The sequence below is a fragment of the Gossypium arboreum genome, chromosome 4, assembly GCF_025698485.1.
Source record: "Gossypium arboreum isolate Shixiya-1 chromosome 4, ASM2569848v2, whole genome shotgun sequence".
NCBI lineage: Eukaryota > Viridiplantae > Streptophyta > Magnoliopsida > Malvales > Malvaceae > Gossypium > Gossypium arboreum.
Window position 1 is genome coordinate 32,095,166 of NC_069073.1, and position 72,089 is coordinate 32,167,254.

At 38.5% G+C, this 72,089-nt stretch overlaps 1 non-coding gene across 1 annotated transcript; it reads right to left on the minus strand.

Annotated features, from left to right (window-relative positions):
* Nucleotides 1-23,287: 23,287 nt before the first annotated feature.
* LOC128292355 (small nucleolar RNA R71) lies at nucleotides 23,288-23,396 on the minus strand. The gene has a single exon (XR_008282339.1). It is a non-coding gene; the product is annotated as a small nucleolar RNA R71 (small nucleolar RNA).
* Nucleotides 23,397-72,089: the final 48,693 nt, after the last annotated feature.

The window sequence follows — 72,089 nt, forward strand, 5'->3', positions numbered from 1 at the left end:
ATATTGCCTGCCTTAAGTCAACGTCCTTCGGAACACAAATTCTTCCTCGGAAACACAGAACTCCTTCGCCATTTAACCTAAACTCAGAAGTTTCCCCTTCCTTAACTTGTTGAAAACGAGTGACCAAAGACTCATCGTTCAACTGCTTTTCCTTAATCTGATCCACCCAGGTTGGCCTCACTTGCAACTCAGCCAACAGACTTCCATCATCATACAGACTCAGAGTAGCAAACATTGCTCTCAGATTAGATACAGTTCTACGACTTAGAGCGTTGGCTACCACATTAGCCTTGCCTGGGTGATACTCGATCAAACAGTCATAATCCTTAAGCAACTCAATCCATCTCCTTTGCCTAAGGTTCAGCTCCTTCTGAGTCAACAAATACTTAAGACTCTTGTGGTTTGTGTATATAATACACCTCTCCCCGTACAAGTAATGTCTCCAAATCTTAAGTGCAAATATCACTGCTGCCAACTCCAAATCATGAGTAGGATAGTTCCCCTCGTGAGGCTTAAGCTGTCGTGATGCATATGCAACCACCATACCCTCTTGCATTAGCACGCAGCCCAAACCTACATGTGATGCGTCACTCTACATAGTAAAATCCTTCCTAGACTCCGGCTGAATTAACACAGGTGCTTCAGTCAAAACTTTCTTCAACTTCTTAAAAGCCTCCTGTTGCTTCTCAGTCCATACAAACGGTGTTTCTTTCCTTGTGAATTTTGTCAGAAGTGCTGCCATCACAGAAAAACCTTCCACAAACCTTCTATAGTATCCTACCAACCCTAGGAAACTTCGAATTTTCGACACCGACCTAGGTGGCTTCCACTCCAAAATCGCTTCAATCTTTCGAGGGTCCACCTTAATCCCTCGGCAGAAACCACATGTCGTAAGAAGGTTACTTCTTTCAACCAAAATTCACACTTGCTGAACTTCGCATAAAGTTCCTTCTCCCTTAAGACTTGCAGCACTATACGGAGATGCTCATCATTCTTCACTTCCGTTTCAGAATGTACCAGGATATCGTCAATAAAGACGACTATGAACTGATCCAAAAATGGTTGGAACACACGATTCATCAGATCCATAAACGCTGCAGAAGCGCTTGTCAGTCTAAATGGCATAACTAGAAACTCGTAATGACCATACTAAGTCTTGAATGTCATCTTATGGATATCCGCCTCCTTGACCCTTAATTGATGATATCCAGATCGAAGGTCGATCTTCGAAAATGCAGACGCTCCTCTAAACTGGTCAAACAGATCGTCAATCCTTGGCAGTGGATACTTATTCTTAATTGTCAGTTTGTTCAACTGGTGATAATCGATGCACATCCGCATCGTACCATCCTTCTTTTCAACGAATAGCACTGGTGCTCCCCATAGAGACACACTTGGCCTAATAAAACCCCTATCCAACAACTCTTGAATTTGTGCCTTTAACTCCACTAACTCCTTCGGTTCCATCCTATACGGTGCGATGGACACAAGCACCGTTCCAGGCAACAAGTCGATTCCAAACTCAACTTCCCGGTTCGGAGGCAACCCTGGAAGCTCCTCCGGAAAAACATCTTGGAACTCTTTTATGGTCCTGACCTTATCCACTGTTAGACCCTCTTCCTCCGACTGACTTACAAATGCCAAATAGGCCTCACAACCTTTTCGAATCCACTTTTCAGCTCTTAATGCCGACACCACATTGGACAATTAATCCCTTCGCTCACCTATTACCATAACCTCCTCATCCTCCGTGCTCCTTAACACCATTTGTTTAGCAGTACAGTCTAAAGTCGCCTTATGCTTAACAAGCCAGTCTATTCCAATAATGAGATCAAACTCTCCGAACGGAAACTCCATCAGATCTCCAAGGAAAATCCTACCTTGAATTTCTAAGGGTACATCCCTATACAGTTTGTCTACCCTAACCGAGTGACCCAAAGGACTTAGCACAGATACCCCACTCACAATCTTCTCAGAGTGCATACCCAACGACCCAAATATAGCATATGCAACATAGGAATGAGTAGATCCAATATCCACCAAAGCAGTATATAGTATGCTACAGACCAAAAACATACCCGTTATGACGTCAAGTGCGTCGTCCTCCTCTCGACGACGAGCAGCATACACCAACGCTAGCTGTTGAGCTTCAACATTTTTGGCACCCCTGCCAGGTGCCCCTCGACCTCGACCATTTCCATTTCCATTCCTACCTTGCCCACGTCCTCTCGGTGGTTGTGGTCCACCTCTCATGGGTTGAGCAACCCTCTGTAAAGCAACCTGAGCCTGATAAGCTCTCTGAGGACAGTCCTTAACTCTATGTGTAACATCCCGAACCCGAGACCGTCGCCGGAGTCGAACACGAGGTGTTAACAGACTTCAAACCACTTATTGAGAATTTTCCAGACAAGCTGCCAATCTGTGTACTAGTCGCTTCAAAAATCATAACTTGAGTTTTACAACTCGAAAATTAGTTTCGTAATTTTTCCCTGAAACTAGACTCATATTTCCATCTACAGATTTTTTTCTAGAATTTTTGGTCAAGCTAATTAGTACAGTTTATTAGTTAAAGTCTCCCATGTTACAGGGGTCGACTACACTGACCTTCGTGTGTTACAACTGGAATAACTCCCTGTGTAGGGTTTCAATACTGATGCCGTTTGTTTCTATAGAAAATAGACTCAAATAGAAATTTATACATATGTGGTATGACTCCTAATTATCTCTGGTTAATTTATAATGAATTTTCAAAGTCGGAACAGGGAATCCAGAAACCGTTCTGGCCCTCTCTCACGAAATCTTGGATATCTCTTAAAATACAGCTCATATGGTCATTTCGTTTCATCCATATGAAAATAGACCCATCAAGCTTCGAGTACGTAATTTGTTTAGCTATTAATTCCACTTCTACTATTTTTAGTGATTTTTCGATCTCATATCACTGCTGCCGTCTGCAACAGTTACTGCAGTAGACTATGCCAATTTCGTGAATCCTTCCTTAGCCTTACTAATCATCCATCATACGTGACACAAATTATGGCCACCTTATCAAAACTAAGGTTTCTAAGACTCGTGGCTATAGATTCTAGCATCCCACTCAAACGACCACATAGGCCATTTTCACATGGCTTAAAGTTTACAACCCAAAATTTAACAAAACAAAATAGTCCATACATGCCAAATGTTCTCCTAAGTTGACTAAGAAGACAATACCAAAAATTGCTTGCCGGTGTGATGACTTCGTTGTGATTCTGAACACCCAAAAGGAGACGAGTCCAAGAAACCTAAAATGGGTGACAAGAAAACACCGAGTGAGTTTATAACTCAGTAAGTCATAAGCATTCCACAACCATCGATTAATACAATTATCATAAAATGAAATAATGAAACAAGGCCAAGTGTTCCAGCCATACCGAACTATACCATAGTTCCTTAGATCTTTCGGATCAATCTCATACCAAGTCATACATTTACATTTCATATACTGTTCAATAGGATATTTGAAGCAATTTCCATACATCATTTCATTTCCGCAACAATCATGCAATCAAATGAACTTTCATCTATTCCACGATACCTTATTTACGGAATGCAATTGAAATCATCACATAGATTTAAATCTTACCAACTCCACCCGAGCATGAACATAGCATCTATTAGCCATGAACTCAAGGTACTTACTCTTTCCGCTGTCCATACTCATCTCGATGAAGTCACGCCTCCATATAAATGTTCAATCGGAGATATGTGTAGAGTTCGCACACATAGTGCTTAATACTTAATCACGCACACTTAGTGCCATGTGATTCAAGCCCGCACACATAGTGCCATATAGTCCAAACTCGCACACTTAGTGCCATACATTACAAGCTCGCACACTCGGTGCCAATCTCGCCCCCGACACATCTATTTCTCGCACACTTAGTGCCAAGCAAACTTCCTACACATTTCACTATCTCTTTTACGTTCAACAATATCATCTTTTCATACACATACATTTGTATATATTTCATCTCATTAAACACAATTGCATAGATATTACAATCATTTAAGCAATATCAAATATATGCTTAATGACTTACCTTGTGTTGGGTAAAATAGTCTAAGTCGGCTACTCGATGACCTTCGTCTTTCCCTTGCTTTATTCTCCTTCTTTAACTCCTTGAGCTTAATCAATAAATCAACTAGTTTAACCCTCTTGCTAAACATTCATAATTCAATTACACATGCATATGTATGTTTGTATATTCGGCAACCATCCTCACTTATTACCCATTTGGTCAACAATCTAAGCCAAGATAAGGCTTCAATATGGTTGCCTCTAACCGAATACATGCACACCAATCTACTTCCTTTGGCGAATATGCATGTCTATGTTGAGGCCAATTTTACACTTAATACTACACAAAAAAAACAGCATACATTTTCCTAATTAACGCATTACATATTGTAGCTCTATACACATCTCTCATTTATTTCATAACCGAAACAACATCACAAGCAAATATACACCTTAAAATAGTATATATGTCATACCAATTCATCATGTGCAAACATATATTCATGTAGGTGCAATGGCCGAATTCTCAAGTGGCTTATATCCAAATATATACACATATCCAATGCTTAAATCTTACTTACCATGCAACATGCATGAATCATACTTATGGATATAACATGGCCGAATACCACAACACCATACCGTTTCAATTTGGTCATGGTTAAACAAAGAACTTAGTATCTCATTCAAAAATGCTAAAAGAAAATCTAAGAATCCTCAATCCACCATCACATGTATCATTATCAAGCTTGATATTTAGCATGCAATGGCATTAACACCATATTCACTTTGGCCGAATTTCATTCCCATGACATAACAAAGATTTGAACCATGGGCTAACAAGAACATCAAGCTAGCAACTAAAATATACATGAATCTCATGGCAAAAATCAAACTTACCTTAATCTAGGTACAAGTATGGCCAAACCTCCTCCTAAACCTCTTCCAAACCAACATGAAACAAGAATTCCTTCCTTCTTCCTTAGAATTTTCAGCCCAAAGGAAATGAAAAATGATGAACAAAAATTCTTCTTTCTTTCTCCACACTCACGGCAATGGGCATGCATGAGACCATTTTTTCTCTTTTTTTTGTTCCCATTCATTATTAAATTCCCATGCTCACTATTTTATTTTTTCTTACATACACCATTGTCCCAACATGTTTTATGACATGTTTTACCCATAATCTCTTGTCATAGCCGCCACTAGCTATTGGGGGAAATTTGACATGCAAGTCCTCCCTTTGACTACATGCACTATTAGGTCCTTATAGATTAGCCTATCACTTTTCAAAAGTGTCACACAAGTCCTACTAACTGAATTCACATGCTATCGGCTAAATCAAAGCCTGAAATTTTCACACATTCATAATTACATATTCTAGACAATAAATATTACGTTCAAACATTTGGTGACTCGGTTTAGCGGTCCGAAACCACTTCCGACTAGGGTCAATTTTAGGTGTCACAACTCTCCCCACTTAAGAAATTTTCGTCCCGAAAATCTTACCGTAAATAGGTTTGGGTAACGCTCTTTCATAGAGTTCTCGGGTTCCCAAGTAGCTTCTTCCATCCGTGTTTGAGCCATAACACTTTTACTAACGGAACCCTTTTGTTTCGCAACTCCTTCACTTCACGAGCTAGGATACGAATCGGTTCTTCTTCATAACTCATATCGGCTTGAATTTCAACCTCGATGGACTAATTACGTGTGACGGGTCGATCTATAACGTCGAAGCATCGAAACATGGAAGGCGTTGTGAATCTTTTCAAGTTCGGGGGCAAAATCAAGCGATCGCGATCGACCGACTCGTTCAGATATCTCATATGGCCCGATGAACCTCGGGCTCAATTTTCCTTACTACCAAATCGAGTATCTTTTCCAAGGTGAAACTTTAAGAAACACTTTATCTCCCACTTGATACTCAATGCCTTTTCGTTTTAGATCCGCGTCACGACTTTCGACGATCGGAGGCTATCTTGATTTTCACGGATTACTTTTACTTTCTGTTCAAGCATCTTTAATCAAATCCACTTCAAAATTTTGTTCTCACCGAGCTCGGTCCAAAACAATGGTGTACGGCATTTACGCCCGTACAAGGCCTCGTAAGGCGCCATCTTAATACTTGATTGAAAACTATTATTGTAAGCGAATTCAATCAAAGGTAAGTACTGTTCCATGAACCACGAACTCGAGGATGCAACATCCGAACATATCCTCAAGTATCTGAATTATCCGCCGGATTGACCATCGGTTTGGGGGTGAAAGGCGGTCTTTGAAATGCAACTTGGTACCCAAAGCTTCTTGAAATTTCTTCCAAAATCGCGAGGTAAATCTCGGATCTCTATCCGACACAATAGAAATCGGTACCCGTGTAATCTCACAATCGAGAAGCGTACAATTCAGCTAGTTTATCCAATGAAAAATCCGACGCGACGGGATAAAGTGAGCCGACTTAGTCGGTCTATCAACAATAACCCAAATCGCATCCTTCTTACTAGTCGACAATGGCGGCCGGACACAAAGTCCATTGTGACTCGATCCCATTTCCACTCGGGTATCGTGATCGGTGAAGCAATCTGAAGGCACTTGATGTTCCGCTTTCACTTGTTGACATATTAAACATCTCAAACAAAGTCGGAGATGTCCCGTTTCATACCATGCCACCAAAACCGACGTTTCAAATCGTTGTACATCTTCGTACTCCGGGTGGATTGCCATTCGGCTACAATGGGCTTCGTTCGAATCATTGAAATAAGTTTCAATTCTTTGGAACACACAGACGACTTCGAACCTCAAACAATCGTCATCACCAATATGAAACTCCGATTCCTTGTTGAACACACTCACTGTTTTACAACCAACTCATCATCAACTTTACGAGCTTCACGAATTTGATGAGTCAATAATGGTTTGGCCTTTAATTCGCTACTAACACATTGTCGGGTAGAATAGACAAGTGTACATTCATTGCTCGTAAAGCAAGCAGTGATTTCGGCTTAAGGCGTTCGCAACCACATTAGCCTTTCGGGTGATAATCAATGACAAGCTCATAATCTTTTAACAACTCGAGCCAATGTCTTTGTCGCAGATTTAAGTCTCTTTGAGTCATCAAATATTTGAGACTTTTGTGATCCGAATACACATGGCACTTCTCACCAAATAAGTAATGTCGCCATATCTTTAAAGCGAATACGATGGCGACCAATTCGAGATCATGGGTCGGATAATTTTTCTCATGTGGCTTTAATTGTCTCGACGCGTAGGCCACAACTCGACCTTCTTGCATTAATCGCAACCTAACCCAAGTAGGAGGCGTCACTATAAATGACAAACTCTTTGCCGATTAATTCGCACTAAAGCTGGAGCTTAGTTAAATGAGTTTTCAATTGATCAAAACTTTTCGACACTTTTCCGTCCATTCAAACTTGACATCCTTCAAGCGGTTTCGTCATGGGTGTGGCTATCATCGAGAATCCTTTTACAAACCGTCGGTAGTAACAAGCAAGTCCCAAAAAGCTCGAACCTCCGTAATATTTCTGAGGCTTCCGATTAAATATAGCTGAAATTTTACTCGGTCGACTCGAATACCCGATGCAGATACCACATGACCCAAGAAGCTAACCTCTCTTAACCAGAACTCACACTTGCTGAACTTAGCATATAACTGCTTATCCCGTAAAATTTGCAACACTAATCTTAGGTGCTCCGCATGTTCGGTCTCATCTTTTGAATAGACCAAGATGTCGTCAATGAACACAACTACGAATCGATCCAAATATGATCTGAAGATCCGATTCATCAAATCCATAAATACTGCAGGGCATTAGTGAGCCCAAACGGCATCACTAAGAACTCGTAGTGACCATATCTCGTTCTGAAGGCAGTTTTGGGTATGTCCGAATCTCGGATTCGCAACTGATAATAGCCCGATCTCAAATCTATTTTTGAGAACACTGAGGCTCCCTTCAGTTGATCGAACAAATCATCGATACTCGGTAACGGATACTTGTTCTTTATTGTCACTTTATTAAGCTGACGATAGTCGATGCACAACCTCATGGTTCCGTCCTTCTTTTTCACAAACAACACTGGTGCACCCCAAGGTGAAAAACTCGGGCGAGCAAAGCCTCTATCCACCAACTCTTGCAACTGAGCTTTCAACTCCTTTAATTCCGTTAGTGCCATACGATACGGAGCTATCGAAATCGGTGTGGTCCTAGGTACAAGCTCAATGCCAAACTCTATCTCCCGAACAGGTGGCAAACCCGGTAATTCTTCGGAAAAAACATCCGGGTATTCACAAACCACCGGCACAGATTCGGGTTTTATTTCTAACTCCTTATCATCAAGTACATACGCAAGGTATGCTTCGCACCCTTTCTTACATATCTTTGGGCCAACATTGATGATATTACGGTGGCAACCCTTCAAGTCCGTAGGTTCAACTCGGATCATCTCGTTATTTCGCACCTCAAATCAATAGTCTTGCTTTTATAATTCACAACCGCATCATGCACATCAACCAATCCAACCCAAGAATAACATCAAATTCATCGAGCGGCAAAAGCATCAAGTCCATGAAAGCAGGAACCTCGAATTACTAGGGACATTTCTTACACACTTTGTCGACCAGACGTAACGACCCAAGGATTTGACACCGAATTACGAACTCGATGAGACTCAATAGGTAAAGTCTTCTTGGATGCTAAGGTTTCGTATATATAAGAGTGAGTAGAACCGTGGTCAATTAAAGCAATCACATTAGTATCAAAGAGAGTGAAAGTACCGGTGATAACGTCGGGGAGGATGCCTTCTCTCGTATGCGGATAGCATATGCTCTAGCAGAGCACGAGTCTCGGATCGAACAACCGTATTAGAGACCCCTCTCGATTACCACCCTACCTCCCGAAATCCTCGGGGTCTACCTCTAGCCGTCGTCACACTAGATCTTGCACCTTGCATCTTATTCTTCTCATCTAGCTCGTGCAATCTCTAATGAAATGGTCCTTGAACCGCATCCATAATGAGCCCTATTAGCAGACTTACCCCAACATTCACCTATGTGTCGTCTTCCACATTGGGGGCATTCGGGCTTTTCTTGGCGATTATTGCCTACACTAGCTACCGAAGTAGCTCGTGAGTCCATCGATGGTCGTGCTCTAATGGAAATCCCAGATCACCCTCGACTTATTTGTGTCCTCTCGAACTTCTTTCTGACTAAAAATGGAGCCTTGCCCGTCGATCTTTTACGATAATCTCTAGCTTCAAATTCAGCCTTCCTCTTCTCCTTCCGAGCTCTTCCGCCTTGCGAGCTCGTTCAACTAGTGTTACAAATTCTTTTATCTCCAAAATACCCACCAGTAGCTTTAACTCTTCATTCAATCCCTCTTCAAATCTTTTGTACATAGCAACCTCATCAGCCACACACTCCGAGCATACCGACTAAGTCTTACGAACTCATGTTCAGTATTAGATACTGAATCATACGACCTTGCTTGAGCTCCAAGAATTCCTTACGCTTTTGATCGATGAACCGTTGACTAATGTATTTCTTTGAAATTCGTTTGGAAGAAATCCCAAGTAACTTGTTCCTTTGGGACTATGGAAATTAAGGTCCTCCACCAATAGTAGGTGAGTCTCGCAACAAGGATATAGCATACTTAAGACACTCATCGGTGTGCATGACAGTTCATCAAACACTCTAATGGTGTTATCAAGCGAACTCACCCTTTCGGCATCATCGGTAACTATGGCCTTAAACTCCTCCCCACGCTTCCTAATCAAGTCCACGGTGGTTTACTCACCTCACGGGATCACAGCCGATGGCATTATGGGCTCTTGGGGTGGATTATTTAAATTTGGGAATGGTTGGACAGCCGGATTGGTTCGGGCATATTACGCGACCCACTCATTCATCATGGTGAAGAAGGCTTGTTTCGCCCCTTCATCTTGATTATTCGCGAATGACTGAGGCTCAACAGGCGGTGTCCCTTGCGCAGGAGCAGCCGCTACACTTTCAACATCATCCGCCAAGGGTCTCTCTACCCCGGGTTCCATTTGCTAATCAAAACAAAAATTTCAACCGTCAGAAGTCATCACATTTTTAAGCACTAACACATTGGCATGTATAGCTAGACTCACACGCGCTACGGTAGTCCTAGAACCGACTAAACCATAGCTCTGATACCAATAAAATTGTAACATCCCAAACCCGAGACCGTCGCCGGAGTCGAACACGAGGTGTTAACAGACTTCAAACCACTTATTGAGAATTTTCCAGACAAGCTGCCAATCTGTGTACTAGTCGCTTCAAAAATCATAACTTGAGTTTTACAACTCGAAAATTAGTTTCGTAATTTTTCCCTGAAACTAGACTCATATTTCCATCTACAGATTTTTTTCTAGAATTTTTGGTCAAGCCAATTAGTACAGTTTATTAGTTAAAGTCTCCCATGTTACAGGGGTCGACTACACTGACCTTCGTGTGTTACAACTGGAATAACTCCCTGTGTAGGGATTCAATACTGATTCCGTTTGTTTCTATAGAAACTAGACTCAAAGAGGAATTTATACATATGTGGTATGACTCCTAATTATCTCTGGTTAATTTATAATGAATTTTCAAAGTCGGAACAGGGAATCCAGAAACCGTTCTGGCCCTATCTCACGAAATCTTGGATATCTCTTAAAATACAGCTCATATGGTCATTTCGTTTCATCCATATGAAAATAGACCCATCAAGCTTCGAGTACATAATTTGTTTAGCTATTAATTCCACTTCTACTATTTTTAGTGATTTTTCGATCTCATATCACTGCTGCCGTCTGCAACAGTTACTGCAGTGACTATGCCAATTTCGTGAATCCTTCCTTAGCCTTACTAATCATCCATCATCGTGACACAAATTATGGCCACCTTATCAAAACTAAGGTTTCTAAGACTCGTGGCTATAGATTCTAGCATCCCACTCAAGCGACCACATAGGCCATTTTCACATGGCTTAAAGTTTACAACCCAAAATTTAACAAAACAAAATAGTCCATACATGCCAAATGTTCTCCTAAGTTGACTAAGAAGACAATACCAAAAATTGCTTGCGGTGTGATGACTTCGTTGTGATTCTGAACACCCAAAAGGAGACGAGTCCAAGAAACCTAAAATGGGTGACAAGAAAACACCGAGTGAGTTTATAACTCGAGAAGTCATAAGCATTCCACAACCATCGATTAATACAATTATCATAAAATGAAATAATGAAACAAGGCCAAGTGTTCCAGCCATACCGAACTATACCATAGTTCCTTAGATCTTCGGATCAATCTCATACCAAGTCATACATTTACATTTCATATACTGTTCAATAGGATATTTGAAGCAATTTCCATACATCATTTCATTTCCGCAACAATCATGCAATCAAATGAACTTTCATCTATTCCACGATACCTTATTTACGGAATGCAATTGAAATCATCACATAGATTTAAATCTTACCAACTCCACCCGAGCATGAACATAGCATCTATTAGCCATGAACTCAAGGTACTTACTCTTTCCGCTGTCCATACTCATCTCGATGAAGTCACGCCTCCATATAAATGTTCAATCGGAGATATGTGTAGAGTTCGCACACATAGTGCTTAATACTTAATCACGCACACTTAGTGCCATGTGATTCAAGCCCGCACACATAGTGCCATATAGTCCAAACTCGCACACTTAGTGCCATACATTACAAGCTCGCACACTCGGTGCCAATCTAGTCCCGTACACATCTATTTCTCGCACACTTAGTGCGAAGCAAACTTCCTACACATTTCACTATCTCTTTTACGTTCAACAATATCATCTTTTCATACACATACATTTGTATATATTTCATCTCATTAAACACAATTGCATAGATATTACAATCATTTAAGCAATATCAAATATATGCTTAATGACTTACCTTGTGTTGGGTAAAATAGTCTAAGTCGGCTACTCGAAGACCTTCGTCTTTCCCTTGCTTTATTCTCCTTCTTTAACTCCTTGAGCTTAATCAATAAATCAACTAGTTTAACCCTCTTGCTAAACATTCATAATTCAATTACACATGCATATGTATGTTTGTATATTCGCAACCATCCTCACTTATTAACCATTTGGTCAACAATCTAAGCCAAGATAAGGCTTCAATATGGTTGCCTCTAACCGAATACATGCACACCAATCTACTTCCTTTGGCGAATATGCATGTCTATGTTGAGGCCAATTTTACATAATACTACACAAAAAAACAGCATACATTTTCCTAATTAACGCATTACATATTGTAGCTCTATACACATCTCTCATTTATTTCATAACCGAAACAACATCACAAGCAAATATACACCTTAAAATAGTATATATGTCATACCAATTCATCATGTACAAACATATATTCATGTAGGTGCAATGGCCAATTCTCAAGTGGCTTATATCCAAATATATACACATATCCAAAGCTTAAATCTTACTTACCATGCAACATGCATGAATCATACTTATGGATATAACATGGCGAATACCACAACACCATACCGTTTCAATTTGGTCATGGTTAAACAAAGAACTTAGTATCTCATTCAAAATGCTAAAAGAAAATCTAAGAATCCTCAATCCACCATCACATGTATCATTATCAAGCTTGATATTTAGCATGCAATGGCATTAACACCATATTCACTTTGGCGAATTTCATTCCCATGACATAACAAAGATTTGAACCATGGGCTAACAAGAACATCAAGCTAGCAACTAAAATATACATGAATCTCATGGCAAAACATCAAACTTACCTTAATCTAGGTACAAGTATGGCCAAACCTCCTCCTAAACCTCTTCCAAACCAACATGAAACAAGAATTCCTTCCTTCTTCCTTAGAATTTTCAGCCCAAAGGAAATGAAAATGATGAACAAAATTCTTCTTTCTTTCTCCACACTCACGGCAATGGGCATGCATGAGACCATTTTTTCTCTTTTTTTTGTTCCCTTTCATTATTAAATTCCCATGCTCACTATTTTATTTTTTCTTACATACACCATTGTCCCAACATGTTTTATGACATGTTTTTACCCATAATCTCTTGTCATGGCGGCCACTAGCTATTAGGGGAAATTTGACATGCAAGTCCTCCTTTGACTACATGCACTATTAGGTCCTTATAGATTAGCCTATCACTTTTCAAAAGTGTCACACAAGTCCTACTAACTGAATTCACATGGTATCGGCTAAATCGAAGCCTGAAATTTTCACACATTCATAATTACATATTCTAGACAATAAATATTATGTTCAAACATTTCGGTGACTCGGTTTAGCGGTCCCGAAACCACTTCCCGACTAGGGTCAATTTTAGGCTGTCACACTATGCTCCATAGATCCGCATCGGAAACAAGCACCGGAACGTTTCCTACACTCGCCCAAATGTACCTTACCACAGTCTCCACAAATTGGTGGTCTAACCACATTCATCGGCACTGCTCGAACTGGTTCCTCCACTCTTGCTCTCTTAACATTCCGATTAGCACCACCTGAGGGCCCTGAATCCCTTCGAAAATGGTTTCGATCCTTCTCCCAATTCTGCTTTTCAGCCCGCTTAACCTCCTCAGCTATCTTTGCCTTCTCTACCGAGACCGCAAAGTCCCGCTCCCTCTGCGGAGTAATCAACACCCTCAGGTCATCCTTAAGACCATCCTCGAAGCGCACACTTCGCTCATATTCCATAGTGACTATGCCCACGGCATACCAGCTCAGCTTTAGAAACTTGGCCTTGTACTCAGCAATTGTTTTACCTCCTTGCACCAGATTCAAGAATTCCTTTCTGCGAGTATCCACATAACTTGCCCCACGTACTTCCATTTAAAGGCCGTCTTAAACAGTTCCCAAGGTACCCTATCAATTGGGGTCCCTTCTCTCACAGTGAGCCACCACTGATAGGCCTCGTCTCGCAACAACGATATGGCTCCTTTCAGCTTCTGCTCCACCGAGCAGTCCAAGTCGTCCATAATCCGTTGTGGCTTCCAACCAATATTTCGCCACATTCGGGGCTACACTAGACACACCCTTAAAGATTTTCGCTCCGTTAGCCCGAAGTCGTTCAGAAATAGATCCCCAAATTTTGTTGCCCGTACTTGCCCTGACAACCATTTCCAGAACCCGAAGCATTGCCTGTGACAGGGCATCATCCCGACACCCATGATCATGAGACTCCACCTCATTGCGGTGATCTTTGGTGCATCTGCTGTCGGCATATGTCCCAAAGACGAAGATCTCGCTCGAGCACTTCCTCGGCCCCGTCCACGGCCTCTTCCACGACTGGCTCTTGTACTCATATCGTATTATCTGATTTACGAAATTTTATGCATTAATTCAATATTCCAGTGTTTATTACCAATGTTTTATGAATCAAACAGTAATTCAAAGTTTGTTTTTGTAGAACTGAAGTCTAACTACAGTTTCAGTCTATTATCAAACTTTCCTATGGTTTCAGTATCATCCTATCTAGAGTATCCTAGTAGGGTTTCAGTACAGATAGATAATTTAGGAAAATATTCAGAAAAGTTCAGAGTAATACTTACAGGCTTGGGCCGGAGATTCGGAATGCCACCTGCTGAAAAAGAGTTGTTTTTTTTTTCAAAATCTTTGTTTTTGTAAACCCATTCCACAGCTGAGTTGTTGCAACTTGGCTCTGATACCACTAAATGTAACACCCCAAACCTAGCCTAGAAGTTATGGTCGGATTCGACATGCCACATCGAAGCGTTCAAAACATTTCAGGTTGTTATTCTAGAAAAACTTACTTAGTGTTTTAAAAGATAATTTCAATGCAGGTTAAAGTGAATGGAAGCTGCGCACTAGGTAGGAAACTGGAAAAGAGGAGGTGAGTCCCTCGGACTACTTAAGTACCAAGCTCCATTCGAATCCAATCCTAGACATGCACACTGCCGTTACCACACCTTAACGTCGTGTATATTTCCAGGAAACCAATTTGATTAAGTCCTTTTTAGGAAAAATGATTAATTTTGGAAAAATATTCTCATTGTGGAAGCTTTGCTTGTTGTCATGTTATTTTGAAATCAATTACCATTTTTGAAAATGCGCACTAATGCTATCCAAATTCAACAGTTAAATATAAGTGATAGCTATCTTAATAAAATATATAAAACCCATCAAAGAAAATAATTAAGCGGCCTTATTACATTTTAAAAACCCAAAACCTTAAACGTAAATAAAAAAAATATCCAATTCACCAGAATAAAATCAACTTGCAGAACGTGTGGCCACTCCAAATCCCTCACAGCTCCAAGCTCACTATGGTTGGGGATTACCTGCGTGGATGAAAAATAAATGGGTGAGTTTGGGGAAACACAGTGTGTAAATTAACCCAACCATAGCCTATATCAGTTTAAACCACAGAGAACAGAATAAGTTGGCCTTAGCCCAGAACAGAAGTCAGAATAAAGCCCATAAGCCCATAACAGAACTAAACAGATATTACATGTCTATGCAAAACCCAACCCATATCCAACCACATACACCCCCATACCAACCTTTCACCATGTGGGGAGACTCTCGACCCACCCAACCGCTACACGCCACAGAAATATGCAGCATGGTCGCGAGCAGAATAATGTGACGAGTCACGAGCAGATAATTGTGGCGAGCCACCCAGCGAATATATGTGGCAGAGCCACCAGATCAGATAAATGTGGCATAGCCACCAGGATGCTTCCTCCATAATATAACTCGTGTCCCCATGCAGTAGATATACAATCATGGCATACATCATACAGAATTAAATTATCATGCTTTTCAGTCAAAAGTAACCCTAGGGGTATAATGGTAATTTTGCACCTAGGGGTGTATCAGTAATTTCCATATATAGGGGTATTCAAGCAATTTAACTATTCTTAGGGTTTTCATGCATAGCATAGCCATTTTCATATGACCAGAAACACTTACCGTATTTTCTTACCGAATTGGGCTCGTTGGCCCATTAACCCGTTTTCAGCCCGTTAAGCCCAAAATATCATTAATGCACGAAATTGCACGTACTATAGTTTTATCACTGTAGATTACCAAAAATATTAACCCACTTATCTTACGAGCATTCACACACTCGCAAGTTCCCAAAATACCGACTTTTCAGCATTTCGGCTTTTCGGCTTTTGCCGATCTAGTCTATGAGAGTGTGTCAGTTACACACCTGTTTGTGATGATTCATTGACGAGATCCACATACGAACTACCTACAATTATATTACTACCACGTTAATCTAACTACTGAAATGAACTACATATCAACCCCTTACACTATTCAGCCAATAACACCTTAGGCACTAGCAATCCTACCTTTGCCAAAATCAATGACTAGATTTAGATCCCGTTGTTCCCCTTGTCCAAGCCCTTGATCAGCAGCCTCTAGATCACACTATCATCAAGATAAAACAGTTATCACAACCCCTTAGGGCTACAAGTCCAAAACGACAGCCACCCTAACCTTTAGAGATTTCGGCTTTTTCTAAAATACGAAATAAAGACTAGGTTGAAAAGACTTACCACCGATTCCTTTAGTAAACAATACCTCTTAATCCCCACTCAATTCTGATGCAGTTCTAAGCCCTCAAATGATAGCAAAAGTTAAGCCTTTAGTGATCTCAATATTCGGCTAAGTCCCTAGGAGTGTAGAGTTTTCAGTATTTTCCCTTTACAACAGTGTAACGAAAGATGAAATAGGAGGGTTTTGCCGTGGTCTTGCCGACAGAAGCTTGAGGTTTAGAGAACTAAAGAACCGATCAAGATTGATGAAAAAAGATGAGAGAATTGGCTAGGAGAAATCGGCATAGAAGGAAATATGGCTTTCGGGATTTCGGCTTTTCTTATGGCAAATGGCTATGAAGGTTTAGGATCGTCTGAAGAAAAGATGGAGATGAACAAGAGGATAGAAAGATTCGACTATAAAGAAAAGAAGAAAAAGAAAATGTTGATGGAGAGAGGAGAAAAAGAAAAGAAGAGGAGAATAGTCCGGAAACGACACAACTTACCCCTAGTGCTGAATTTATATTGGCACTTAACCTAGCCGAAACTTGCTCCCCTAAAGCTCCCCTTGGCCGGCCAACTCTTGCTCCTCAAGATTCCACCATTTGGCCAACACCGTTCTCCCTAATCAGCTCTTAAATCCTCTCCCTTATCAGCTCTTAAATCCTCTCCCTTATCAGCTCCCAAATCTTCTCCTGACAGCCTTTCACTTCAGTCCCACTACTTAGCTTTTCTGTACATAAAAATTAATATCACTAATTTGCTTACCTTGCGACTCGAACCTTAGCACACCTTGGTCATCCACATGCCACCTCTAAAGCCCCCAAGTGGCGTCACATGCCAACTTACCACAGGCTTCCTTGTGTTTTATTTTACCCAATTAATACTTAAAAGGCTAGCTAACCAGAACCTCTTTTCCCTATGGATTAAAATCACTTAAAATTACCGGGTTTTAGCTTATGCTTGGGCCTTCTAGAAGCCCACTAACATAATTAAACCTATGCCAAACAGTCAAAAAACATAAATTTTAAAATTCATTGAAAACCACAGAAATCCCAAAAATCCCGAAGATTGGGGCGTTACAGGCTCCATTATTCACAACATTATTAGAGAACCTCTAATAATATTGAGCTTTTAGTCGTTAACACTTCAATCTTCTGTACCAAAGTCATGAGCTGTTCTTCATCATACAACACATTAACTCAATCTTGATCTATATCGGACAACTCATATACACAAAAGGTACGTTCCATATCATCACAACACATATACACATAACACACTTGAATCTTTTTAAATTCGCATGGTGAAGCTAGTCAGTACATCACTGGTTTTATACTGTGTAACCCCATACGACTCAATAGTTTACGAATTCAACTCTCAATTTCTGTTAAATCCTGACAACATCAAACACAAGCAATTCAATTATTCTATTATACGAGAAGTCTGTACCTACTGAAACAATTACAGATCTCGTCAATTGCTCAATAAAAAACCCAAATAACACTTCTCTTTTCTAGGGATATGGAATATCTCGATAGGAATTCTATATTACTCTTTCTCAACTCCATTCTAGTACCAACACTGGCTGATGTAGTACTAAAGACATTTGATACTCGACTTTATTCATGTTATTACTCCAAATATTCATGCACAAAAATAAAAAATGTCGAGTCCAAAACTCGATCACTAATACTTTATTTCTATAAGTTTTCTTGCAACATTTCTACATAGGTTCTGGGTTTTCTGTTACACAAATTTTTACTCTAATATAATATCATTCATTAGGTCTGAACTGAAATTTACAACCAGATGTTGAACCTCATTGTACTCGTTTAGCTTACAATTCACTAACACTTTTCTCAGCCGCACAGACTTGCAATAAAATTTCAGTTTCAATCTTGAATTCGGCTAGGACCGATCCTGTCTGTAAACAAATTGATCCATGTAACCATCATTCTTAAAGTAAACGAGGTTTTTTTAATCGAACGTCTGTAACTATTTTTAACCCTTCTCAAAGATTAATAATGACTAACTCAAAATCTATCAATAGCTCAAGTCACTTATGCTGCCTTAGACTCAGGTCTCTATCCATGACATCGGATGATTTAAGCTATCACATAGTCTTATAGCCTCAAAACACATTATAATCCATTTAATGACACATCATTGAAAAATCGAGAAAGTTGATCTAAAATTTAATACCTCAAATAACAACACTTCCAACCATTTAAAACTCTACTGGCATGTAATAGTCCATCTTAATTTCCCATGAAAATGATAACTTTATCAATGAGAACAATTTTAACTCATGTCATGGTCTTCTAAAATATGCATTTTTCATTCAGACTATCCCTCTCATTTTTTTTTCCACGAAGAAACGAAATTTCGTTCCCAGATTTGAAAATAGACTCATACATAAATATCTCATTTAACCTTTCCGCACAAATTGAACAACTGAATCTCATCAATCATTAATAATTTAAGAAATCCCTTCATACTAATAACAAAATAAGTCGAACATACAGCCCTTTTGATAATTCTTTCATAACACAAAACAAAATCCTCTATGAACTACTTTTGTTCAACCAAACCATATGGTCTCTTGCTAATCCCAATAGAAATCAAGATTACCAATAAATGAAACCCATTACACACTCTGGACTTGAGCTACCACAATCTATAGATTGGCAAATTTCAACCCCTTTTACGAAAACTAGAAAACGTCGCATCAATATCACCGTCTTTTCGTGATCAAGCTAAAGATATAATCATAACAAACACTTTTCACTCAGGCTCAAGAATATCCCATACAATGAACCATGTTCGATACATATGAACAACGGGAATGACAAACGATTCGAGACATTTACTTTCAAGATATTAAGACATACAGAATTTTCAAAATATTAGCTCAGATGAAATAAATAATAAAGATTTCAATGATCCCCCAGAGAAAAGAAATCCATAGGAGGAAACCATACAGACCTACTAGAATCAAATGCAACAATGACCACATCCTGTTTATATATATATGTACCGAAACAGAGTACTGCTCAAAAGAAACAGAATCATAGCTTTACGCATACTCCATCACCAACTATTGCTGTCATTACAAATTCCATATTATTCCTTTTTCACTGAACTCTTTGGTTTCACACTCGTGAGTTTATTCAGCGAAAATCTCATGAAATTCTAGTATAAAACACCATTCTGGTAAAGGGGTAAGGTCGTAGGGCCTCTAACTCGACTCTCACATACATATACATGTAACATAATTTTCATCATCATAGCAACATCACCATAATAATGTCATTCATTTCGGGTAAACTAACCTTCATATTGATTTTACGCCCACTTTCCAGATATCTCATTCTAACAAGTATACTTATGCATACATTCTATGAATTCTGAATAACTTTACTTATCCCATTCATTTAATCAAACAAGTGATGTACATAACATCATACGAGGGCCAACAAACATGAATAAGTATCTTCAAATCTATACTTTCATCTCACACGTTATCATATGCATATCATTACAAATATGTAAATCAATCCAAGCAATTTAACACTTATACTCAGACTATGTGAACTTGCCAACCATATTCATTCAAATAAGTATACATGAACATTCATTCCATTGATATTTTGATAAGTTATCTAAAGACATGCTTTCGCCCGAGTAAATCAGCCATGTTCATCATAGAATCATCAACTAAACATAAATAAACTCATTACAGTATAGTCCTTTATCTCATTTCAAGGAACCATTGCAATCCATCAAAATTTTAATGTCCAATCAGAACAATGTCATTTTATTCGTAGCATGATATTATGAATCTTGTTCGTACCTTTCCGAGTTTCAACTCATCACCATGACACTTTGATCAAATACTTTGGTATTACTATAAACATAGTTGGGTGTAGCTCAGTTGGAGAGTACTTTTGTCTGAGCAAGATAGTTCTCATTCGCGTCAGGAGACATCACACTATCATATATCTGTGGCATGTATAACTAGACTCTCATACGTGCTAGGTTAGTCCGAGAATCGACTAAACCATAGCTCTGATACCACTAAATGTAACACTCCTTACCTGTGTTCGATGCCGGGACAAGGTACGAGGCATTACCGGACTTAAACATACACATACAAGCAAAAACTGGGCCATAAAATTTCTTTTAATTCAAAACTTTTTAAACACATGCATGTCGTTCGAAACACAAAAATTTATATGCTTTTTCATACCCATTTTTACTTAAATTCGTGCAAATCCGGTTAAATTCTTGTCAAAAAATAATTAAATATTATAAAATAATTAAATTGTGTTAAAAATGAACATGGTGAATTTTAGTTAATTTTATACTTAATTTTGATTAATTTTGGCTATTTTAAATGATTCAGCAAAGGGAGAAAAGCGGCTCACGACTTCTTTGAAAGCACAAAATCGAGAAGCAATTTGAAGTTCTGAGACACATTAATTTCCAGCCTAAGATGGCCCAGAAATGTGTATTAATTCATAATTTAATTAATTATATTTTAATCCCCATTTAATTTGGGTTAAATAAATTATTTGTAATTAATTATGGAGAAAGTGTCCAGTTAAACCGCACTGGTCGAACCAAATTGAGTGAGCCGAACCAGCAACTAATTGGGTAGCCCAGAACCGTCCATGCTGACCCAAATCAGCATTTTATATGATTAAATATGCTTGCAAAAAGGCCCTTGAAAGACTTCCAAATTGTATTCAAACCCCACCTTTAATTGTGGCTTTGTAGATTTGCCCTAGGCTATTTTTAGCAAAGTTGAAAGTCTCAACTTTTTCCAAGTAGATGGCCGGTCATAGGGGGCTCTTTGGCTGCTGGAATTTTCTATTTTTAGTAGCCACAATCAGCTATAAAAGCCACCCCTTTCTGATCATTCAAACCATGCCTGAATCCAACAACATTCTCTCATTCTCTCTTCTCCTCTCTCACTTTTCTCTCCATTTTTTCCCATCCCATTTCCCTTTTTGTTCAAGTGCCGATTTCTACTCTTGGGAAAAAGGCTCTCATCAGCCATTTTGGAGCAGCAATTAGGTGTTCAAAACCTACCTTGATAGCCGAGGGCAATGAAGAATGAAGAATGGAGCAACTAATCAAGCCACGGAGAAACACCAAATTTGCTTCTTGTTCCCTATCTCTTTAATTTCTGTTGTTGTTTTGATGAACATATTTATGAATATTTATGCTATTGAAATTGCTATTGAAATCAAATTGGCTTAAATTATGTTTGTGTTGGGTTGATTATATTCTGTCTGCTTGAATTGTTAAAATGATGTTTATGCTGTTATAGGCATCGGTAAATTGCTTGGTTAAGTAAAATCATGCCTAAGTTATTTTTGCAATATAATTGTTAAATAACTAATGAATTAATTATTAAACCGTATTGAAATTATAATTAATAGACACAATGCTTAATCAGTGCATGTTTATTCTTCTAAGGTAGCTAAAGTTTAAATTCGCATTGTATTTGGTGATACATATGCCTTGCATAACTTGCAAGATTTTTGTGATTAAACTGTTTCAAGGTAGAAATACCCTGTTACCTCACTTAATCTTCTATATGCTTGTGAAGATTAATTAACAGCTTGGATTGACATTGAAAAATTTTCAAGAGATTGATTAATTTAATAAGTATGTATGTGCAGTAGTTAGCAAATTACCAAGTTGCTGTGAATTTATTCGTAGCAATATAAACATAAGTTTAATAATTCTAAGTTAAAGAAATGTAATTAATCCAACACAAGTATGTTATCTTGATTAAATCTTATTTGAAATCATGCATTATAACTCCTTTTTTTTATTTTAATTATTTACTTCGTTTTTTAAATAGTTTTGGACCATCTTTTAAAACCAAATTATTTTTACCTCGCCAAAGTATTTTACAATTAATTTCATAAATAATTCTTTTTACAGTCCCTGTGGGTATGATAATTCGACATTTACTTGTCACTTTATTACTTGTTATGATTGTGTACACTTGCACATTTTCCGTCGTTCCAATTTTTTGGAGCCATTGTCGAGGACTGTTTTAAAAAAGCCATTATTTGTGAATTTGTTAGTTTTACATTTTGGTTTATTTTCCAGTTAAAATTTTACTTACTTAATTTTTCTGTGATTATTACAAGTGTTTATAAGTATTGACCAGATTATTGACTTACTCCCTGTAGACTCTAAGATAGAACAAACCTTTCAACAGCAAAGAAGACAAGCAGACCAGAGAAGGATTGAAGGAATGAATTTTAAGAATATGAATCAAGGAAATGGAGCAAACCTTGCTCAAAATCCTATCCTTTTTGCTGATGATAGGGATAGAGCCCTAAGACAATATGTTGTGCCAGTGTTTAATGATCTTAATTCGGGTATTAGGAGACCCAAAATTGAGGCACAACAATTCGAGCTGAAGCCAGTCATGTTCCAGATGTTTTAGACAGTGGGCCAATTCAATGGAATACCTACCGAAGATCCTCATCTTCATTTAAAACTTTTTATTTAGGTGAGCAACTCTTTCAAATTAGCCTTGTTGAACTCATTGCCACCAAACTCAATTTCCACATGGCAAGAGCTAGCCGAAAGATTCCTTATGAAGTATTTACCGCCAAGCAAGAACACTAAGTTGAGGAACGAGATCATTGCCTTCCAACAAATGGATGATGAGTCCTTGTATGAGGCATGGGAACGATACAAAAAAAGTTATTATGGAAATGCCCTCATCACGAAATCCCACATTGAATCCAATTTGAGACAATTTATAATGGTCTTAACACTCACAAAGGATGATAGTGGATGCCTCCACTAATGGTGCTCTTCTTTCTAAGTCTTATAATGAGGCTTACGAAATCATCGAGAGGATCACTAGTAACAATTATCAATAGCCAACCAATCGAGCCACGTCAGGAAGACGAGTCGCTGGAATACATGAAGTGGATGCTCTCACTTCACTCGCATCTCAGGTATCTTCAATATCCTTAATGCTTAAGAATCTTACCACTAATGGGTCTAACAATTTTGCAGCCCAACCACCTCACCAATTTGAAAGTATTGCCCGTGTTTATTGTGGGGAAGGACATTTGTTCGAAGAATGTCCATCGAACCCCGAATCCGTATATTACATGGGTAACCCGAACCAAAATCACGGAGGGCAAGGAATGCAATCCAACATCTACAACCCATTGTGGCGAAACCACCCGAATTTTTCCTGGAGTAACCATGGGGCTGGAACCAGTTACAACTACGCCCAACCTAGACTGACCCAGCCGCCTAGTTTTTCCCAACAAGTTCAGCAACCAGTTTAAGCTGAATCATCCAATAGCTTAGAGAATCTACTGAAAGCTTACATGGTGAAGAATGATGCCTTAATTCAAAGCCAAGCAGCTACATTGAAGAACTTGGAGAACCAGATGGGACAGCTTGCAGCTGAACTCAGAAATCGACCACAAGGTGCTTTACCTAATGATATGGAGAATCTAAGAAACTCGGGAAAGGAACATTACAAAGCGTTAAAATTGAGAAGCAGAAAGACAGTAGAGCCCAACACCGTCGAAGCTGAAAAGGAGCCAAATGATACTTAAGACTCAGAGGAAGTTCAATCGAGTGTTGAAATTCCAGTTTCACCAGAACTAGAACCTACAAAATCTGATAAGGTAACTTCAGAACCACCTAATTCTAATCAACTAACAACTGCGTTAAATGTAAAATTGCCAACAAAGATAAATCAACTAGTACCAGTTCTAGTAATGAAACCTTCACCACCCTACTCCAAAAGACTTCAGAAGCAGAAACAGGAAATTCAATTCAAGAAGTTCCTTGATGTACTCAAGCAACTTCGTATCAACATCCCGTTGGTAGAAGCACTTGAACAAATGCCGAAATACGTTAAGTTTATGAAAGATATCCTGTCCAATAAGCGAAGACTTGGAGAATTTGAGATGGTAGCTCTGACGAAGGAATGCAACGCATATCTTCAAGACAAACTACCCCAAAGCTGAAGGATCCTGGATGTTTTACCATACCTTGTAACATTTGAGCAACATATTGTGGTAAGGCACTATATGACTTAGGTGTAAGTATAAACTTGATGCATATGTCAATATTGAAAAAGTTAGGGATAGGTGAAGTTAGACCTACTACTGTTACACTTCAACTAGCAAATTGATCCTTAGCACATCTAGAAGGAAAAATTGAGGATGTATTGGTATGTGTAGATAAATTCATCTTTCATGCTGACTTTGTGATTCTAGATTCTAAAATAGAAAAAGAAGTACCCATTATCCTAGGAAGGTCGTTCTTAGCAACTAGAAGGACCTTATTGATGTGCAGAAGGGCGAGCTTACGATGCGTGTTCAGGATGATCAGGTAACATTTAATGTTCTTAAGTCTATGTAATTTCTTGATGAGGTTGATGATTATTCTGCAGTATCTGACTTAGAAGATTTAATAGTGGAAAAGGATCCTCAACAGACTGGAAAGAATTTTGACATCAGACCCTCCAAATGATGAAGAAGAGGATGAATACTTAGCTTTGCTAGAGGCTAATAAAAGAAGATTTAATCTGCAATCTCATTTTGAATCTTTGGAGTTTGAGAAGAGGGAGTATGCCCAACCAAAAGCGTCAATCCAGGAACCACCTAAATTAGAATTCAAGGTATTACCATCACATTTAAAATACATTTATTTAGGTAACGCTTCTACTCTGCCTGTGATTGTTTCAGCAGTCAATATTGAGCAAGAAGAGAAACTTATCTTAGTCTTGAAATAATTCAAGAAGGCTATCGGATGGACCATAGCCGATATTCACGGTATTAGTCCATCTGTATGCGTTCACAAGATTATCCTAAAAGATGGCGAAAAAGGGACGATTGATAGACAACAAAGACTGAACCCCATCATAAAGGACACGGTGAAAAAAGAGATTATCAAGTGGTTAGATACGGGTATCATTTATCCCATCTCAGACAGTTCATGGTTAAGTCTAGTCTAGTGCGTGCCAAAGAAGAGAGGTATCAAAGTCGTAGAAAATGAGAATAATGAGTTGATACCAAGTAGAACAGTTACGGGATGGAGGATTTGCATCGATTATCAGAAGCTGAACAAGGCGACTAGGAAAGATCACTTTGCTTTGTCGTTCTTGGACTAGATGCTAGATAGACTCGTGGGGCGAGACTATTACTATTTTCACAATGGATACTCAGGGTATAATCAGATTACAGTAGCACCAGATGATCAACACAAGACGATGTTCACCTACCTGTACAGTATATTTGCATTTAGACGGATGGCATTTGGTTTATGTAATGCACCTACTACATTTCAAATATGTATGATGTCTATTTTTAATAACATGGTTGAGAAGTACTTGGAAGTTTTTATGGATAACATTTCAGTATTCGGAGATAATTACGATGATTGCTTAGCCAATCTGGCTAAGGTACTAAGGTGATGGGAAGAAATGAACCTCGTACTTAACTGGGAGAAGTGCCATTTCATAGTATGAGAAGGAATTGTTCTAGGGCATCGGATAACAAGATATGGAATCGAGGTAGATAAAGCGAAGGTAGAAATTATTAAGAAGCTTCTAGCGCCAGCAGCTGTAAAGGGTGTTAGGAGCTTTTTGTGCCACATCGGTTTCTATTGAAGATTTATCAAGGACTTTTCCAAAATTACTAAACCCTTATGCAAATTATTGGAGAAGGACACTACATTCAAGCTCGATGATGAATGCTTCAGAGCTTTCAAGGATTTGAAGAGTCGATTAGTTATGACACCCATAATCGTCACACCAGACTGGGATTTTCCATTTGAATTGATATGTGATGCGAGCGACTTCGCGATAGGGGCCCGATAGGAGCTGTCATGGGCCAGCAAAAAAACAAAGTTTTTCATCCCATCTACTATGCATGTCGGACTCTTACAGGAGCTCAACTGAACTATACGGTAATAGAAAAAGAGTTACTTGCTATTATATTTGCTTTTGACAAGTTTCAATCTTATCTTGTAGGTACCAAAGTGACTGTCTATACGGACCAATTGGCAATTAAGTACTTACTTGCCAAGAAATATGCTAAGCCATGACTAATCCAGTGGGTGCTTCTACTTCAAAAGTTTGATCTAAAAATTCAAGATCGAAAGGGAGTAGAAAACCAAGTAGCAGATCACTTGTCCAGATTGGAGCCACAAGAAGGAAATTCTCCTATTATACCAATTCAGGAAACGTTTATAGATGAACACATACTGAAGGTAAGTCATGTCCATAATATCCCTAGGTTTGCTGATATTGCTAACTATTTAGCTTGTGTTTTGATGCCAATTGATAAGATGTATCAACAAAGGAGAAAGTTTCTTCACGATGTAAAGTACTATTTCTGGGAAGAGCCATATTTGTTTAAAAAGTGTACAAATCAGATGATTAGGAGATGTGTGGCAGAAAGATGAAGAACAAAAGATTTTATACCATTGTCACTTAGCTCCGAGTGGGGGACACTTCGGAGGTACTCGTACGGTGGCCAAAGTATTGTAAGCCAAATTCTTTTGGCCAACACTATTCAAGGATGCATATGCGTACGTAAAAAGCTGTGACCGACGTCAAAGGGTCAGAAATGTCACCAATAGAAATGAGATGCCTCGATCAAACATCATTGAGGTAGAATTGTTTGATGTATGGGGTATTGAATTTCTTGGTCCTTTCTCTCCGTCTTTTGGTCACAAGTATATATTGGTAGCAGTAGACTACGTGTCCAAGTGGGTCGAGGCTGAAGCTAATCCGACAAATGATGTGAAGGTTGTAATAAAGTTCTTGCAGAAACACGTGTTCACAAGGTTTGGAACCCCAAGAGCTATCATTAGTGATGAGGGTCCCACTTTGTGAACATGTGGTTAAAATGGTTATTAGACAAGCACAGAGTAAAACACAAGGTTGCAACAGTTTACCATCCGCAGACGAATGGGTAAGCTGAACTGGCAAATAAGGAGATCAAAGGCATACTTGAGAAGGTAGTTTGCCCGAACCGATGAGATTGGTCCAAAAGTTTGGATGATGCTTTGTGGGCTTACAGAACAGCATACAAGACACCTTTAGGGATATTACCTTACAAGTTGGTCTTTGGGAAAGCATGTCATCTACCCTTGGAGTTAGAGCACAAAGTTTACTGGCCTTTTCAACAGTTTAATTTGGATCCTAAGCTAGAGAAAGAGAAACTGATGTTCCAACTTAATGAGTTAGAAGAGTTCCCAATGTTCTCATATGAAAATGCCAAATTACTTAAAGAAAGACTTAAGAAATGGCATGACAAACACATTCGAGTTCGAGAATTTGAAGCAGATCAGCAAGTCTTGTTGTTCAATTCTAGATTAAGGTTCTTTCCAGGTAAGTTAAAATCACGTTGGTCTGGTCCATTTACGATTCATCAAGTCTATCCATATGCAGTTGCTAAATCCAAGGTAAGGGAGATAATTTTCGAGTTAATGCTCAGTGCCTGAAACATTATTAGGGAGATAAAATTGAACGGGATAAAATCTCATTCATTTTATCGGATACTTAATTTCTTATTTTTATTTTTGAATAAATGATTTAGGGTATATTTTCGGGTATAGTATGTTTAAATAAATTCTGTCTAGGAGATTGGAACTTAAGCGGGACCACTTGTGACCCCTCCAATCTTTCCTTGGAATTTATTTTGACATAATTTCCTAAGAAATTATTCCCTAAATGGAAAAATAAATTTTTAGTTTTTCAAATAAAATGGTCAATTTTGATCCACATTTTAATTTGCAACTCAATTTTAAATTTTCATTAAGTCTAAGGATTTAATTGAATTATTTCTAAAATTTGATTGCTCTTTTGTAAATAATAAAAACTAGGTGCTTCTCCTTATAAACATTTTTAAAAACCATCTAGAATAAATATTTTAATATTATTTATTAATTTGATAAACCTTAATATATAATTATATTTATTATAATTTATATATTAATTTTATCAACTTTGCTTAGAATTAGGATTAATTGTATTTTAATTATATTTTATGGTTATCTTAATAAATTAATGGCAATTGATAATTTCATATGCATATATTTAATTATTAATTGTTGTTAAACTTTGAGTAGAATTAGAACTTAGGAAATTTTTTTAATTTTCTAAGAATTCTACTACAAATCTTATTTTTCCATCTATAAATACCATCAACCTTTCTCCCTCCATTCATTCATCTTCAAAACCCCAAAAAACCAAACCCCTAAGTGCCTCAAGCCTAGCCCAGTGGTGATCGGTACACACCCAATGAGATCCTTGACGTCCAGCTCCATCGCGCGCCTATTGCTCTAGCCTCAGCTCGCACGAAGCGCTCATCTACACACACCTGCTGCCCCTGCCTAGCAGCTGTCTAGGCCGAGTCTTGCACCAAACTTCCTTCCGCGCACGCCTTCTACTCCAGGCCTACTGCCAAAGGATCCTTGCTGCATTGCTGCTATAACACCCTGAATTTGGGCCTAGAAGTTTTGGGCCCTGAGCATGGGAGTGGTTGAAGGCAGTTTATAATATTCTGTTGTGCATGTAAATTTCGTTAATGAAGGCTTGTTTTAGTGGTAAAGTGTTCTGAGAAGTGTTGGAGAAGTCCTGTAACACCCCGTACCCGAGTCCGTTACCGGAGTCGAACACAAGGTGCACACAGACTTAACTTAATTATTCTCACAGTCCATTTAAAATTTTCCAGACAAGCTGGTTACTGCATCACTGTCGCCTTAAAAATCATATCTTGAGTTTCTAGGCTCAAAAATCAGTTTCGTAATTTTTCTCTGAAACTAGACTCAGATTTCCATCTACATATTTTTTTCTAGAATTTTTGGTTGGGCCAATTAGTACAGTTTATTAGTTAAAGTCTCCCCTAATCCAGGGTTCGACTACACTGACCTTCATGCATTACGAATTGGATATCTCCCTATACAGGGCTTCAATACTGATGTCGTTTGTTTCTATAGAAACTAGACTCAAGGAGGAAGCTATAAATATATGGCATGACTCCTAATTATCTCTGGTTAATTTATAGTGAATTTCCAAAGTCGGAACAGGGATTCCAGAAACCGTTCTGGCCCTGTTTCACGAAAACCTAAACATCTTTTAATATACAACTCATATGACCGTTTCGTTTCTTCCATATGAAATGAGATTCATCAAGGTTCATTTACATAATTTATTCACTATTTAATTCCATTCCTGCTATTTTTGGTGATTTTTCACATCCACACCACTGCTGCTGTCAGCATCTGTTTTCAGGTAAACTTTACCTATTTCGTGGTTTGCATGGACCGACTAGAGTTTTGTCATACATAGGTCCACCTATGATCATATTTAGCCATTCCAAGGGCTGATCATTGCCCAACACTTCCATTCCAGTCCATAGTCACATCATGAAACCATATATACATACATAAACACAAATGGTCTAATGCCATACTCCACTTCTACGAGCCATTTTCGCATGGCTGTACACACATACATCACAAAGCATTACTTGAAATATAGCAAAGGGTAGTCCTATACATGCCATTTCAAAGCTCAACCAAAATTGTACCAAAAGGGGCTTTGATAGTGTGGGAGACTTGACTTCCAAAATCCGAGTCCGATGGTGACGAGCCAAAATCTATAAAACAGAGAACAAAGAAACGGAGTAAGCAATTTATGCTTAGTAAGTTTTGAGCAAGGGACTCCAGCACAACAAAAGCATAACATTCATATAGCTAAACGGATAATTTCATATGTACACAATCTCAATATCATACTTACTTCACACTACCAACCCTTATGTTCATACACAAAAGATCAACTTAGCCAAAGGCCGGTAGCTCGTTTATCAACTGAGCGAATACTTATTTGTAAGGGCTCAACTAATTCAAAGCACATACGAACATACCTCATTGCTGGAATTTTTGCAAGCGTATTAACTGAAATTTTTACAGCAAGATTGCTCATTCCCGAATCACGTACCTTCGGAATTTAACCGGATATAGCGTCTCGCTCGATTGTCTTCGAGACATAGCCCGGTTATAGTGATTCGCACAATTGCCTTCGGGAATTAGCCCGGATTTAGTAACTCACACAAATGCCTTCGGGACTTAACCCGATTTTGGTAACTCGCACAAATGCCTTCGGGAATTGACCCGGATTTAGTCACTTAGCACAAAAGCCTTCAGGACTTAGCCCGGATACCATTCGAATAACCAAGCACATATATCAACAAATCATAACACATTCTTATTACATTCTCATTACCAAAGCTCAAACACAAGACACTTATCATATTTACAATTTCGGCTCAATAGCCACACACAAAGAGCATGATTTCGATTTGCTTAAAACATGATCTAATCAAATCATAATTTAAGCTCTATTACTCAAGAACTTACCTCGGATGTTGTAGAACGATTTCGATGGCTATTCGACCACCTTTTCCTTCCCTTTATCAGATTTAGATCCCCTTTGCTCTTGAGCTTAATTAAATAAATAAATCGATTTAATCGTTTGAGCATTGAAAAGAGGAACACAAGGCACTTAGCCCACACTTATACATTAGACATTAAAGTCACATACATGTGAAGTCATGCATCAAACTCAACACATTAGTTAGTACTCTCCTTAGCCGAATTTTCTAGGTCGAGGTAAAGCCTTCAACATGCTTACTTATGGCCAAACAACATATCAACCTATGTACTCATTCATGTGGCCGATTATGCATGTTGATGTTGAGGCCAATTACATGTTTAATACCACACATGAACGGTATACATTTTACTAACTAATGCATTACATATTGTAGTTCAATACACATCTATCATTTACTTCATAACCAAAACATCATCATAAGCAAATATATACCTTGAGATAGTATATATGTCATACCAATACATCATGTGCAAACATATATACATATAGGTGCAAGGGCCGAATCTCAAGTTGCTTATATCCAAATATAAACATATATCCAAAGCTCAAATCTTACTTACCATGCAATATGCATAAATCATACTTATGGATATACCATGGCCGAATACACCACAACACCATACCGTTTCAATTTTGGTCAAGGTTAAACAAAGATCTTAATGTCTCACTAAAAATGCTTAAAAGAGAATCCAAGAGTCATCAACCCACCATCACATATATCATTAACAAGCTTCATATTTAGCATGCAATGGCATTAACACAAAATCCACCTTGGCCGAACACCATTCCCATGACATAGCAAGGATTTGAACCATGGCTAATAAGAACATCAAGCTAGCAACTAAAAACATGCATGAATCTCATGGCACAACATCAAACATACCTTAATCTTGATTCAAGTATAGCCAAAACTCTTCCTAATCCTCTTCCAAACCAAACATGAAGCAAAAACCCCTTCCTTCTTCCTTATAATTTTCAGCACAAAGAAATCAAAAAAAGGATGAACAACAATTTTTTTTTTTTCTCTTTTCTTCAATTCACGGCAATGGGGGGTAACACACACATTCTTTCTTTTTTTTTTTCTTCCCTTTCATTATTCAATTCCCATGCTCATTATTTTATTTTTTTCTTACATGCACCATTGTCACAACATGTTTCATGACATGTTTTGCCCATAATCCCTTGTCATGGCCGGCCACTAGCTATTGGGGGGGAATTTGATATGCAAGTCCTCCCTAATGACTACATGCACTATTAGGTCCTTATAGATTAGCCTATCACTTTTCAAAAGTGTCACACAAGTCCTACGAACTGAATTCACATGCAATCGACTAAATCGAAGCTTGAAATTTTCACACATTCATAATTTCATATTCTAGACAATAAATATTACGTTCAAACATTTCGGTGACTCGGTTTAGCGGTCCCGAAACCACTTCCCGACTAGGGTCAATTTTGGGCTGTCACAACTCTCCCCCACTTAAGAAAATTTCATCCCCGAAAGTCTTACCGATAAATAGGTTTGGGTAACGCTCTTTCATAGAGTTCTCGGGTTCCCAAGTAGCTTCTTCCATCCCGTGCTTGAGCCATAACACTTTCACTAGCAGAACCCTTTTGTTTCGCAACTCTTTCACTTCATGTGCTAGGATACGAATCGGATCTTCTTCATAACTCATATCGGCTTGAATTTCGACCTCTGATGGACTAATTATGTGTGATGAATCAGATCTATAGCGTCGAAGCATCAAAAAATGGAAGACGTCGTGAATCTTTTTGAGTTCAGGGGGCAAAATCAAACGATACGCAACTGGACCAACTCGTTCGGAGATTTCGTACGGCCCAATGAATCTCGGGCTCAACTTGCCCTTACGGCCAAATCTGAGTATCTTTTTCCAAGGCGAAACTTTAAGAAATACTTTATCTCCCACCTGATATTCAATGTCTTTTCGTTTCAAATCCGCGTACGATTTCTGACGATCTGTGGCCGCCTTCAGACTTTCACGGATCACCTTTACTCTCTGTTCAGCATCTTTAATCAAATCAACTCCGAAAATTTTACTTTCACCGAGCTCGGTCCAAAACAATGGTGTACGGCATTTACGACCGTACAAAGCCTCGTAAGGTGCCATCTTAATACTTGATTGAAAACTATTGTTGTAAGCGAATTCAATCAAAGGTAAATACCGTTCCCATAAACCACTGAACTCGAGGATGCAACATCTCAACATATCCTCAAGTATCTGAATTACCCGCTCAGATTGACCATCGGTTTGTGGATGAAAAGCGGTGCTAAAATGCAGCTTGGTACCCAAAGCTTCTTGCAATTTCTTCCAAAATCGCGAGGTGAATCTCGGATCTCTATCCGACACAACAGAAATCGGTACCCCGTGTAATCTTATAATCTGAGAAACGTACAATTCAGCTAGTTTATCCAATGAAAAATCCGTACGCATAGGGATAAAGTGAGCCGACTTAGTCAGTCTATCAACAACAACCCAAATCGCATCCTTCTTACTTGCGGACAATGGCAGTCTGGACACAAAGTCCATTGTGACTCGATCCCATTTCCACTCAGGTATCTTGATCGGCTGAAGTAATCCTGAAGGCACTTGATGTTCCGCTTTCACTTGTTGACATATTAAACATCTCGAAACAAAGTCGGAGATGTCTCGTTTCATACCATGCCACCAAAATCGACGTTTCAAATCGTTGTACATCTTCGTACTCCCCGGGTGAATTGACATTCGGCTACAATGGGCTTCGTTCAGAATCATCGAAATGAGTTCCGAATTCCTTGGAACACACAAACCACTTCTGAACCTCAAACAATCATCATAATCAATTTGAAACTCCGATTCCTTGTTCGGAACACACTCAGCCCGTTTTGCAACCAATTCATCATCGACCTTCTGAGCTTCACGAATTTGATGAATCAATAATGGTTTGGCTTTTAATTCAGCTACTAACACATTGTCGGGTAGAAAGACAAGTGTACATTCATCGCTTCATAAAGCAAAGTGATTTTCGCTTAAGGCGTCCGCAACCACATTAGCCTTTCCGGGTGATAATCAATGACAAGCTCATAATCTTTTAACAACTCAAGCCAACATCTTTGTCGCAGATTCAAGTCTCTTTGAGTCATCAAATATTTGAGACTTTTGTGATCCAAAATACATGGCACTTCTCCCCAAATAGGTAGTGTCGCCATATTTTCAAAGCGAATACGATGGCGACTAGTTCGAGATCATGGGTCGGATAATTTTTCTCATGTGGCTTTAATTGTCTCGACGATAGGCCACAACTCGACCTTCTTGCATCAATACGCAACCCAACCCAAGTAGGGAGGCGTCACTATAGATGACAAGCTCTTTGCCCGATTCGGGCTGCACTAAAATTGGAGCTTCCCTCAAATAAGTTTTCAGTTGATCAAAACTTTTCTGACATTTTTCCGTCCATTCGAACTTAACATCTTTTGGAGTAGCCGTCATGGGTGTGGCTATCATCGAGAAACCTTTACAAACCGTCGGTAGTACCCGCAAGTCCCAAAAGCTCGAACCTCGTAATATTTCTTGGAGGCTTCCAGTTAAGTATGGCTGAAATTTTGCTCGTCGACTCGAATACCCGATCTGAGATACCACATGACCGATGTAACACCCTTACCCGTTATCGTCGTAGGAACAGATACAAGGTATTACCGAACATAACATATACCAAGATAGAAATATGTCATCCCATTTGATAATGCATCGTATAACATATATCTTGAACAATATTAGCCAACTTTTATGGCTTGTACAAAGTAACTGGTTTAAATCTTGTAACTAATATTTTAAACCTAGACAAATATGACACATAACAAAATAATTTTTGCCTACTATACATGCCATAATTCAAAACATTTAGTTCAAATACCCCAAAGTATGATAGTGCGGGTAGATCTTCACGATCCTTGACTCTGAGCAAGTGGAGAACACTATAAGACAAAAGAGAGAAAGCGAAGTAAGCTTATAGCTTAGTAAGTAGTATGCAAATACTAATTTAAGAATCTAACATGTTTACACAACAATTCAAGTATGTCTACTTTAACTTCACTACTTATTCCACTTGATTAAGCCGTCTCTGCTGTGTCATATTCACTAAATAAATCATAACTCGAGTTACAAAACTCAAAATTCATATCCGTAAAATTTCCTGAATCTAGACTCATAAAGCTTCTTGCTAAATTTTTTTATAATTTTGGTTCAGCAGATTAGTACAGTTTATTAGTTAAAGTTTCCCTGTTACACAGCTCGACTGGCCTGACCTCTGTCCACTACGAATTGAATTTCTCTCAGTACATAACTCAAACAACCCTGAAGTCTGTTGTATTTAAAACTAGTCTCAATAAGGAATTTAGGCATGTAAACTATATTTCTTAGTTTGCTTTGTACAATTTTAATGATTTTTCAAAGTGGAAACAGGGATCACGTATTCATCCTGAGCAAGTCAGTTACAATTGTAAATATCTCAAAATATAGAATTCCTTTGCTTGCCCTGCTTCTTTTATATGAAAGTAGACTCCTTAAGCTTTAATTTCACATCTCATTCAACCTCTAATTATATTCCTCCTATTTTTGGTGATTTTTCAAAATCACGTCACTGCTGCCATCTAAAAACAGTTTTAATACTAATTTCACTCTTTCACACATTCTTTATGCTAACCTCATTTTATCGTATATATGTATATGCCACAATTCATTTTCACCACATTTCATTCACTATAAGTGTAGGTCCAAACCACAATGTCACCACAAAACCATCCCGTTGAACAATTCGGATCAATCCTCGATATTTAACGGTTTCAGCACACAACCCCACCATCATACTTCATTTAGTTCGGCTCTCTTGTACACATGGGAAACACTTAGTACCACTCATGCGACCTAGCCGATTTGTCTCGTAGCTCTCTTGTCTACATGGTGTCCTTCACTTGGAATCACGCATGCGACCTAGCTACATTTATCTTTCACGTAGCTCTCTTGTCTACATGGGATACATCTCGTATCACGCATGTGACCTAGCTACTCTGAGGTGTCTCGTAGCTTTCTTGTACACATGATGTGCACTCAGCATCATACATGTGACCTAGCTACGCTCCCTCTATTTCATTCGATCTCTCCGAATGTTCAACCGGGATCTCTCTCTCTGTATTTATTTCCATTCTTCCCATAGTCAATTTATATTTTAACATCAGCTAGTATATTTATATAATAGGCTGAAATATAAGAATGTACATGAAATTATTGTAATATTTACATACAACTTACCTTGGTGCAAAATATGGAAATTTTGTAATTTAGTCCAAAACTTTTTCTTTCCCCCGTTCGAGGTCAGTTCCGCGCCTTTCTTGATTATGGAGCTTGAAAGTTGAAGAATCCCTAGCTATGGAGAGAGTGAAGTTTCGGCAGCAACTAAATGGGGAAGATGACTATTTTGTGTTATTTTTCCCATTTTATTTCATTTAATATCAAAATGACTAAAATACCCTTACTACTAAACTTTCCAAAAATTCCTTCCATGTCCTAAATTTGTCCATGAACTTAAAATTGGTAGAATTGCTATTTAAGACCTCCTAATAAATATTTCAAAACAATTTCATACTAAAATTTCTAGTATGCAAATTTTGCAACTTATTCGATTTAGTCCCTACTTTCAATTTAAACACTTTAGGCATAGAATTTCATCACGAAATTTTCACACAATCATGCAATCATATCATAAACCCCAAAATATTTATAAAACAATTATTTCTATCTCGGATTTGTGGTCACGAAACCACTATTCCGATTAGGCCCTAATTCGGGTTGTCACAATTCTCCCCCTTTAGAGATTTTCGTCCCGAAAATCTTACCGATAAAGAGGTTTGGGTCTTGTTTCCTCATAGCTTCCTCGGGTTCCCACGTAGCCTCTTCTATCCCATGTCGTGCCACAATACTTTCACTAAGGCTATACTTTTGTTTCTTAAGCTGTTTAACTTCTCGAGCCAAAATCTTTATTGGCTCCTCCTCATAGGTCATATCCGATCGAATCTCAATTTCGTTGGGGAAATCACATGTGAAGGATCGAACGATAACGTCGCAACATTGATACATGAAACACGTTATGAATCTTTTCTAACTCTGCCGGTAAGGCCAACCGATATGCCTTGGTCCAATTCTCTCAATAATCTAAATGCGGCCCAATAAAACGCGGACTCAACTTGCCTTTTCGACTAAATCTCGAATCTTTTTCCATGGTGACACCTTCAAGAACACTTTATCACCCACTTGAAATTCAATCTCTTTTCTTTTTAAATCGCATATGACTTTTGTCGATCTGAAGCGACTTTCAAGCAATCCGAATTACTTTTATTTTCTCTTGGTTTCTTTAACTAGATCAACTCCGTGAATCTGTTTCTCACTAAGCTCGGTCCAATATAAAGGAGTCCGACACTTACGACCATATAAGGCTTCATGCGGTGCCATTTGTATACTTGATTGATAAGCATTATTGTAGGCAAACTCAATCAAAGATAGATATTTCTCCCAACTACCTCCAAATTCTAAAACACAACATCTAAGCATATCTTGAGTACCGGATTACTCTTTCCGTTTGACCATCTGTTTGTGGATGAAATGCGGTACTAAAGTTCAATTTTGTACCCAAAGCTTCTTGTAACTTTTCCAAAATCTCGAGGTAAATCTTGGATCTCTATCGATATTATAGACATAGGTACTCCGTGCAACTTCACAATTTCAGCAATATATAATTCGCTAATTTATCAAGAGAGTAATCGATACGTCTTTGGTATAAAGTGGGCTGACTTTGTTAATCTATCAACCACTACCCAAACAGCATCCTTCTTTTTAGGAGTTAAAGGCAAACCGGTTACAAAATCCATGGTAATCTTGTCCCATTTCCACTCGGGCACCATTACGGTTGAAGTAATCCTGAAGGTACTTGATGTTCAACTTTTACTTGTTGAGATCAAACACTTAGTTACAAATTGAAATGTCCCTTTTCATACACGCCACCAATCTGACTTCTTTAAATCATTATACATTTTGTGCTACGGGGTGAAGCGATAAACAGCCATTGTGCGCCTCATGTAATATTTTACGAATCAATTTATCATTTTTCGGCACACATATTCTCGTCTCGAAACATCAAGCAGTCATCCGGTCCAACTCGAAAATCGAGTCATAACTCGATTCGCATTGAGTTCTCTTGGTCCGCAACTCACTATCATTCTTTTGAGCATCACAAATCAACTGGAGAAATAACGGTTTAGCTCTCATCTCGCTAAAATTGACCCGTCCTCGAGACAATGCTAACCCGTGTTCATGGCTCTCAAAGTGAAAAGAAATTTTACGCTCAAGGCGTCACAACTTCATTTGCTTTTCCGGATGATAATCAATCACTAGATCATAATCCTTTAATAATTCAAGCCATCTTCGCTGTCGCAAATTTAGGTCCTTTTGATTCATCAAGTACTTCAAACTTTTGTGATCGAGTAAAAATTTGACATTTTCACCGTATAAATAATGTCGCCAAATCTTCAAGGCAAAAACAACAATGACCGGTTCCAAATCATGTGTAGGATAGTTCTTCTCATGCGGTTTTAAGCGCCTCAAGCATAAGCTACTACTTTGCCCTCTTGCATCAACACACATCCAAGGCACATCAATGATGCATCACTATAAATTACGAACTCCTTTCGACTAAATTTGTACTAAAATTGGTGCTTCATCAATCGTGCTTTCAACTTTTCAAAACTCGTTGACATTTATCAGTCCATTCAAACTTAACATTCTTACGCAACAATTTAGTCATAGGAGAGGCAATTATCGAAAATCCTTCAACAAAATGCCTATAATACCGGCCAAGCCTAAAAGCTTCTAACCTCAGATACATTCTTGGCGGTTTCCAATCAACGATCGCAGAAATCTTGCTTGGATCCACCGAATACCATCACCGAGACTATATGCCCCAAAAATCCGACTTCACGAAGCCGAACTCACTTTTACTAAACTTGGCAAGCAGTTTCTTTTCTCTCAAGATCGCAATATAATTCTCAAGTGTTCGGCATGTTCAAACTCATCTCGAGAATAAATTAAAATGTCATCTATAAACACTACTACAAACTTATCCAAATATGGTAGGAAAATCCGATTCATTAAGTCCATAAATATGGTGGAGCATTTGTTAAGCCAAAAGGCATCACCGAAACTCATAATGTCCATACCTTGTCCTAAAGGCGGTTTCGGCACATCGACTCCTTAACTCTCGGTGATAGTAACCGGACCTCAAATCAATCTTTGAAAACACTGTGGCCCCTTTAACCGATCGAATAAATCATCAATCCTCGGCAATGGGTACTTGTTCTTTATAGTCACCTTATTAAGTCGAGCGGTAATCAATGCAAAGTCTCATTGAACCATCCTTCTTCTTCTGAATAATACTGAGAGCACCCAGGAGAGAAACTCGGTCTCACAAATCCCTTTGCATTAACTCCTGCAATCGAGCCTTCAATTCTTTTAATTCAATGAGCCATTCTATATGGAGCAATCGAGATCGGTGCGATGCAGGCAACAAATCAATGGCAAAATCTATCTCTCTGTTTGGAGGCAACCTGGGCAATTCCTCCGAAATACATCCGGAAACTCACAGACTATAGGTATCGATTCAAATTTCAGTTGAGACATCTCAACATTCATTACATAAGCGGATAAGCTTCACACCTTTTCTCATGTATTTACGTGCGGACATGTGCGAAATCACCATAGGCAATTTATTTGATTAAATCTGTTTCAACCCACGAAATTTCTCCATTTTCACATTTTAACTCTAGTGTCTTTTGTTTACAATCTACCTTAGCATCATACAATGTTAACGGTCCATTCCCAAGATAACGTCAAACTCACCAAATGGTACTTGACATCAAGTTGGCGGAAAGCAGTGACCTTGAATCATTAATGGGCAATTCTTGCAAACCTTGTCAACTAGCACATATTGGCCTAAGGGGTTCGACACTTTAATCGTAAACTCAATAAATTCAACAGCAACTTTTTATTGGATACTAAATTCATGCAAATATAGGAATGGGTGGACCGGGATCAATCAATGCAATAACAATAGTATCATAAAGAGAAAATGTACCGATAATGACATCGGAGATGATGCATCTTCTCGAGCACGTATAGCATAAGCTCTAGCAGTGCTCTAGCCACGATCTTGCCGTTAAATCTTTCATCACAGTTCTACTACTAGTCCCACCTCCGGTATTTCTCGGTGGTCTACCTCTACTAGCGGTGGTATTCATCTAACACTCTGAAATCTTTCTTCTTTAACCTTCTCGGACGGTCTCTAATAAAATGCTCATGAGAACACTTTGAAACAAGCTCGCTCGGTCCCCAACACTCACCATAATGTTGCACGCCACATTCTTGACACTCGGGCTTTCTAGGTCGCACATTACCCACACTTGCCACAAGTAGCTTGAGCTTTAGACCCGAATATGCTCTACCACGATCTCTGTGTAAATCCCCAATTGAAACTGTCATTCGAGGGTTTGTCTCTTTGGATCTCTTTGGTTGAGATTGAAATGGCTTACTTATCATCTTTTTCGACATCTCGAGCCTCAATAGCGACTTTTCTTCTTTCTTTGTTCAATTCTTGACTTTAAGAGCTCGATCAACCAATACTACAAATTCTTTCAACTCCAAAATCCCTACAAACACTTTAATGTCCTCATTCAGCCCATCTTCAAATCTTCTACACATAATGGCCTCGGTGGACACACATTCACAGGCATACTTGCTGAGTCTTACAAATTCGCGTTCATACTGCATGCAGACATTTTCCTTGCTTCAATTCAAGGAACTCCTTCCGTTTTGATCAATAAATCGCTGACTTATGTATTTCTTTCTAAATTCTTCTGGAAGAAATCCCAAGTAACTTTTCTTTTGGCACCACTACAACCAAAGTCTTCCACCGGTGGTAGGCGAATCTCTCAAAAGTGATCTGACACACTTTAAGCATTCCTCGGTGTACATGAGAGCTCATCAAATACGGGTAGAATTTTCAAGCCGAATTCCGCTTTCTCGGGATCATCATCAACCTTTGCCCTAAACTCTTGACCCCTTGTTTTTGAATCTTGTCAACCGGAGGCTTGTTCATTCTTACCAAATTTATACCTTGAGCACTCTGACAGAATCGTCGAGGTATAGGAGGGGTGGAGGAGGTTGAGCATTTGGATTTGCTCGAATAAATTCAATATACCAATTGTTCATCATTTGGAGAAAGGCGTCCGAGCCTCATCTCCTTGTCCCAATGTCTCAGTCTACTTTCCACAGTAGCGGTCCCTTGTGCGGGAGCCGGCGCATTACTAGCAACATCATCACCGCAGTTCCTTCGGGATCCATTACTATATTAAAATAAAACACGCTTTAGAATAATCGAGTCACCACACTATCACAATATTTTTATGGCATGTATAGCTAGACTTTTACACACACTTTATTAGTCCGAGAACCGACTAAACCATAGCTCGATACCACTAAATGTAACACCCTTACCCGTTACTGTCGTAGGAGCAGATACAAGGTATTACAGAACATAACATATACCAAGATAGAAATATGTCATCCCACTTGATAATGCATCGTATAACATATATCTTGAACAATATTAGCCAACTTTTATGGCTTGTACAAAGTAATGGTCGAATCTTGTAACTAATATTTTAAACCTAGACAAATATGACACATAACAAAATAATTTTTGCCTACTATACATGCCATAATTCAAAACATTTAGTTCAAATACCCCAAAGTATGATAGTGCGGGTAGATCTTCACGATCCTTGACTCTGAGCAAGTGGAGAACACTATAAGACAAAAGAGAGAAAGCGAAGTAAGCTTATAGCTTAGTAAGTAGTATGTAAATACTAATTTAAGAATCTAACATGTTTACACAACAATTCAAGTATGTCTACTTTAACTTCACTACTTATTCCACTTGATTAAGCTGTCTCTGCTGTGTCATATTCACTAAATAAATCATAACTCGAGTTACAAAACTCGAAATTCATATCCGTAAAATTTCCCTGAATCTAGACTCATAAAGCTTCTTGCTAAATTTTTTTATAATTTTGGTTCAGCATATTAGTACAGTTTATTAGTTAAAGTTTCCCCTGTTACACAGCTCGACTGGCCTGACCTCTGTCCACTACGAATTGAATTTCTCTCAGTACATAACTCAAACAACCCTGAAGTCTGTTGTATTTAAAACTAGTCTCAATAAGGAATTTAGGAATGTAAACTATATTTCTTAGTTTGCTTTGTACAATTTTAATGATTTTTCAAAGTGGAAACAGGGGATCACGTATTCATCCTGAGCAAGTCAGTTACAATTGTAAATATCTCAAAATATAGAATTCCTTTGCTTGCCCTGCTTCTTTTATATGAAAGTAGACTCATTAAGCTTTAATTTCACATCTCATTCAACCTCTAATTATATTCCTCCTATTTTTGGTGATTTTTCAAAATCACGTCACTGCTGCCATCTAAAAACAGTTTTAATACTAATTTCACTCTTTCACACATTCTTTATGCTAACCTCATTTTATCGTGTATATGTATATGCCACAATTCATTTTCACCACATTTCATTCACTATAAGTGTAGGTCCAAACCACAATGTCACCACAAAACCATCCCGTTGAACAATTCGGATCAATCCTCGATATTTAACGGTTTCAAAGACACAACCCACCATCATACTTCATTTAGTTCGGCTCTCTTGTACACATGGGGAACACTTAGTACCACTCATGCGACCTAGCCGATTTGTCTCGTAGCTCTCTTGTCTACATGGTGTCCTTCACTTGGAATCACGCATGCGACCTAGCTACATTTATCTTTCACGTAGCTCTCTTGTCTACATGGTGTCCTTCACTTGGAATCACGCATGCGACCTAGCTACATTTATCTTTCACGTAGCTCTCTTGTCTACATGGGATACATCTCGTATCACGCATGTGACCTAGCTACTCTGAGGTGTCTCGTAGCTTTCTTGTACACATGATGTGCACTCAGCATCATACATGTGACCTAGCTACGCTCCCTCTATTTCATTCGATCTCTTCGAATGTTCAACCGGGATCTCTCTCTCTGTATTTATTTCCATTCTTCCCATAGTCAATTTATATTTTAACATCAGCTAGTATATTTATATAATAGGCTGAAATATAAGAATGTACATGAAATTATTGTAATATTTACATACAACTTACCTTGGTGCAAAATATGGAAATTTTGCAATTTAGTCCAAAACTTTTTCTTTCCCCCGTTCGAGGTCAGTTCCGCGCCTTTCTTGATTATGGAGCTTGAAAGTTGAAGAATCCTAGCTATGGAGAGAGTGAAGTTTCGCAGCAACTAAATGGGGAAGATGACTATTTTGTGTTATTTTTCCCATTTTATTTCATTTAATATCAAAATGACTAAAATACCCTTACTACTAAACTTTCCAAAAATTCCTTCCATGTCCTAAATTTGTCCATGAACTTAAAATTGGTAGAATTGCTATTTAAGACCTCCTAATAAATATTTCAAAACAATTTCATACTAAAAATTTCTGGTATGCAAATTTTGCAACTTATTCGATTTAGTCCCTACTTTCAATTTAAACACTTTAGGCATAGAATTTCATCACGAAATTTTCACACAATCATGCAATCATATCATAAACCCCAAAATATTTATAAAACAATTATTTCTATCTCGGATTTGTGGTCACGAAACCACTATTCCGATTAGGCCCTAATTCGGGTTGTCACAACCGAAGAAGCTAACCTCTCTTAACCAGAACTCACACTTATTGAACTTAGCATATAATTGCTTATCCCGTAAAATTTGCAATACTAATCTCAGGTGTTCAGCATGATCGATTTCATCTCTTGAATAGACCAAGATGTCATCAATAAACACAACTACAAACCGATCCAAATACGGTCTAAAGATCCGATTCATCAAATCCATAAATACCGAGGGCATTAGTGAGCCCAAACGGCATCACTAAAATTCGTAATGACCGTACCTCGTTCAAAGCGGTTTGGGTACATCCGAATCTCGAATTCATGGCTGGTAGTAACCCGATCTCAAATCTATCTTTGAAAACACCGAGGCTCCTTTAGTTGATCAAACAAATCATCAATACGTGATAGCGGATATTTATTCTTTATCGTCACTTTATTCGGTGACGATAGTCAATGCACAACCTCATGGTTCCGTCCTTCTTTTTCACAAACAATCTTTGGTGCACCCCAAGGTGAGAAACTTGGTCGAGCGAAACCTCTATCCGTCAATTCTTGCAACTGAGCTTTCAACTCCTTTAACTCGGTCGGTGCCATACGATATGGAGCTATCGAAATTTGTGTAGTCCCAGGTACAAGCTTAATACCAAACTCTATCTCCCGAACAAGTGGCAAACCCGGTAATTCTTCGGGGAAAACATCCGGGTATTCGCAAAACACCGGCACAGACTCAGGTTTTATTTCTAACTCCTTATCATCAAGTACATACGCAAGGTATGCTTCGCACCCCTTTCTTACATATTTTCGGGCCAACATTGATGATATTACAGCTGGCAACCCCTTTAAGTCCGTAGACTCAACTCGGCTTATCTCGTTATTTGCGCACCTCAGATCAATAGTCTTGCTTTTGCAATTCACAACCGCATCATGCACGGTCAACCAATCTAAACCGAGGATAACATCAAATTCATTGAACGGCAAAAGCATCAAGTCCGCCGGAAAGCAGGAACCTCGAATTACTAGGGGGCATTTCTTACACACTTTGTTAACAAGCACATAACGACCCAAGGGATTTGACACCCCAATAGGTAAAGTCTTACTGGATGCTAAGGTTTCGCATATATAAGAATGAGTAGAACCAGGGTCAATCAAAGCAATCACATTAGTATCAAAGAGAGTGAAAGTACCCGTAATAACATCTGGCGAGGAAGCATCCTCGCGTGCGCGTATTGCATAAGCCCTAGCAGGAGCGCGAGCCTCGGTCTAGTCGTAGCATCTCTAGATCCTCTCTGAACACCACTAGCATTGCCCATATTTCTAGATGGTCTACCCCGAGCAGTGGTAGCGCCCGGTTTCCCACTCTGATTTACATTCTGTTCAAGCAACCTCGGGCAATCTTTAATGAAGTGGTCAACTGATCCGCACTTGTAACAGGAGCGGTCATGGAATCTACAACTTCCAGAATGCCATTTGCCACAATGCGGACACTCCGTTCTGTCTCGACGTTCATTCCCAACACTGGCGACCGACGTGCCTCATGTACCCACAGGGGGTCGATCACGATCTCGTCTAAAAAGGCCCGAAGTGCTTCTAGACCGCCCACATCATCACGAAATTTCTTCGGCCTTTGTTGAAGAGACTTTCTGAGGATCTTTACTGAAACTCTCTAGTTCCCACATCAACTTTTGTTTTTCTTTTCTAAGCTCTTCGCTTTACAAGCTCGCTCGACAAGTACTACAAACTCTCGTATTTCAAGAATGCCAACGAACATTTTATATCTTCATTCAGCCCATCCTCGGCGTTTACATGATAGCCTCGGACGAAATACATTCCGGCGTATCTACTAAGTCTAACAAATTTTCACTCGTAATTGGTAAGCGACATAGAACCTTGCTTAAGCTCAAGAAATTCCTTCCGTTTTGATCAACAAATCTCGATCGATATATTTTTTCCAAACTCGGTTTGGAAAAACTCCCAAGTTACTTGCTCTCGGGGCTGTGAAGTCGAGTACGGATAGTGTTGTCCAACCAAAATTCAGCTTGCTCGGCATCGTCGCTATCCGTAGCTTTAAATTCGGTAGCCCCATGTTTTGGATTCTATCAAGCTGGGGCTTATTTGACCTTATTTGGTCGATTCACGGAGGCATTGTAGGTCTTGGGGTTGTGTTTGTTGGGAATGGAGGTTGTGGAACACCATATTAGCTCGAATGTATTGGTTGAACCAATCATTCATCACGCTATAGAAAGCTTGTCTAGCTTCATCATTTGGATTACTAGCATTAGGTTGAGAGTCCGCCATTGTCCCTTGTCTGGGAGCGGCGCTACACTCTCAAGATCATCACTACCGCTTCGGTCGGGATCGGGATCCATTACTATAAATAAACACATTTCAATTGTCGAAATCACCACACTATCAAATAATCACATAAAATGGCATGTATAGCTAGACCCAAACGCATTACGGTAGTCCTAGAGTCGACTAAACCGTGGCTCGATACCAATAAAATTGTAACACCCGTGCAGAGTCCGTTCTGGGAGTTGAACACAAGGTGCACAGACTTAACTTAATTATTCTCACGGTCCATTTAAAATTTTCCGACACAAGTGGTTCTTGCATCCTTTATCGCCTTAGAAATCATATCTTGAGTTTCAAGGCTCAAAAATCAGTTTCGTAATTTTTCATGAAACTAGACTCATATGTCCATCTACATATTTTTTCTAGAATTTTTGGTCGGGCCAATTAGTACAGTTTATAAGTTAAATTCTCCCTAATCCAGGTTCGACTACTGCGACCTTCATTCATCACGATATGGGCTTCAATCTCGATTCATTTGTTTCTATAGAAACTAGACTCAAGGAGGAATCTATACATATATGGCATGACTCCTAATTATCTCTGGTTAATTTATAGTGAATTTCCAAAGTCGAACAGGATTCCAAAACCGTTTCGGCCTGTTACCTAAAACCTAAACATCTTTTAATATACAACTCATATGACCGTTTCGTTTCTTCCATATGAAAGTAGATTCATCAAGGTTCATTTACATAATTTATTCACTATTTAATTCCATTCCTGATATTTTGGTGATTTTCACATCCACACCACTTCTTGCTGTCAGCATTTGTTTTCGTGTAAACTTTACCTATTTCGTGGTTTCCATGGACCGACTAGAGTTTTGTCATACATAGGTCCACCTATGATCATATTTAGCCATTCCAAGGGCTGATCATTGCCCAACACTTCCATTCCAGTCCATAGTCACATCATGAAACCATATATACATACATAAACACAAATGGTCTAATGCCATACTCCACTTCTACGAGCCATTTTCGCATGGCTGTACACACATACATCACAAAATGTACTTGGAAAACAGCAAAAGGGTAGTCCTATACATGCCATTTCAAAGCTCAACCATAATTGTACCAAAAGGGGGCTTTGATAGTGTGGGAGACTTCGACTTCCAAAAATCCCGAGTCCGATAGCTGACGAGCCAAAATCTATAAAACAGAGAACAAAGAAACGGAGTAAGCAATTTATGCTTAGTAAGTTTTGAGCAAGGGACTCAGCACAACAAAAGCATAACATTCATATAGCTAAGCGGATAATTTCATATGTACACAATCTCAATATCATACTTACTTCACACTACCAACCCTTATGTTCATACACAAAAGATCAACTTAGCCAAAGGCCAGAGCTCGTTTATCAAGCGGCGAATACTTATTTGTAAGGGTTCAACTAATTCAAAGCACATACGAACATACCTCATTGCTGGAATTTTTGCAAGCGTATTAACTGAAATTTTTACAGCAAGATTGCTCATTCCCGAATCACGTACCTTCGGAATTTAATCGGATATAGCGTCTCGCTCGATTGTCTTGGGACATAGCCCGATTATAGTGATTCGCACAATTGCCTTGAGAATTAGCCCGGATTTAGTAACTCGCACAAATGCCTTGGGACTTAACCGGTTTTGGTAACTCGCACAAATGCCTTTGAATTGACCGGATTTAGTCACTTAGCACCAAAGCCTTGGGACTTAGCCTTGGATACCATTCAATAACCAAGCACATATATCAACAAATCATAACACATTCTTATTACATTCTCATTACCAAAGCTCAAACACAAGACACTTATCATATTTACAATTTGGCTCAATAGCCACACACAAAGAGCATGATTTCGATTTGCTTAAAACATGATCTAATCAAATCATAATTTAAGCTCTATTACTCAAGAACTTACCTCGGATGTTGTAGAACGATTTGATGGCTATTCGACCACCTTTTCCTTCCCTTTATCGGATTTAGATCCCCTTTGCTCTTGAGCTTAATTAAATAAATAAATCAATTTAATCGTTTGAGCATCGAAAAGAGGAACACAAGGCACTTAGCCCACATTTATACATTAGACATTAAAGTCACATACATGTGAAGTCATGCATCAAACTCAACACATTAGTTAGTACTCTCCTTAGCGAATTTTCTAGGTCGAGATAAAGCCTTCAACATGCTTACTTATGGCGAACAACACATCAACCTATGTACTCATTCATGTGGCCGATTATGCATGTTGATGTTGAGGCCAATTACATGTTTAATACCACACATGAGCGGCATACATTTCACTAACTAATGCATTACATATTGTAGTTCAATACACATCTATCATTTACTTCATAACAGAAACATCATCATAAGCAAATATATACCTTGAGATAGTATATATGTCATACCAATACATCATGTGCAAACATATATACATATAGGTGCAAGGGCCGAATCTCAAGTTGCTTATATCCAAATATAAACATATATCCAAAGCTCAAATCTTACCTACCATGCAATATGCATAAATCATACTTATGGATATACCATGGCGAATACACCACAACACCATACCGTTTCAATTTTGGTCATGGTTAAACAAAGATCTTAATGTCTCACTAAAAATGCTAAAAAGAGAATCCAAGAGTCATCAACCCACCATCACATATATCATTAACAAGCTTCATATTTAGCATGCAATGGCATTAACACAAAATCCACCTTGGCCGAATACCATTCCCATGACATAGCAAGGATTTGAACCATGGCTAATAAGAACATCAAGCTAGCAACTAAAAACATGCATGAATCTCATGGCACAACATCAAACATACCTTAATCTTGATACAAGTATAGCCAAAACTCTTCCTAATCCTCTTCCAAACCAAACATGAAGCAAAAACCCCTTCCTTCTTCCTTAGAATTTTCAGCTCAAAGAAATCAAAAAAAGGATGAACAACAATTTTTTTTCTCTCTTTTCTTCAATTCACAGCAATGGGGGGTAACACACACATTCTTTCTTTTTTTTTTTCTTCCCTTTCATTATTCAATTCCCATGCTCATTATTTTATTTTTTTCTTACATACACCATTGTCACAACATGTTTCATGACATGTTTTGCCCATAATCCCTTGTCATGGCCAGCCACTAGCTATTAGGGGGGGAAATTTGACATGCAAGTCCTCCCTTTTGACTACATGCACTATTAGGTCCTTATAGATTAGCCTATCACTTTTCAAAAGTGTCACACAAGTCCTACTAACTGAATTCACATGCAATCGACTAAATTGAAGCTTGAAATTTTCACACATTCATAATTTCATATTCTAGACAATAAATATTACGTTCAAACATTTCGGTGACTCGGTTTAGCGGTCCCGAAACCACTTCCCGACTAGGGTCAATTTTGGGCTGTCACAAGTCCTGGGTTCAAACCTGGACTCTAGCAAAAATTTTGGTTTAAGGTGAATCAGACCCTGGGTGTAGTAGGTAGGCCTTAAGAATATTGTTGGAGAAATTGTGACACAAAAACCCTTGTGGCTTAGTGGCAAGTAGCGTGTGGAGCATTAAGGGGAGGCATGGGTTCGAATTCTATGGCAAGCAAAGAGCATTTATTTTGCTAACAGGGGGCGGCAAGAGTTGGTGTTAAATTTAAACTCTGATGATGGAGGGATCCCACATCGAGGAGCTAACATAAGAGTGGATGCGAGGCTGGCTTTAAATAGAGAGAAACATGAGGAGAGTAAAGGTACCTTTCTTGGCTAATCCCTTTCGCTTTATGGCGTGCTCGTTTGGGTTGGGCGTCGACTAAGAGTGCTCGGAGCGCGGATTAACTCCAGTCTCCTATCAGGTGTGTATTTCTCACTACTCTAACTGTAGGATGGCTACTTCGGGCCGCGATGGGCCGAAAGGGGCCATGTGGGCCCAATGGGCCTACGTGCCCAATTGGATAAGTTGTTTCATTGTGTAGTAAATATTGGACTAGGCTAGGTGAATCTCAAATCTGTGGCTAGATTTGGGCTAAAAGGGCCACATGAGCGTGTGGGCCCATTTGGGCCGAGAATAGGCTTTAAGTGAATCCCTGTTTAGAATACTTTTGTTTACCAAATTACCAAAATACCCTTGGTTTGTAAAATTACTAAAATACCCTTGGTTTATAAAATCACCAAAATACCCCTGGTTTGTAAAATTAGCAAAATACCCTTGGTTTATAAAATTACCAAAATACCCCTAGTTTGTAAAATTACCAAAATACCCCTAGTTTGTAAAATTACCAAAATACCCCTGATTTGTGAAATTACTGAAATACCCTGGACCTGTAAAATTATTAAAAAACCCTCGACTTGTAAAATTACCAAAGTACCCCTGATTTATAGAATTACCGTTTTACTCTCGATATACAAAATTACCGAAATACCCTTGTAGGGTAGAAATACCGAAATACCCTTGTAGGGTAGAAATACCGAAATACCCCTGTAGGGTAGAAATACCGAAATACCCCTGTAGGGTAGAATTACTAAAATACCCCTATAGGGTAGAATTACCGAAATACCCTTGTAGGGTAGAAATACTGAAATAACCCTGTAGGTTAGAATTACCGAGATACCCTTTTATGGTAAAATTACCATTTTACCCCTAGCATGTTAAATGACTGTTTTGCCCTTGTGGGCAAGTGACTGACTTGGACTGTGTGGTTGACGGATTTGATTATAAATATATGTTGGTGATATGAATAACTTGACTGTGATTGTTTGATTCAAATATGGATATGATATTCTGATTCTGTATGTTGTATGCCATGACATGTATATCTGTTGCATGGGATATGGGTAATATTGATGGAGGAAGTATTCAGCGACCTCATTTGCAATCTGTGGCCTCGCCACATATATACTGATACAGTGACTTCATCACAATATCGGCAACCTCATTGCAATTTGGTGGCTTCGCCACATATATATATATATGTTCTGGTGGTCTAGCCGCAATATCTGTATCTGGTGACTTTGTCACAATATCTGGCAGCCTCGCTGCAAATTCTGTGGTGTGTAGCGGATGGGTGGTCAAGTTGTCTCCCTACATGGTGTAAGGTTGGTACGAGGGTGTATACGGATGGATTAGGTTGGGTTTGCATTCACATTCTGGTTTTCATTTTGTTACGATCTCGATTACGATTACATTACCTAATTACGATTACGGTTACGATTACGATTACATTACATATACCGATTCGATTACATTACCTAATTCTAATTTCGATTTTATTTTGATTACATCACCGATTTCGATTTTGATTTCGATTCGATTCTCATTTTGATTCTAGTTCTGATAATGTTTCTTATTCTATAATGGGCTAAGGCCCATCTGGTACTGTTTGTTATAGTGGGCTAAGGCCCAATTGATACTGAAACTGTAAGTAAGGGTGGGGCCAGACTTTTAATTTTTTTATATGACTGACAGTTCCTTTTATAGTAGGGGATTTCACACTAAGTTTTCGTAAACTCACCCCGTTTATTAACCTTTCAGGTAATTTCCAACCTTAGACGGATCGGAGCTGCGAGGGGCTCGGAGGAAGCCACACACATTGTTTATGTTATAGTTTTGATTATTGCTTTTAAATGTTTTTATGTGGGTTGTAGTAAAGCCGTTGTAATTTTCTGGATTTCAAATTTGGAATTTTATTTATTGTTCTTATAATTGCTAGTATTAGAACACGGTTTTCCAAAGCAACTCATCGTTGTTCAAAACATCACGTAACCATAATTGTTTTTAAATTAAGCTTCCAGAATCGCCAGGATTTTTACAAAGTTGTTAAGAATGTTATTCAATTGAGGTTTTCTAACAAGGTTTAAAAAGGGTACAAGTTTTTAATTATTAAAAAGGGTTTTTAATGGAAACATGGTTTCCGAAAAACACTTCAATGTGACACGCTAGATTCGAGCCAAACTTCTAGGCAGGATTTGGGGTGTTACATTTAGTGGTATCAGAGCCTGGGTTGCAAAAACTTGGCTGTGGATTGGGTTTTCAAAGGTTGAAGTTCAGAAAATTATTTTCAACCACGTGCTCAGTTTGAAGTATTTCTCTTCCGGCGCCGAATCCGTAAGTCTTCTGAATACTTTTGTCTATTTAGAAATTGAAGTACTGTGGATTTTTTAGATATTGGTCTGAATTTAAATTTGGTATTTATTTTATGTGGATGTGATGTTTGGATATAGAAATTGTATATATGTGTGATAAATATGAGTCTGCTTCAGTGAATAAGTGTTGTATGTATGAGACGTTTCAAGTTCTAGTTGAAGTGTGATAGTGATAGTAAGATTAGAGTGCGCAGCAGTAGCGTAGTGGGTAGATGTTACATGACTACCCTGTTAGATGGAAATTTCGGGGAGGAAATTTCTTTAAGGGAGGTAGAGTTGCAACACCCTAAATTTGGGCCTAGAAGTTTTGGGCCTTGAGCATGGGAGCGGTTGAAGGCAGCTTATAATATTCTATTGTGCATGTAAATTTCGTTAATGAAGGCTTGTTTTAGTGGTTAAGTGTGCTGAGAAGTGTTGGAGAAGTCCTGGGTTCAAACCTGGACTCTAGCAAAAATTTTGGTTTAAAGTGAATCAAACCCTGGGTGTAGTAGGTAGGCCTTAAGAATATTGTTGGAGAAATTGTGACACAAAAAGCCTTGTGGCTTAGTGGAAAGTAGCGTGTGGAGCATTTAAGGGGAGGCATGGGTTCGAATCCCATGGCAAGCAAAGAGCATTTATTTTGCTAACAAGGGGCGGCAAGAGTTGGTGTTGAATTTAAACTCTGATGATGGAGGGATCCCATATCGGGTAGCTAACATAAGAGTGGATGCAAAGCTGGCTTTAATTAGAGAGAACCATGAGGGGAGTAAAGGTACTTTTCTTGGCTGATCCCTTTCGCTTTATGGCGTGCTCGTTTGGGTTGGGCGTCGGCTAAGAGTGCTCGGAGCGCGGATTAACTCCAGTCTCCTATCAGGTCTGTATTTCTCACTACTCTAGCTGTAGGATGGCTACTTCGGGCCGCGATGGGCCAAAAGGGGCCATGTGGGCCCTGTAACACCCGTGCCGAGTCCGTTCGAGTCGAACACGAGTGCTACAGACTTAACTTAATTATTTTCACAGTCCATTTAAAAATTTCCAGACAAGCTGGTTACTGCGTCACTGTCGCCTTAAAAATCATACCTTCAGTTTCAAAACTCGAAAATCAGTTTCGTAATTTTTCCCCGAAACTAGACTCATATGTCCATCTACAAATTTGTTTCTAAAATTTTTGGTCGAGCCAATTAGTACAGTTTATTAGTTAAAGTCTCCCCTGTTCCAGGGTTCGACTACACTGACCTTCATGCATTACGACTTGGATATCTCCCAGTACAGGGCTTCACTACTGATGCCTTTTGTTTCTATAGAAACTAGACTCAAAGTGGAATCTATACATATATGGAATGACTCCTAATTATCTCTGGTTAATTTATAGTGAATTTCCAAAGTCGGAACAGGGAATCCAGAAACCGTTCTGGCCCTGTTTCGCGAAAACCTAAATATCTCTTAACATACAACTCATACGACCATTTCGTTTCTTCCATATGAAAGTAGATTCATCAAGGTTAATTTAAATAATTTATTCACTATTTAATTCGATTCCTGCTATTTTTAGTGATTTTTCACATCCACATCACTGCTGCTGTCAGCATCTGCTTTTGAGGTAGACTTTACCTATTTCATTATTTCCATGATTCAATTAGCCCTTTTTGCATACATAGCACAAAGTATGATCATGATTAACCATTCCAATGGCTAATCATTTCCAAACATTTCCATACCTCTTAATGATCAACATACAAAACGATTAGAGTACTATGCTAAAACGTATATAAGCCATTTTCGCATGGCTATCCAAATTTACACAAAATCCATGGGTACATGACCAACAACAAAAGGGTAGTCCTATACATGCCACTTCAAAGTTCAACCAAAATTGTACCAAAGGGGATTTGATAGTGTGGGAGACTTGACTTCCAAAAATCCCGAGTCCGATGGTGACGAGCCAAAATCTATAAAACAGAGAAACAAAGAAACGGAGTAAGCAATTTATGCTTAGTAAGTTTTGAGCAAGGGATTCCAGCACAACAAAAGCATGGCATTCATATAGCTAAACGGATAATTTCATATGCACAAATTCTCAATATCAAACTTACTTCACATTACCAACCCTTATGTTCATACACAAAAGATAAACTTAGCCGAAGGCGGTAGCTCGTTTATCAAGCGGCGAATACTTATTTGTAAGGGCTCAACTAATTCAAAGCACATCTGAAACATACCTCATTGTTGGGATTTCACAGCGTATTAACTGAAATTTTTACAGCAAGTTCATTCATTCCCGAATCACGTACCTTGAGTTTAACCGGATATAGCTACTCATTCAAATACCTTTGGGACAAAGCCGGTTATAGTAGCTTCGCACAAATGCCTTCGGGACTTATCTCGGATTTAGTAACTCGCACAAATGCCTTCGGATCTTAGTCCGGATTTAGTAACTCGCACAATTGCCTTCGGATCTTAGTCCGGATTTAGTAACTTAGCACAGAGCGTTCGAGACTTAGCCCGGACATCATTCGAAGAACCATGCACACATATATCAATAAATTATGACACATCCATATTTCATTTTCATTACCAAATCTCAACACAAGACACTTATCATATTTACAATTTCGGCTCAATAGCCACATACAAAGAGCATGATTTTGATTTACTTAAGACATAATTCAATCGAATCATAATTTAAGTTCCATTACTCAAAAACTTACCTCGGATGTTGTCGAACGATTTCGATGGCTATTCGACCACTTTTTCCTTCCCTTTATCGGATTTAGTTCCCCTTTGCTCTTGAGCTTAAATTGACAATTAAATTGATTTAATCATTTGAGTATCAAAAAGAGGAACTCAAGGTACTTAGCCCATATATATTCATTAGACATTAAAGTCACATATGTACAAAATCATGAATCTAACTCAACACAATAGTCCACACTCTCTTTTAGCCGATTATCTAAGCCAAGAATTGGCATCAATATGCTTGCCTCTAACCGAATGCATGCACACCAATCCACCCTATGTGGCCGAATATGCATGTCCATGTTGAGGCCAATTATACACTTAATACCACACATAAATGGCATACATTTTACTAACTAACGCATTCCATATTGTAACTCAATACGCATCAATCATTTACTTCATAACCGAAACATCATCATATGTAAATATATACCTTGAGATAGTATATATGTCATACCAATACATCATGTGCAAACAGATATATATATATATATGCAAGAGCTGAATCACAAGTTGATTATAACCAAATATAAACATATATCCAAAACACAAATCTTACCTATCATGCAATAAGCATAAATCATGCTTATGGATATACCATGGCCGAATACATCACAACACCATACCATTTCAATTTTGGTCATGGTTAAACAAAGAACTTAATGTCTCACTCAAAAATGCTAAAAAGAAAATCCAAAAGTCATCAATCCACCATCACATGTATCATTAACAAGCTTCATATTTATCATGCAATGGCATTAACACAAAATCCACCTTGGCCGAATATCATCCCCATGACATAGCAAAGTTTTGAACCATGGGCTAATTAGAACTCAAGCTAGCAACTAAAAACATGCATGAATCTCATGGCACAACCTCAAACATACCTTAATCTTGATACAAGTATTGCCAAACCTCCTCCTAATCCTCTTCCAAACCAAACATGAAGCAAGAACTCCTTCCTTCTTCCTTAGAATTTTCGGCCCAAAGAAATGAAAAAGGATGAACAAAATTTTTTTTCTTTTCTTCAACTTACGGCAATGGGGGTAACACTCACATTCTTTCTTTTTTTTCTTTTCCATTTCTTTATTACCCATACTCATTAATTTATTTTTCCTCCCATGATGCACCAACATAACATGTCTATGACATGTTTTGCCCATAATCCTTTGTCATGGCCGGCCACTAGCAATTAAAAAGGGGGAAATTGACATGCAAGTCCTCCCTTTTGATTACATGCACTATTAGATCCTTATAGATTAGCCTATCACATTTCAAAAGTGTCACACAAGTCCTATTGACTAAATTTCACATGAAATTTACTAAATCGAAACTTAAAACTTTCACACATTCATAATCACATATTTTAGACAATAAATATTGTATTCAAATAATTCGGTGACTTGGTTTAGCGGTCCCGAAACCGCTTTCCGACTACGGTCACTTTAGGGCTGTCACAACTCTCCCCCACTTAAGAAATTTTTGTCCCCGAAAATCTTACCGGTAAATAGGTTTGGGTATCGCTCTTTCATAGAGTTCTCGGGTTCCCAAGTAGCTTCTTCTATCTCGTGTTTGAGCCATAACACTTTCACTAGCGGAACCCTTTTGTTTCGCAACTCTTTCACTTCACGTGCTAGGATACGAATCGGTTCTTCTTCATAACTCATATTGGCTTGAATTTCAACCTCTGATGGACTAATTACGTGTGACGGATCAGATCTATAGCGTCGAAGCATTGAAACATGAAAGACGTCGTGAATCTTTTCAAGTTCAGAGGGCAAAATCAAACGATACGCAACTAGACCGACTCGCTCGGATATCTCATCTGACCATTGAACCTCGGACTCGGTTTGCCCTTACGGCCAAATCGAGTATCTTTTTCAAGGTGAGACCTTAAGAAACACTTTGTCTCCCACGATACTCAATATCCCTTCGTTTCAAATCCATATGACTTCGACGATCCGATGTCGCCTTGAGACTTTCACGTATTATTCTTACTTTGCTCAAAGCATCTTTAATCAAATCCACTCGAAAATTTTGCTCTCACCGAGCTCGGTCCAAAACAATGGCGTACGGTATTTACGCCCGTACAGAGCCTCGTAAGGTGCCATCTTAATTCTTGATTGAAAACTATTGTTGTAAGCGAATTCAATCAAAGGTAAATACCGCTCCCACGAACCACTAAACTCGAGGATGCAGCATCTCAACATATCCTCGAGTATTTGAATTATCCGCTCGGATTGACCATCGGTTTGTGGATGAAAAGCGGTGCTAAAATGCAGCTTGGTACCCAAAGCTTCTTGCAATTTCTTCCAAAATCGTGAGGTGAATCTCGGATCTCTATCCGACACAACAGAAATAGGTACCCCGTGTAATCTCACAATCTGAGAAACATACAATTCAGCTAATTTATCCATTGAAAAATTCGTGCGTACGGGGATAAAGTGAGCCGACTTAGTCAATCTATCAACAACGACCCAAATCGCATCTTTCTTACTTGCCGACACTGGCAACCCAGATACAAAATCCATCGTGACTCGTTCCCATTTCCATTCAGGTATCATGATCGGCTGAAGCAAACCCGTAGGCACTTGATGTTCCGCCTTCACTTGCTGACACACTAAGCACTTCGAAACAAAATTGGAAATGTTTCGTTTCATACCATGCCACCAAAACTGGCGTCTCAGATCGTTGTACATTTTCGTACTCCCCGGGTGAATTGACATTCGGCTACAATAAGCTTCGTTCAGAATCATCGAAATGAGTTCTGAATTTCTTGGAACACACAACCGATTTCTATACCTCAAACAATCGTCATCATCAATTTGAAACTCCGATTCCACATTCTAATGATTCACCCGTTTTGCAACCAACTCATTGTCGACTTTACGAGCTTCACGAATTTGATGAATCAATAATGGTTTGGCCTTTAATTGGCTATTAACACATTGTCGGGTAGAATAGACAAGTGTACATTCATCGCTAAATAAAAGCAATAAAGTGATTTTCGACTTAAGGCGTCGCAACCACATTAGCCTTTCGGGTGATAATCAATGACCAGCTCATAATCTTTCAACAACTCAAGCCAACGGCTTTGTCGTGAATTCAAGTCTCTTTGAGTCATCAAATATTTGAGACTTTTGTGATCCGAAAATACATGGCACTTCTCACCAAATAAGTAATGTCGCCATATTTTCAAGGCGAATACGATGGCGACTAATTCGAGATCATGGGTCGGATAATTTTTTCTCATGTGGCTTTAATTGTCTCGGACGATAGGCCACAACTCGACCTTCTTGCATCAATATGCAACCTAACCCAAGTAGGGAGGCGTCACTATAGATGACAAACTCCTTGCCTGATTCGGGCTACACTAAAATTGGAGCTTCCGTTAAATAAGTTTTCAGTTGATCAAAACTTTTCTGACATTTTTCCGTCCATTCGAACTTAACATCTTTTTGAAATAGCTTCGTCATGGGTGTGCCTATCATCGAGAATCCTTTTATAAACCGTAGGTAGTAACCGGCAAGTCCCAAAAAGCTCCGAACCTCAGTAATATTTCTCGGAGGCTTCTAGTTAAGTATGGCTGAAATTTTGCTCGGGTCGACTCGAATACCTGATGCAGATACCACATGACCCAAGAAGCTAACCTCTCTTAACCAGAACTCACACTTGCTGAACTTAGCATATAACTGCTTATCCCGTAAAATTTGCAACACTAATATCAGGTGTTCAGCATGTTCGGTCTCATCTCTTGAATAGACCAAGATGTCATCAATGAACACAACTACGAACCGGTCCAAATACCGCCTCGAAGATCCGATTCATCAAATCCATAAATACCGTGAGGGCATTAGTGAGCCTAAGCGGCATCACTAAGAACTCGTAGTGACCGTACCTCGCTCGAAGCGGTTTTGGGTGCGTCAGAATCTCGAATCCAAGAATCGATAATAACCGATCTCAAATCTATCTTTGAAAACACCGAGGCTCCCTTTAGTTGATCAAACAAATCATCAATATGCGTAACGGATATTTATTCTTTATCGTCACTTTATTCGGTGACGATAGTCAATGCACAACCTCATGGTTCCGTCCTTCTTTTCACAAACAATCTTGGTGCACCCCAAGGTGAGAAACTTGGTCGGCGAAACCTCTATCCGTCAACTCTTGCAATCGAGCTTTCAATTCCTTTAACTCGGTTGGTGCCATATGATCTGAGCTATCGAAATTGGTGTAGTCCTGTACAAGCTCAATACCAAACTCTACTTCCGAACAGTGGTAAACCGGTAATTCTTGGGACAAACATCCGGTAATCACAAACCAAGCGCTGATTCGAGTTTCTTTTCCAATTCCTTGTCATCAAGTACATACGCAAGGTATGCTTCACACCCCTTCCTTACATATTTCGGGCCAACATTGCTGATATTACAATTTGGCAACCCTTTAAGTCCGTAGACTCACCTCAGATTATCTCGTTATTTGCGCACCTCAAATCAATAGTCTTGCTTTTGCAATTCACAATCGCATCGTGCATGGCCAACCAATCCAAACCAAGAATAACATCAAATTCATCGAACGGCAAAAGCATCAAGTCCATGGGAAAGCAGAACCTCGAATTACTAGGGGCATTTCTTACACACTTTGTCAACAAGCACGTAACGACCCAAGGATTTGACACCGAATTACGAACTCGATGAGACTCAATAGGTAAAGTCTTCTTGGATGCTAAGGTTTCGTATATATAAGAATGAGTGGAACCAGGTCAATCAAAGCAATCACATTAGTATCAAAGAGAGTGAAAGTACTGGGTAATAACATCTGGCGAGGAAGCATCCTCGCGTCGCGTATGGCATAAGCCCTAACAGGAGCGCGAGCCTCGGATCTGGTCGTAGCATCTCTAGATCCTCTCTGACCGCCACTAGCATTGCCCGTATTCCTAGATGGTCTACCCCGAGCAGTGGTAACACTAGGTTTCCCACTCTGATTTTCGTTCTGTTCAGACAGTCTCGGGCAATCTTTGATAAAGTGGTCGGCTGACCCGCACTTGTAACAGGGGCGGTCATGGAATCTACAACTCCCCGAGTGCCATTTACTGCAATATCTATATTCCGTTCTATCCCGACGATCATTTCCAACACTGGCGACCGAAGTGACTCGTGTGCTCACAAGGGTCGATCGCGATCTCGTCTAGAGAAACACAAGTGTCCCTAGACCGGCCTAAGTCATCTCTAAATTTCTTCGATGGTATGGGAAGGGCTTCCCAAGACCTCTTCTGAAACTCCTTTGCTCCCATATCGCTTTTCTTTTCTCCATACTTAGCTCCTCGGCCTTACAAGCTCGCTCAACAAGTACCACAAATTCTCGATTTCCAAGATGCCAACATACGACTTTATATCATCATTTAGTCCATCCTAAAAGCGTTTACATCACGACCTCGAAGAAATGCATTCTCGCGCATCTGACTAAGCCTCACAAATTTTCGTTCATAGTCGATGTGAGCATGGAACCTTGTTTGAGTTCAAGAAATTCCTTCCGTTTTGGTCAATGAATCTCGGTGATATACTTTTTCCGAAACTCGGTTTGGAAAAACTCCCAAGTTACTTGCTCTCTGGGCTGTGAAGTCAACGTATTCCACCAATAGTAGGCGTAATCACGTAGCAAGGAGATAGTACACTTTAGGCACTCATCGGGTGTGCAAGATAGCTCATCGAGTACCGAATAGTGTTGTCCAACCAAAATTCAGCTTGCTCGGCATCATCACTATCTGTAGCCTTAAATTGAGAGCCCGTGTTTTGGATTCTATCAACTGGGGCTTATTTGACCTTATTTGGTCGATTCACGGAGGCATTGTAGGTCTTGGGGTTGTGTTTGTTGGGAATGGAGGTTGTGGAACAGTAGTATTAGTTTGAATGTATTGGTTGAACCAATCATTCATCACGCTATAGAAAGCTTGTCTAGCTTCATCATTCGGATTACTAGCATTAGGTTGAGAGTCCACCGGCACTGTCCCTTGTGCGGGAGTAGGCGCTACACTCTCAAGATCATCAGCTACCGTTCGATCGGGATCGGGATCCATTACTATAAATAAACACATTTGCAAATGTCAGAAATCACCACACTATGAAATAATCACATAAAATGGCATGTATAGCTAGACCCAACGCATTACGGTAGTCCTAGAATCGACTAAACCGTAGCTCTGATACTAATAAAATTATAACACCCTGTACCCGAGTCCATTACCGGAGTCGAACACGAGGTGCACACAGACTTAACTATTTTCACAGTCCATTGAAAAATTTCCAGACAAGCTGGTTACTGTATCACTGTCGTCTTAAAAATCATATCTTGAGTTTCAAAACTTGAAAATCAGTTTCATAATTTTTCCCTGAAACTAGACTCATATGTCCATCTACAGATTTTTTTCTAGAATTTTTGGTCAAGCCAATTAGTACAGTTTATTAGTTAAAATCTCCCCTATTCTTGGGTTCGACTACACTGACCTTCATACACTACGACTTGGATATCTCCCTGTACACGGCTTCAATGCTGATGCCTTCTATTTCTATAGAAACTAGAGTCAAAGAGGAATCTATACATATATGTCATCGCTCCTAATTATCTCTGGTTAATTTATAATGAATTTCCAAATTCGGAACAGGGAATCCAGAAACCATTCTGGACTTGTTTCACGAAAACCTAGATATCTCTTAACATACAACTCATATGACCGTTTCGTTTCTTCCATATGAAAGTAGGTTCATCAAGGTTCATTTACATAATTTATTAACTATTTAATTCCATTCCTGCTATTTTTAGTGATTTTTCACATCCACATCACTGCTGCTGTCAACATCTGCTTTTGAGGTAGACTTTACCTATTTCATTATTTCCATGATTCAATTAGCCCTTTTTGCATACATAGCACAAAGTATGATCATGATTAACCATTGCAATGGCTAATCGTTTCCAAATATTTCCATACCTCTTAATGATCAACATACAAAACGATTATAGTACTATGCTAAAACGTATATAAGCCATTTTCGCATGGCTATCCAAATTTACACAAAATCCATGGGTACATGACCAACAACAAAAGGGTAGTCCTATACATGCCATTTCAAAGTTCAACCAAAATTGTACCAAAGGGGCTTTGATAGTGTGGGAGACTTCGACTTCCAAAATCCCGAGTCCGATGGTGATGAGCCAAAATCTATAAACAGAGAAACAAAGAAATGGAGTAAGCAATTTATGCTTAGTAAGTTTTGAGCAAGGGATTCCGGCACAACAAAAGCATGGCATTCATATAGCTAAGCGGATAATTTCATATGCACAAATTCTCAATATCAAACTTACTTCACATTACCAACCTTTATGTTCATACACAAAAGATCAACTTAGCGAAGGCGGTAGCTCGTTTATCAACCGGCGAATACTTATTTGTAAGGGCTCAACTAATTCAAAGCACATCTGAAACATACCTCATTGTTGGGATTTCACGGGCATATTAACTGAAATTTTATAGCAAGTTCATTCATTCCCGAATCACGTACCTTTGAGTTTAACGGATATAGTTACTCGTTCAAATACCTTTGGGACAAAGCCGGTTATAGTAGCTCGCACAAATGCCTTGGGACTTATCCGGATTTAGTAACTCGCACAAATGCCTTCGGATCTTAGTCGGATTTAGTAACTCGCACAAATGCCTTGGATCTTAGTCGGATTTAGTAACTCGCACAATTGCCTTGGATCTTAGTCGGATTTAGTAACTTACACAGAGCCTTGGGACTTAGCGGACATCATTGAAGAACCAAGCACACATATATCAATAAATCATGACACATCCATATTTCATTTTCATTACCAAAGCTCAACACAAGACACTTATCATATTTACAATTTCGGCTCAATAGCCACATACAAAAGCATGATTTTGATTTACTTAAGACATAATTCAATCGAATCATAATTTAAGTTCCATTACTCGAAAACTTACCTCGGATGTTGTCGAGCGATTTCGATGGCTATTTGACCACTTTTTCCTTCCCTTTATCGGATTTAGTTCCCCTTTGCTCTTGAGCTTAAATTGACAATTAAATTGATTTAATCATTTGAGTATCAAAAAGAGGAACTCAAGGTACTTAGCCCATATATATTCATTAGACATTAAAGTCACATATGTACAAAATCATGAATCTAACTCAACACAATAGTCCACACTCTCTTTTAGCCGATTATCTAAGCCAAGAATAGGCATCAATATGCTTGCCTCTAACCGAATGCATGCACACCAATCCACCTCATGTGGCCGAATATGCATGTCCATGTTGAGGCCAATTATACACTTAATACCACACATAAATGGCATACATTTTACTAACTAACACATTCCATATTGTAACTCAATACGCATCAATCATTTACTTCATAAAGAAACATCATCATATGTAAATATATACCTTGAGATAGTATATATGTCATACCAATACATCATGTGCAAACATATATATATATATATATATATATATATATATGCAAGAGCCGAATCACAAGTTGATTATAACCAAATATAAACATATATCCAAAACACAAATCTTACCTATCATGCAATAAGCATAAATCATGCTTATGGATATACCATGGCGAATACATCACAACATCATACCATTTCAATTTTGGTCATGGTTAAACAAAGAACTTAATGTCTCACTCAAAAATGCTAAAAGAAAATCCAAAAGTCATCAATCCACCATCACATGTATCATTAACAAGCTTCATATTTAGCATGCAATGGCATTAACACAAAATCCACCTTGGCCGAATATCATCCCCATGGCATAGCAAAGTTTTGAACCATGGGCTAATTAGAACTCAAGCTAGCAACTAAAAACATGCATGAATCTCATGGCACAACCTCAAACATACCTTAATCTAGATACAAGTATGGCCAAACCTCCTCCTAATCCTCTTCCAAACCAAACATGAAGCAAGAACTCCTTCCTTCTTCCTTAGAATTTTCGGCCCAAAGAAATGAAAAAGGATGAACAAATTTTTTTTTTCTTTTTCTTCAACTCATGGCAATGGGGGGTAATACTCACACATTCTTTTTTTTTTTCTTTTCCATTTCTTTATTACCCATACTCATTAATTTATTTTTTCCTCCCATGATGCACCAACATAACATGTCTATGACATGTTTTGCCCATAATCCTTTGTCATGGCGGCCACTAGCAATTAAAAGGGGAAATTGACATGCAAGTCCTCCTTTTGATTACATGCACTATTAGATCCTTATAGATTAGCCTATCACATTTCAAAAGTGTCACACAAGTCCTATTGACTAAATTTCACATGAAATTTACTAAATCGAAACTTAAAACTTTCACACATTCATAATCACATATTTTAGACAATAAATATTGTATTCAAATAATTCAGTGACTCGGTTTAGCGGTCCCGAAATCGCTTTCCGACTAAGGTCACTTTAGGGCTGTCACAGGCCCAATGGGCCTACGAGCCCAATTAGATAAGTTGTTTGATTGTGTAGTAAATATTGGACTAGGCTAGGTGAATCTCATATCAGTGGCTAGATTTAGGCTAAAAGGGCCACACGAGTGTGTGGGCCTATTTGGGCCGAGAATAGGCTTTAGGGCCATTCGTATTGTTATCCCTATTTAGAATACTTTAGTTTACCAAATTACCAAAATACCCCTGGTTTTTAAAATTACCAAAATACCCTCGGTTTACAAAATTACCAAAATAACCCTAGTTTGTAAAATTACCAAAATACCCCTAGTTTGTAAAATTACCAAAATACCCCTAGTTTGTAAAATTACCAAAATACCCCTAATTTGTGAAATTACTGAAATACCCTTGACCTGTAAAATTATTGAAATACCCTCGACTTGTAAAATTACCAAAGTACCCCTGATTTATGGAATTACCATTTTACCCTCGATTTACAAAATTATCGAAATACCCTTGTAGGGTAGAAATACCGAAATACCCTTGTAGGTTAGAAATATCGAAATACCCCTGTAGGGTAGAAATACCAAAATACCCCTGTAGGGTAGAATTACTAAAATACCCCTATAGGGTAAAATTACTGAAATACCCTTGTAGGGTACAAATACTGAAATAACCCTGTAGGGTAGAATTACTAAAATACCCCTGTAGGGTAGAATTACCGAGATACCCTTTTATGGTAAAATTACCATTTTACCCCTAGCATGTTAAATGACTGTTTTGCCCTTGTGGGCAAGTGGTGACTTTGATTTGTGTGGTTGTGATTTGATTGTAAATATATGTTGGTGATATGAATGACTTGGTGTGATTGTTTGATTCAAATATGGATATGATATTCGATTACGTATGTTGTATGCCATGACATGTATATCATTGCATGGGATATGGGTAATATTGAAGGAGGAAGTATTCGCGACCTTCTTTTTGCAATCTGTGGCCTCGCCACATATATCTGATACGGTGATTTCATCACAATATCCGCACCCTCATTTGCAATTTGGTGGCCGCCACATATATATAAATATATATATATATATATACATTACGGTGGCCTAGCTACAATATCTGTATCTGGTGACTTCGTCACAATATCTGGCAGCCTCGCTGCAAATTCTGTGGTGTGTAGTTGATAGGTAGGTCGAGTTGTCTCCCCACATGGTGTAAGGTTGGTACAGGGGTGTATACGGATGGATTAGGTTAGGTTTGCATTCACATTACGATTACGATTACATTGCACGATACTAATTTCGATTACATTACCTAATTTCGATTACGGTTACGATTACGATTACATTGCACGATCTTGATTACGATTACATTACCTAATTCTAATTCTGATTTTGAGTCTGTCACCTGATTCTGATTCTAATTCTGATTCTGATCTTATTTTGATTCTAGTTCTGATAATGTTTCTTATTCTGTAATGGGCTAAGACCCATCTGGTAGTGTCTGTTATAGTGGGCTAAGGCCCAATCGGTACTGAAACTGTAAGTAAGGGTGGGGCCAGACTTTTAATTTTTTTATATGACTGATTGTTCCTTTTATAGTAGGGGATTTCACACTGAGTTTTCGTAAACTCACCCCGTTTATCAACTTTTCAGGTAATTTCCAGCCTTAGACGGATCAGAGCTGCGAGGGGCTCGGAGGAAGCCACACACATTGTTTATGTTATAGTTTTGATTATTGCTTTTAAATGTTTTTATGTGGGTTGTAGTAAAACCGTTGTAATTTTCTGGATTTTAAATTTGGAATTTTATTTATTTTTCTTATAATTGCTAGTATTAGAACATAGTTTTCCAAAGTAACTACTATTGTTCAAAACATCACGTAACCGCAATTGTTTTTAAATTAAGCTTCCGAAACTACCAGGATTTTTTACAAAGTTGTTAAGAATGTTATTCAAATTGAGGTTTTCTAACAAGGTTTAAAAAGGGTACAAGTTTTTAATTATTAAGAAGGGTTTTAATGGAAACATGGTTTCGAAAAACACTTCAATGTGACACCTTGATTCGAGCCAAACTTTCGGTAGGGTTTGGGGTGTGACATTAAAATTGACCCTAGTCGAGAAGTGGTTTGGGACCGCTAAACCGAAGTCACCGAAATGTTTGAACGTAATATTTATTGTCTAGAATATGTATTTATGAATGCGTGAAAATTTCAAGCTTCGATTTAATCGATTGCATGTGAATTCAGTTATTAGGACTTGTGTGTCACTTTTGAAATGTGATAGGCTAATCTATAAGGACCTAATAGTGCACGTAATTAAAAGGGAGGACTTGCATGTCAAATTTTCCCCCCCTTAATAGCTAGTGGCCGGCCATGACAAGAGATTATGGGCAAAACATGTCATGAAACATGTTGTGTAAGTGTTTCATGTTGGAATAAATAAAATAAGGTGCATGGGTAATAAAAAAATGAAAAAAAATGTGTGTGAAGGCTTCTCTCCCTCCCCATTACCGTGAGTTGAAGAAAAGAGAAGAAAAAAAATTTGTTCATCCTTTCATTCTCTCTTGGCTGAAAATCCTAAGGAAGAAGGAGGGGGTTTTTGCTTCATGCTTGGTTTGGAAGAGGATTAGGAGGAGGTTTGGCCATACTTGTATCTAGATTAAGGTTTGTTTGATGTTGTGCCATGAGATTCATGCATGTTTTTGGTTGCTAACTTGATGTTCTTATTAGCCCATGGTTCAAATCCTTGTTATGTCATGGGGGGGGTGGTATTTGGCCAAGGTGGATTTTGTGTTAATGCCATTGCATGTTAAATATGAAGCTTGCTAATGATACATGTGATGGTGGATTGATGGCTCTTGGACTTTCTTTTTAGCATTTTTGAGTGAGACATTAAGTTCTTTGTTTAACCATGACCAAGATTGAAATGGTATGGTGTTGTGATGTATTCGGCCATGGTACATCCATAAGTATAAATTATGCTCATTGCATGGTAGGTAAGATTTGTGTTTTGGATTTATGTTCATGTTTAGTCATAATCAACTTTGAGATTCGGCTCTAGCATATATATATATATATATATATATATATATATATATATATATATGTTTGCACATGATGTATTGGTATATGTACTATCTCAAGGTATATATTTTCATATGATGATGTTTCGGTTATGAAGTAAATGATTGATGCGTATTGAGTTACAATATGGAATGCGTTAGTTAGTAAAATGTATGCCGTTTATGTATGGTATTAAGTGTATAATTGGCCTCAACATGGACATGCATATTCGCCACATGAGGGGATTGGTGTGCATGCATTCGGTTAGAGGCAAGCATATTGATGCCTATTCTTGGCTTGGAAAATTCGCTAAGGAGAGTACTAACTAATGTGTTGAGTTTGATTCATGATTTCGTACATATGTGACTTTAATGTCTAATGAAAATATGTCGGCTAAGTACTTTGAATTCCTCTTCGATGCTCAAATGATTAAATCAATTTATTTGTTAAATTAAGCTCAAGAGAAAAGGGAGCTAAACCGATAAAGGGAAGGAAAAAGTGGTCGAATAGCCATCGGAATCATTCGACAACATCCAAGTAAGTTCTTGAGTAATAGAGCTTAAATTATGATTTGATTAGATCATGTTTTAAGCAAATCGAAATCATGCTCTTTGTGTGTAGCTATTGAGCCGAAATTGTAAATATGATAAGTAACTTGTGTTGGAGCTTTGGTAATGAGAGTGTAATAAGAATGTGTTATGATTTGTTGATATATGTGCTTGGTTATTGAATGGTATCCGGGCTAAGTCCGAAGGCTTTTGTGCTAAGTGACTAAATCTGGGTCAATTTCGAAGGCATTTGTGCGAGTTATCAAAACGGGTTAAGTCCGAAGGCATTCGTGCGAAGTTACTAAATCCGGGCAAATTCGAAGGCAATTGTGCGAATCACTATAACCGGGCAATGTCCAAGACAATCGAGCCAGTCGCTATATCGGTTAAATTCAAGGTACGTGATTCAGAATAAGCAATCTTGCTGTAAAATTTCAGTTAATACACTTGCAAAAATTCCAGCAATGAGGTATGTTCAGTATGTGCATTGGAATAGTTGAGTTCCTTGAATAATATTCGCTCGGTTGAGTAATGAGCTTCGGTATTTGGCTAAGATGATCCCTTATGTATGAACATAGGGGTTGGAATGTAAAGTAGAAATAATTTGAAAGTTTGTATATCCGGAATTTTCCGTTTAGTTATATGGATGCTATACCTCTGTTGTGCTTAAATTCTTCGCTCAAACTTACTAAGCATAAATTGCTTACTCCGTTTCTTTGTTCTCTGCTTTATAGATTTTTGGCTCGTCACCATCGGACTCGGGATTTTTGGAAGTCGAAGTCTCCCACACTATCAAAGCCCTTTTGGTACAAATTTTGGTTGAGCTTTGAAATGGCATGTATAGGACTACCCTTTGTTGTTTGTCAAGTACTTTTGTGATGTATGTGTGTATGCGGCCATGCGAAAATGGCTCGTAGAAGTGGAATATGGCATTAGACCATTTGTGTTTATGTATGTATATATGGTTTCATGATGTGACTATGGACTGGAATGGAAGTGTTGGGCAATGATCAGCCCTTGAAATGGTTAAATATGATCATAGGTAGACCTATGTATGACAAAACTCTAGTTGGTCCATGGAAACCACGAAATAGGTAAAGTTTACCTTGAAAACAGATGCTGACAGCAGCAGTGGTGTGGATTTGAAAAATTACTAAAATTTGTAGAAATGGAATTAAATGGATAATCAATTATGTAAATGAACCTTGATGAATCTACTTTCATATGGAAGAAACGAAATGGTCATAGGAGTTGTATGTTAAGAGATATTTAGGTTTTCGTGAAACAGGGCCAGAACGGTTTCTGGATTCCCTGTTCAGATTTTGGAAATTCATTGTAAATTAACCAGAGATAATTAGGAGTCATGCCATATACTTATAGATTCCTATTTGAGTCTAGCTTCTATAGAAGCAAACGACATCAGTATTGAAGCCCTGTACAGGGAGATATTCAAGTTGTAACGCACGAGGGTCAGTGTAGTCGACCCCTGTAACATGGGAGAATTTAACTAATAAACTGTACTAATTGGCTTGACCAAAAATTCTAGAAATAAATCTGTAGATGGAAATATGAGTCTAGTTTCAGGGAAAAATTACGAAACTGATTTTCGAGTTTTGAAACTCAAGATATGATTTTTAAGACGACAGTGACGCAGTAACCAGCTTGTCTGGAAATTTTTTTATGGACTGTGGAAGCAATTAAGTTAAGTTTGTGTGCACCTTGTGTTCGACTCCGGTAACGGACTCGGGTACGGGGTTTTACAATTTTATTGGTATCAGAGCTACGGTTTAGTCGATTCTAGGACTACCGTAATGCGTTTGGGTCTAGCTATACATGCCATTTTATGTGATTATTTGATAGTGTGGTGATTTCTGACATTTGCAAATGTGTTTATTTATAGTAATGGATCCCGATCCCGACCGAGCGGTAGCTGATGATCTTGAGAGTGTAGCGCCTGCTCTCGCACAAGGGACAGCGCCGGCGGACTCTCAACCTAATGCTAGTAATCCGAATGATGAGGCTAGGCAAGCTTTTTATAGCGTGATGAATGATTGTGTAATATCCTGATTTTGGGCCTAGTCGGAATAGTGGTTTCGTGACCACAAAATCCGAGATAGAAATAATTATTTTATGATTATTTTAAGGTCTATGATATGATTGCACGATTGTGTGAAAATTTCGTGGAGAAATTTTATGCATAAAGTGCTTAATTTGAAATTTGGGACTAAATTGAATAAATTGCAAAACTTGTGTTCTAGAAGTATTTTGCATAAAATTGAATTAGATTATTAATTAGAGGTCCTTAAAGAGTAATTTTACCAATTTCTAAGTCTATGGACAAAAATTGGACATGGATGGAATTTTTGGAAAGTTTAGTAGTAAGGGCATTTTGGTCATTTAGGGGTAAAATGAATTAAAATACAAAATTAAAAGCCAATTTTGCTCATCTTCAACCCCATGGCCGAATATAGCAAGGAGAAACCATGGCTAGGGTTTTCAAGCTTCCAAGCTCGATTGTAAGTCCGTTCTAGCCTCGTTTTAATGATTTTACGCTTTTGGAGTCCCGTAGCTCGATTTAGCTTATGCTAGCAATAATTTAACCTAGGGTTTATATTTGGAAAAATACCCATAGGTGAAATTTGTGTATTTTGGTGTTTTATGATAGAATTTGAGGTTTTAAATTATGTTAGACAACTTGTGCTACTCGGTTTTAAGTGAAAACGAGCAAAAGGGCTTAATCGGTAAAAATACCTAATAGTCATAAGTATATGTTAGAGTGAGAATTTGATGTTGCCATAGAAGGAAAAATGAGCAGCATGTCATAAAACATAAGAAAATAGGCTGAATTTTAATTTACGAGCTTTGGGGCAAAAGTGTAAATATGCAAAAGTTTAGGGCAAAATTGTAATTTTTCCAAAATATGATTTTGGGTCAAATTGAATAATGTGAGTCCTAATTAGACTATATTTTAAATGATAGAGCAAGGAAAACTGAAATTAGGGCTAAAATGGGGAAAATACCAAGTTGTGGACGAAATGGTAAAATAGCCATTTTAGCATACGAGGTAAGTTCATGTGTAAATAATGTAGCATAATGGTTATTTTAAGTTATTGATGTTAATTATATGTTATGCTGAATTTTATTATGAAATGTATGCTTTGTGGTTAATTTCAAATAATATGTAAATTATGTGAACTACTTGTTAAATATAATTATTCTTGAGTATTGATTTGGCATTCTACGGAAGACGGCAAGGATAAGTGTTCGAGGAAAAAGCCCGTTTGAACCTTAGGAATAGATTAGGATACAAGTGACATGTCACTAGGATGGTTGAGCATCCGAACTCGTTGAGTTGAGTCCGAGTTCACTTATGGATGCGAATGTCCGAACTCGTTGAGTTGAGTCCGAGTTCGTGAGATGTAACTAGGCATCCGAACTCGTTGAGTTGAGTCCGAGTTCACTTATGGATCTGAACGCCCAAGCTCGTTGAGTTGAGTCCGAGTTCGCTTATGGGCGGGTTACATGATTGCTTGATTGAATATGTGGCACTTATGTGCAAGTTATCCATGTATCCGAATTATATTCGATGTGTTCAACGGGTAAAGTTCTACTCAAATGGAGGAATACTCAAGATGAAAGGGACGTATTGGTAAGTGTTGTGAAATGGATACTTTGAACAGGTATGTACTTAACCCTCGGGTTGAAAACTTCGATATAACAACAATATGGTAAGATGATAAATGAAAAGGTGATATGAATGTCTTGGTGATGATTATGCAAATGATGTTTTATGTTTGCTTATATGGTTATGTTACTTGCTATTTGCATGTGAGCTTACTAAGCATTTATGCTTACTCCTCCTTTTCATTCCTT